The 50,873-nt window shown below is 42.5% G+C and overlaps 1 protein-coding gene, 1 non-coding gene and 1 pseudogene across 9 annotated transcripts; all 3 read left to right on the top strand.

Moving 5' to 3' along the window:
- Positions 1–1,688: 1,688 nt before the first annotated feature.
- Positions 1,689–32,315, top strand: ZNF791 (zinc finger protein 791). 8 transcript variants are annotated; one of them, XM_053585036.1, is made up of 7 exons: positions 1,695–1,814; positions 4,510–4,585; positions 22,755–22,881; positions 23,080–23,140; positions 23,869–23,906; positions 26,119–26,211; positions 32,214–32,315. In XM_053585036.1, exons 2-7 carry the CDS (start codon positions 4,523–4,525, stop codon positions 32,240–32,242), a joined length of 411 nt encoding a protein of 136 aa, XP_053441011.1. In that variant the 5' UTR covers positions 1,695–1,814; positions 4,510–4,522; the 3' UTR covers positions 32,243–32,315. The 8 variants fall into 8 exon arrangements, with proteins under 8 accessions (XP_053441006.1, XP_053441011.1, XP_053441003.1 ...); XM_053585029.1 differs by lacking the exons at positions 4,510–4,585; positions 32,214–32,315 and adding exons at positions 4,105–4,221; positions 18,771–19,620 and having other exon boundaries at positions 1,696–1,814; positions 23,869–30,760; XM_053585028.1 differs by lacking the exon at positions 32,214–32,315 and having other exon boundaries at positions 23,869–30,760.
- A 2,784-nt stretch (positions 32,316–35,099) lies between these two features.
- Positions 35,100–35,207, top strand: LOC128582707 (U6 spliceosomal RNA). The gene has a single exon (XR_008379154.1). It is a non-coding gene; the product is annotated as a U6 spliceosomal RNA (small nuclear RNA).
- A 4,592-nt stretch (positions 35,208–39,799) lies between these two features.
- LOC128581792 (ATP-dependent RNA helicase DDX24-like) lies at positions 39,800–42,114 on the top strand (annotated as a pseudogene).
- The last annotated feature ends 8,759 nt before the right edge of the window (positions 42,115–50,873 follow it).

Genomic DNA, 50,873 nt, shown 5'->3' on the forward strand with positions numbered 1-50,873 from the left:
CTTGGGGTCTATGCCATGATTAGCTGTCAATTTCTCCTTAGATCACTCTACCAAAGGAAGATCCCTTTGACTTTGGGATGGGGCAGCCACTTGTGGCATGCTTCAAGAAGCTGAGGAATGTACCTGGGGCATCCCACCACCATATTTGTCCCTCACTATGTCCTTTCTTTGCTGGAACAATAGGGACACTACTGACTGACCTCAGGGATGATGGGAAAATATCAGACCATTCTCCTAGATAAATACAACATGAGGCTAAAGTTACTTCTGCCCTAAACTCAGTGCCAGATATGTGAGGGTAATGAAGTGATAGGTGGAAGTCTCAGAGCTATCATGGTGAAAGATCAAAATGGAGCTATATTCTGTATTACAAATCATGAGGTCACTTTTAAATGTCCCAATTCCTTGAGAGGCCTCTCAATATTATGCCAAGCCCCTGATCTCTGGAGGACATAACAGAGGGAATGACCTGGAAAAAAACAGCAAAAATGTTTTTTCTCTTTAAAATTTCCCCACTCATTGGAAACTGAGACTGAATCCCTGACTCAAGTAGTGGGCAGGAGGGGGAAGGAAATGTCTTTTATTTTGTGTGCTACAGGAAATGGTTCAGCTGAACCGTCAAGTTGGAGATGGAGGCCTAGAGTCTGACAGATAGAAATGGGAATCATTAACTGTAGTTGAAAGAAAAGAGGCCTTCCCTTTTTAAAGCTCTGTTTCTGCTTATGGTTTTTGTTGTTTTTTGGTTTGGGTTTGTTTTGGTTTGGTTTCGTTGTTTTGTTTGTTTGTTTTGAGACAGAGTCTCAATCTTTCACCCTGGGTAGAGTGCCATGGCGTCACAACTCACAGCAACCTCAAACTCTTGGGCTAAAGCGATTCTCTTGCCTCAGCCTCCCAAGTAGCTGGAACTATAAGTGCCTGCCACGACGCCCGGCTATTTTTTGGTTGTAGTTGTCATTGTTGTTTGGCAGGCCTGGGCTGGATTCAAACCCACCAGCTCCAGTGTATGTGGCGCCCTAGTCGCTGAGCTACAGGAGCCGAGCCTGTGTTTTTTTTTTTTTTTTTCTATTCTTAGAAGAGAGGGTCTCACTCTTGCTCAGGCTGCTCTCCAACTCCCAAGCTCAAGCAATCCACCCGCGTTGGCCTCCCTGAGTGCGAAGATTACATGCCTGAGCCACCGCGCAGGCCTGTTTCTGTCTGTGTATGCACAGGAAACTCAATACTTTGGGACTAGTCACCCATATTTCCTCCTTTGCCAGCAAAGTAATACATTTCTCTTTCCTTCTTTTTGAACCACTTGTTTTCATTCTGATGTAGCCTCCAGAGCAAGTGTGACGCTCTCTGTAACATCAGACGCTCCAGTTCCTGTGTGGTCTTGGCTGGGTACCTCTTGCTCTGGACTCTCTCCATCTGAAAAGAGACTATAATTGCCTGTGCACGCCCGTGTCCCTGCCTTTCGAAAGGCTTCGGCGTCTGACCCTAGATCCCGAACAAGTTCTGTTCAAACTCAAACGTCCACAGAGGCAACAAGTTTTGCCCACCGGAGGAAACCGAGTATCTGCTCAGCTAAGTCACCTGCCCCTAGCTGTCATTCAGACAAAGGTGGGCGGGGTTGTGCTAATTGTCCAATCAGGAGCACCGCCGTCCGGGGCTAGAGGCCTGTTACGTCACTATTCGCTCCTGCAGAGCTCTACCTCGCGTATGCTCCTCCCCCGGGTGTCTCGGGTTGCTTTTCCGCTACTTCAGCAGCTCACTTCCCCGCCCTAGCTGAGGGAGCCGTGGGGAGGAAGCTGGGAGACACCGGGAGCCCAGAAATGGTGAGTGTGCGCAGCTGGATGTCCCGAGACGGGGAGGAACTGGTTGGAGCCGGCTGTGGCGGGACCCGGGCCTCCTGGCGGCCGGCTCCGAAATCTGCGGATCCGAGTCTCCTCTGGCGCACCTCGGCCTTTGGTCCATCTGACCCGCAGGGTGAGGCTGCGTCCAGGGCGTTCTGTGTGGTCCCTGCGCGGCGACCTCGGCCTCAGCCCAGGCCCGAGAGCCCCGTGTATCCTCACACTGTGACGGCTGGAGCGTCATCGGGGCCTTCAGATGACCAACTTGGGGTGGTCGTGTGTGGGCGGGGCTGCGGTCTGTAGGGTCTCCAGTACGGTCCTTCACTTCAGGGTGACCAGTTCCTCCACCCAGAGACTTCAAAGGAAGCAGGGTTTCAAATCCACCACCCGCTACCCAGCCTAGCTCTTCCTGGGGCCTGCCTTTACTCCCTAGTTTTACGGATCTCTGGGGTTTCTATAGGCCTAATCTCCTTTAGAATTCAAAACATTATCAACTTTGTCCTCTGTGATGCATTTCAAACGCATGCAAAATTGTAATTATCATTTTTACGCAGAGCAGTGTAAAGATTTTTTTTCTTGAGTTTTTGTTTGTTTGTTTGTTTTTGGTGACAGAGCCTCACTCTGTCACCTTTTGGGTAGAGTACTGTGGAGTTATACCTCACAGCAACCTCAAACCCCTGGCCTGAAGCGTTCCTCCTGCCTCAGCCTCCCACGTATCTAAGACTACAGGCACATGCCACGACCACCACCCGGCTAATTTTTCTATTTTTAATAGAGACGGAGTCTCGTGACTCGCTCTTGTCAGGCTGGTCTCAAACTCCTGAGCTAAGTATCCTCCCCCGTCGGCCTCCCAGAGTGTTAGATTTACAAACGTGAGCTACCCTGCCCGGCCTGAAAGACTCTTTTTAAAAGATTTATTTTTTTGTTTGTAGATATTTGACATGAAAGCAGAGGATAATCACTTGGAACTACTTTGTGTAAAATCCCTGAGCTTCTCCTTCCAGTATCTTTCCTGGACATGACTTAACTCCTTTGGATAAAGTTCCCTCTTGGGAAACTCTCCTGGGGATCTGTCAGCACAGTTCCAGGTCAACACTGCCCCTCCTTGGGTTTATCACCTTGGAAAGATTTATTTTTTTCAATACAAGTAAAATGTGGATCGGCGCCTGTAGCTCAGTGAGTAGGGTGCCAGCCACATACACTGAGGCTGGCGGGTTCCAGCGCAGCCCGGGTCTGCTAAACAACAATGACCACTGCAACCAAAAAAAAAAATAGCCAGTGTTGTGGCGGGCGCCTGTAGTCCCAGCTACTCGGGAGACTGAGGCAAGAAAATAGTTTAAGCCCAAGAGTTTGAGGTTGCTGTGATCTGTGATGCCATGGTACCTACCGAGGGCAACATAATGAGACTGTCTCAAAAAATAATAATAAAATAAAATAATAAAAGTAAAATGTATGTGATCAGTAGAACTTGAGAGACAGTATAAAATATTTCCAAAGAGGTGTGAAAGAGGTGAATCTCGGAAAAAAATAAAATATTCCAGTAGTACACTTCATTTGTTAAAAGTTCTTGTGTCCCTTGGTTCTTCCCCTGAGTATATGGAGTAAGTTTCTTTGATCTGGTCTTTTGTTTTGATGACTTCAGATGGCATTCCAGGACAGAAGTGTTCAGACAGGGTTAATTATTTATTTATTTATTTGCAGTTTTTGGCCAGGGCTGGGCTTGAACCCGCCACCTCCGGCATATGGGGCCAGCGCCCTAGTCCTTTGAGCTACAGGCGCCACCCAGTACTTTAGCAAATCAAAAAGAAAAAATAGCAAACCATTTCTTGCCATGGAAATAATTGACATCTTCAGTTTGTGAAAGCAATATAGATACTGGTGGGTTTTCTTGTTGACTTAGCAAAAGTGCCTTACAATTTCCTTGTTTCTTTTACAACTGAGTTTGAGTAATTTTGCTGGATTCTTAAAGATTGTGTGTGTTCTCACTTAAAATTATCAGTAGTGGTCCAAAGCCTTGTAACTGGGAAGCAGAGGCCTGAGGTCAGAGACTCCAAGCTAAGGCCACCCTTGACCCTGCAGAGAGAGGTCATTAAAGGCCCACTTAATTCTCCTGAGGAGCCTTCCCACCTGGTGTCCCACGGTGACCTTGGGAGGAGCCCTTTATACTGAGAGAAGCTGCAGAGCACTACAAAGCACTTTATACCTACCGACTACAGGGAGAAGGGAAGGGGGTGAAGCCCTTTCTGAGCTTTTTAATTTTTTATTTTTGAGACAGGGTTTCACTCTGTTGCCATGCTAGAGTGCAGTGGCATCATAGGAGCTCACGGCTACCTCAAACTCCTGGACTCAACCAATCCTGCCTCAGCCTCCAGTGTAACTGAGACTACTACAGGTACATGCCACTGGGCCTGGCTTAATTTTTCTATTTTTAGTAAAGATGGGGTCTTACTCTTGTTCAGAGTGGTCTGGAACTCCTGAGCTCAAGCCGCACTCCTGCCTTGGACTCCCAGAGTACTAGAATGTTGGAAGTACTCCATTCAAACCAGCACAGTTAGCTTCTTCCATTCCATTTTACAGTTCTCCTGAGGTCTTTCAGATGCACATAGTCCTACATGGCCCACCACCACACCTGCCCTTACTTTTGATTTTGAAATTTTAAGTTTATCTTTTTTTTTTTAAGGCGTGAGCTGGGCATGGTGGCTTTCTGCTATAACTCTAGCACTCCGGGAGGCCTCCATTCAGGAGGATCGCTGGAGGTCAGGAATTTGAGATCAGCCTGAACACGTGAAAAAATTAGCCAGGTGTAATGGCACATACCTGTAGTCCCAGCTACTCAGGAGGCTGAGGTAGTTGGATCACTTGAGCCCACCATTTTGAGGTTGCAGTGAGTTATGATCACGCCTTTGTACTCTATCCAGGGCAACAGAATAAGACTATCTCAAAAAACAAAAAATAAATAAAAAGGAAAGAAAGTTAATAAAAATAATGACTCTTAAATAGCACAGTATGCTTTATTTTTTTTTATATATTTTTATTTTTTTAGAGACAGAGTCTCACTTTATCACCCTCGGTAGAGTACCATCAGCTCATAGCAACCTTCAGCTCTTGGGCTTAGGCAATTCTCTTGCCTCAGCCTCCTGAGTAGCTGGGACTTCAGGTGTCCCCCACAACGCTGGCTATATATTTTTTTTTTTTTGCAGTTTGGCTGGGACCGGTTTGAACCTGCCACCCTTGGTATATGGGGCTGGCGCCCTACTCACTGAGCCACAGGCACTGCCCAAGTCCTGAGATTTTGAACAAGGCATTCTTTTTTTTTTTTTTTTTTCTGCTTCTTCCATTCCATGGAAGGGCAGGTGTGGTGGTGGGCTATTTTGGACTATGTGCATCAGAAAGACCTCAGGAGAGGTCCTCAGGGTCTTACTCTCTCACCCTGGGTTGAGGGTCCTGGTGTCATAGCTCACAGAACCTCAAACTCTGGGGCCCAAGAGATCCTCTTGCCTTAGCCTCCCAGGTAGCTCGGACTATGGGCACTATGGTGGGCACCATCTAGTTTTTCTATTGTTAGTAGAAACCGGGTTTGCTCTTGCTCACGCTGGAAACCAGACATTCTTTGAAATGTTTATCTTACTGCTCTCAACCTCAGAATACCATAATGACTTACTCATATAAGTTCAAGTCAGTTAAATGAAAGATGGCATGCTTCCCTCATCAATGACTCAGGAATTAAGAATGAATTCTGTCTTGTCTTTTTACTCTTTAATGGACTTGACTTTTTTTTTTCATGCAAAATTTTACTTTTGCAAAGATTTAAATGGGCATTTCAGTGAAAAAGATATTCAAATTGCAAATAAGTGCATGAAAAGATGCTTGACGTCATTAGTCATTAGGGAAATACAAACTAAAACCACAATACTACATCACTACATACATATTAGCATGTCTAAAATTACAAAGACTCATCATACCAAATTTGGGGGAAGGTAGGTGGAACTAGAATTCTCACACCTTCCAATGGGAATGCAAATGTTTGAAAACACAGCTTTACAGTTTCTTTTTTCTTTTCTTTTCCTTTTTTTTTTAATTTATTTTTATTGTTAAATCATAGCTGTGTACATTAGTGCAATCAAGGGGTACAATGTGCGGGTTTCATATACAATCTAAAATATTCTCATCAAACTGTTCAATGTAGCCTTCATGGCATTTTCTTAGTTACTGTATGTAGGCATTCATATTCTGCCTTTAGTAAGTTTTCCTGTACCCATTCTAAGATGCACCATAGATGTGGCCCCACCCATTACCCTCCCTCCACCAAAACATCCCCCCTCCATTCCCCTTCCTTGGCCCTTTCCCCATAGTCTTGTGCTATAGTTGGGTTATAGCCTTCATGTGAAAGCTATAATTTAGCTTCATAGTAGAGCTGAGTACATTGGATACTTTTTCTTCCATTGCTGAGATTCTTTGCTAAGAAGAATATGTTCCAGCTCCATCCATGTAAACATGAAAGAGGTAAAGTCTCCATCTTTCTTTAAGGCTGCATAATATTCCATGGTATACATGTACCACAATTTGCTAGTCCATTCATGGGTCGATGGACACTTGGGCTTCTTCCATGACTTAGCAATTATGAATTGGGCTGCAATAAACATTCTGGTACAGATGTCTTTGTTATATTGTGACTTTTGGTCTTCTGGGTATAGACCTAGTAAAGGAATTACAGGATCGAATGGCAGGTCTATTTTTAGGTCTCTAAGTATTCTCCAAACATCCTTCCAGAAAGAACGTATTAGTGTGCATTCCCACCAGCAGTGTAGAAGTGTGCCCCTTTCTCCACATCCACACCAACATCTCTGGTTTTGGGATTTTGTTATGTAGGCTACTCTTGCTGGGGTTAGGTCATATCTCAGAGTAGTTTTGATTTTCATTTCTCTGATGATTAAGGATGATGACCTTTTTTTCATGTGTTTGTAGATCGTGCATCTGTCTTCTTTAGAGAAGTTTCTCTTCAAGTCCCTTGCCCACCCTGAGATGGGGTCACGTGTTCTTTTCTTGCTAATATGTTTGAGTTCTCTGTGGATTCTGGTTATTAGACCTTTATCGGAGGTATAACCTGCAAATAATTTCTCCCATTCTGAGGGCTATCTGCTTGCTTTACTTACTATGTTCTTGGCCGTGCAGAAGCTTTTTAGTTTGATCAGGTCCCAGTAGTGTATTTTTGATACTGCTTCAATTGCCTGGGGAGTCCTCCTCATAAAATATTCACCCAGGCTGATTCCTTCAAGAGTTTTCCCTGCACTTTCTTCAAGTATTTTTATAGTTTCATGTCTTAAGTTTAAATGTTTAATCCAGTGAGAGTCTATCTTAGTTAATGGTGAAAGGTGTGGGTCCAGTTTCAATCTTCTACAGGTTGCCAGCCAGTTGACCCAGCACCATTTGTTAAATAGGGAATCTTTTCCCCACTGAATGTTTTTAATTGGCTTGTCAAAATAACGGTAAGTAGCTGGATTCATCTCTTGGTTCTCTATTCTGTTCCAGACATCTACTTCTCTGCTTTTGTGCCAGTACCATGCTGTTTTGATCACTGTCGATTCATAGTACAGTCTCAGGTCTGGTAGTGTGATTCCTCCTGCTTTGTTTTTATTGCTGAGTAATGTTTTGGCTATTCAAGTTTTTTTCTGATTCCATATAAAACAAAGTATTATTTTTTCAAGATCTTTAAAATATGACAATGGAGCTTTAATAGGAATTGCATTAAAATTGTATATTGCTTTGGGTAGTATGGACATTTTAACAATGTTGATTCTTCCCAGCCATGAGCATGGTATGTTTTTCCATCTGTTAACATCTTCAGCTATTTCTTTTCTTAAAGTTTCATAGTGTTCTTTGTAGAGATTTTTCACATCCTTTGTCACTCCCAAATATTTCATCTTCTTTGGCACTACTGTGAAAGGAATAGAATCTTTGACTGTTTTTTCAGCTTGGTTATTGTTGGTATGTATAAAGGCTACGGATTTATGGGTGTTGATTTTGTAGCCTGAGACATTGCTGTATTCCTTGATCACTTCTAAAAGTTTTGTAGTAGAATCCCTAGTGTTTTCCAGATATACAATCATATCATCTGCGAAGAGTGAAAGTTTGATCTCTTCTGACCCTAAGTGGATACCCTTGATCGCCTTTTCTTCCCTAATTACAATGGCTAAAACTTCCATTACAATATTAAAGAGTAATGGAGGCAATGGGCAACCTTGCCTGGTTCCTGATCTAAGTGGCAATGATTTCAATTTAAGTCCATTCAATACAGTATTGGCTGTGGGTTTGCTGTATATGGCCTCTATTAGTTTAAGAAATGTCCCTTCTATACCAATTTTCTTAAGTGTTCTGATCATGAAGCGTTGCTGGATATTATCAAAAGCTTTTTCTGCATCAATTGAAAGAATCATATGGTCCTTATTTTTAAGTTTATGTGTTGAATTACATTTATAGATTTACATATATTGAACCAGCCTTGAGACCCTGGGATAAATCCCACTTGGTCATGGTGTATAATTTTTTGTATGTGTTGTTGGATTTTGTTTGTTAGGATTTTATTGAGTATTTTAGCATCAATATTCATTAGTGATATTGGTCTATAATTTTCTTTTCTTGTTGGGTCTTTCCCTGGTTTGGGGATCAAGGTGATGTTTGCTTCGTAGAATGTGTTGGGTAATATTCCTTCTTTTTCTATATTTTGGAAGAGGTGTAGTAGTATAGGTACTAGTTCTTTAAAGGTTTGGTAGAATTCTGACGTAAAGCCATCTGGTCCTGGGCTTTTCTTTTTAGGGAGATTTTGTATGGTTGATGCTATTTCAGAACTTGATATAGACTTGTTCAACATTTCCACTTCGTTCTGGCTAAGTCTTGGTAGGTGGCGTACTTCCAGGTATTGGTCGATTTCTTTCAGATTTTCATATTTCTGAGAGTAGAGTTTCTTGTAGTATTCGTTAAGGATTTTTTGAATTTCTGAGGGGTCTGTTGTTATTTCAACTTTACCATTTCTGATTGATGAAATTACGGATTTTACTCTTTTTTTCCTGGTTAGGTTGGCCAAAGGTTTATCTATTCTATTGATCCTTTCACAAAACCAACTTTTGGATTTATTGATCTGTTGTATAATTCTTTTGTTTTCAATTTCATTTAGTTCTGCTCTGATTTTGGTTATTTCTTTTCTTCTGCTGGGTTTGGGGTTGGAGTGTTCTTCCTACTCCAGTCGCTTGAGATGTCCCATTAAGTTATTAACTTCCTCTCTTTCCGTTTTCTTGAGGAAGGCTTGCAGTGCTATAAATTTCCCTCTTAGGACTGCCTTTGCAGTATCCCAGAGGTTCCGATAATTCGTGTCTTGATTGGTGTTTTGTTCCAAAAATTTGGTGATTTCCTTCTTAATCTCGTGTATAACCCATCTATCCTTCAGCATAAGGTTGTTTAGCTTCCATGATCTTGTATAGGTATGCAGGTTCCTGTTGTTATTGAGTTCAACTTTTACTCCATGATGGTCTGAGAAGATGCAAGGAATAATTTCTGTTTTTTTAAATTTTCTGAGGTTAGATTTGTGGCCTAGGATGTGGTCGATTTTGGAGTATGTTCCATGGGCTGATGAGAAGAATGTGTATTCAGTTTTGTTGAGATGAAATGTTCTGTAGATGTCTGTTAAGTCCAGATGTTGAATGGTTAAGTTTAAATCTAAGATTTCTTTGCTTAGCTTCTTTTTGGAGGATTTATCCAGCACTGCTAAAGGGGTGTTAAAATCTCCAACTACTATGGAACTGGAGGCAATCAAGTTGCTCATGTCTGTTAGAGTTTCTCTTATAAATTGAGGTGTGTTGTGGTTGGGTGCATCAATATTAATAATTGAAATCTCATCATATTGAGTAGTATTACCTTTAAAAAATATGAAGTGTCCATCCTTATCCATAATTATTTTGGTTAGCTTAAAGCCTATTGCATCTGCAAACAGGATTGCAACTCCTGCTGTTTTCTGCTTTCCATTTGCCTGGAATATAGATGACCATCCCTTCACCTTGAGTCTATATTTGTCTTTTTTTTTTTCTTTTGGCCGGGGCTGGATCTGAACCCGCCACCTCTGGCATATGGGACCAGCGCACTACTCCTTGAGCCACAGGCGCCGCCCTATATTTGTCTTTTAATGTAAGATGCAATTCTTGTATGCAGCAGATATCTGGCTTGAGTTTTTGTATCCAGTCAGCCAACCTGTGCCTCTTTAGAGGACAGTTTAAACCATTCACATTAATTGAGAATATTGATAAGCCTTTCGAGAGTCTGGTGGACATTTTTAATCCTTTTGTGACTGTGGAAGTTGGAATTTGATCAAAATTTTCTGGGTGAGTTTACTTTTTGGTGGAGGATTATGCTGGTCATTATGGAGGATAGGTCTGAGGAGATCCTGGAGAGCTGGTTTAGTTATGGCAAATTTCTTTAACATGTGAATGTCTTTCTTTTTTTTTTTTTTTTTTCGTGGTTTTTGGCCGGGGCTGGGTTTGAACCCACCACCTCCGGCATATGGGACCGGCACCCTACTCCTTGAGCTACAGGCGCCGCCCTAACATGTGAATGTCATTGAAGTATTTAATTTCTCTGTCATAAATGAAACTCAGTTTAGCTGGGTATAGGATCCTGGGTTGAAAGTTATTTTGTTTTAGGAGATTGAAAGTCGATGACCATCCTCTTCAACTTGAAAGGTTTCAGCAGAGAGATCTGCAGTTATTCTAATATTCTTGCCCTTGTAGGTGATGGTTTTCTTTCATCTGGCAGCTTTCAGAATTTTCTCCTTCATATTAACTTTAGTGAAATTGATTATGATGTGTCTGGGGGATGTCTTATTCGGGGTGAGTCGTGCTGGAGTTCTGAAACTGTCTGCTATCTGAATTTCAGAATCTCTTGGCATGTCTGGAAATTTCTCCTTCATAATCTCATGAAGAAGAGACTCTGTGCCTTGTGAAGCCACTTTGTCACTTTCGGGGATCCCTATAAGACGAATATGGGTTTTCTTCTAATTATCCCAGAGCTCTCTGAGAGAGTGATCTGTTTTTGCCCTCCATTTCTCCTCCTCTTTGAGAGTTTGGGAGCATTTGAAAACTTTGTCTTCAATGTCAGAGATCCTTTCTTCTGCTTGCTCCATTCTGTTACTGAGGGATTCTACTGTGTTTCTCAGATCTTTGAGGGATGCAACTTCTTGTCTCAATGTGTTGAAATCTTTGGTCATTTGGTCTTTGAATTTGTTGAATTCTTGAGATATCTTTTGGGTTACTGCTTGGAGTTCTAATTAAATCTTATTTGCTATCCAGATTCTGAATTGGATTTCTGACATCTCAGCTATTTGTTTGTGCATGGGATCTTGTGCTATGTCTGCCCCATTGATCCTTGGGGGAGTTGTTCTACTCTGATTATTCATATTGCCAGAGTTTTTCTGTTGATTTCACCTCATGATTGTTTTTCACCATTGCCTCTGGCTGTCCTCAGAGTTGGGGAGGTGTCTCTCCCAGATTAGACCCCAGCGGGATCATTCTGTTGTTGCTGGATCTTTGTAGGGAGTGACCCTGTGTAGTTCCTCTGGGGCTTCTCCAGCTAGAGAGTTCTGGTTGTGGAAGCAGCTCCGGCGTGTGACACACCCGGATGTAGCAACAGGGCGGGAGGTGGTGCGCACAGTTCTGGGAGTGCCTAGCGCCCAGTGACTTTGGCACAGAGAGCCCAAGGCTCCAGCAGTCTCTGGTAGGGGAAGGGCTCTGCGCAGAGGCAGGGAGGGCTCCAGAGGGCACACAGCTACCAGTATCCCTGGCCAGACGAGCGGGCCAGTGTGGAGGCTGGGAGGACACAGGAGGGAGGACACAGGTTGCGCGGCTCCTGCAGTTCCTGGTCAGGGCATGCGGAGGCCTGGTTGGTGCGGGGTCACAGCACAGATCTTATGGAGTTCCCGGCAGCGCCAAGCCCAGGATTTTGAGGTTGCTATGAGCTGTGACACCACGGCACTCTACCCAGGGCAACAGCCTGAGCCTCCAGTGTGCCAAAACCATCCCACTCTGCCCCTGAGGGTTAAGGCTGTAAGGCAGCTCAGTCCCCGCCTTTAGGCTTCTCAGTCACTAGGTTACTAGGTCCCGCCGGATCCTTGCTCTGGGACCTGGAGGGCGGAGCTTGCTGGAGCAGTTCTCTCTCACAATGGCTCCCTGGCAGCCCAGCTCAGCGGCTCTGTCTGGGGCCCCAAACAATGCCCAAAGTTCTCCCCAAGGTAGTTCAACTGAGTGCCAAGTCCAAAAACACCGAAACAGTTCACAAGTAAGGCCTTTCTGGTTTGCAGTCTCACTGGTGCTTGTACTTACGGTTGCCAACGTGATTAGGTCGATCGAACACACGCAAACACTTGCCAGTTTTCCGCTGTTTTTGTCCTCCTCTTCGGGTCCAGACGTCCCTTGCTGACTCCCTGCATCCTCAAAGGGATGATTATAGGCAGATCCCACCAGCCAGAGATGCCTGGAGTCTTATCTCCCCAGACTCACCGTGCCCAGTTGCAGGGAAGCTGTTACTCGCCTGCCATCTTTAATCTCTCCGAGACTTGACTTTTTTAAGAGCAGTTTTAGGTTTACAGAAAAATTCATCAGAAAGTACAGAGTTCCCCCATTAATCTCTCTACCTCCACACAGTTTGTGAGTTTTTTTAAATATGTAATATAATATATCTTATATTACCATAGTACATTTGTTACCAGTGATGTGCAAATATTAGTGTATTACAGTCCACAGTTTACCTAGGGTAGGCGCTTACACAGTCATTGGGTTTTTCACATACATGATGATGTGACTGCTTATGTGAACACTCAACATATAGAGTAGTTTCACTGCCTTAAAAAAATCCATTGTGTTGGCCAGATATGGTGGCTCATATCTGTAATCTTAGCATTTTGGGGAGGCCAAGTCAGGAGCATCACCTGAGCCTAGGCATTGAAGATTGATTGTACCACTACACTCCAACCCAGACAACAGAGAGATCCTGTCTCTAAAAAAGAAAATCCCTCATGTTCCTACCTATTCATTCGTATGTCTGTCTCACCCACAATATCTCGACGTCCTAAAATCTTTTTACTGTCTCATGGTTTTGTCTTTTCCAGAATATCATATGCTTGGAATCATCAGTATGTAGCCTTTTCAGGTTGGCTTCCTTCACTTAGCAGTGTACTTTTAAGGTTCTTCCATGTCTTTTCATGCTTTAAAATTTCATGCTAATTTCTCTAATCATTGAACAATATTTCATCATCTGGATGTCCCACAAACTGTTTACTCATTCACTTACTGGCAGGATGTCTTGCTTAACTCTTAAGTTTGGCAGTTGTAAATAAACGTCATGTAAGTATTCATTTACAGGTTTTTTCTGTAACCAGTAGTTTTCAAATATGGGTAAATAGCAAGGCATGTAATTGCAGGATCCTGTGGTAAGAGTATATTTTATTCGTAAGAAACCGCCTGTCTTCTGCAAAATTAATAGCATTTTCCATTCTCACCAGCAATAAATGAGGATTCCTATTGCTCCACATTGCAGCTTCATTGGCTATTCTCAATGTTTTGAATTTGTGAATACAAATGTGATTCACAAATTCACAAATGATATCTCATTCGGTTTTATTTGGAATTCCCTAATGACATATGGTGTTGAGCATCTCTTCATATGTATATCTTTCTTTTTTTATTAAATCATAACTGGGTACATTGATGCATTTATGGGGGTGCAGTGTACTCATTTTATATACAATGTGAAAGGCTTACATTGAACAGATTAACACATCCATCACAATTATATTCTTTTCTTAATAGTTTTGAAATGTACCATTGCATCATGCATATTAGGTGAAGTTCCCCAAATACCCTCCTTTCTCCCACCTTCCCTCCCCTCTCTCCTCTTCCCTTTTACTTTCTGAACTATAGTTATGTTTTACCATTCATATGAATGTGTAGGTGATTATATATTGATTTCATAGTAGTATTGAGTACATTGGATACTTTTTTTTTTTCCATTCTTGAGATACTATACTGAGAAGAATATGTTCCAGCTCCATCCAGGTAAACATAAAAGATGTGAAGTCTCCATTTTTATGGCTGCATAGTATTCCATAGTGTACATATACCACAATTTGTTAATCCACTCATGGGTCCATGGGCAGTTGGGCTGTTTCCATGTCTTGGTAATTATGAATTGGGCTGCAATAAACATTCTGGTGCAAATGTCTTTGTTATAAAATGATTTTGGGGCTCTGAGCCTGTAGCTCAAGCAGCTAGGGCACCAGCCACATATACTGGAGGTGACAGGTTCTAATCCAGCCTGGGCCTGCCAAACAACAATGACAACTACAACCAAAAAATAGCTTGGCGTTATAGCGGGTGCCTGTCATCCCAGCTACTTAGGAGGCTGAGGCAAGAGAAATGCTTAGGCCCAAGAGTTTAAGGTTGCTGTGAGCTGTGACACCATGGCACTCTACCCAGGAGGACAGCTTGAGACTCTCTCAAAAAACAAAAATGATTTTTGATCATCTGGGTACAGACCTAGTAGAGGAATTGAAGGATGGAATAATAGGTCTACTTTTAGACCCTTGCATCTTCTCCAAACTTCTTTCCAAAAAAGGTCATATTAGCTTGCATTCCCACCAGCAGTGTAGAAGTGTTCCCTTCTCTCCACATCCATGCCAGAGATGTATATCTTTCCTTGGTGAGCTATTTGTTCTGATGTTTTCCCCATTTTTTCTTTTGAGACAGTCTCACTGTGTCACCCTCGGTAGAGTGCCATGGCGTCACAGCTCACAGCAACCTCAAACTCTTGGGCTCAAGCAATTCTCCTGCCTCAGCCTCCCAAGTAGCTGGGACTACAGGTGACCGCCACAACACTCAAGCTATTTTTTTGTTGTAGTTGTTTGGCACACCCGGGCTGGGATCAAACCTGCCAGCTCCGGTGTATGTGGCTGGCACCCTAGCTGCTGAGCTACAGGTGATGAACCTGTTTTCCCCATTTTTAACTGGGTTGTTTTAATGTTAAGATTTAAGAGTTCTTTGGATATTTTGTGAATGAAAAATTATTAGACCTTTATCACATAAAGGTTTTTGCAAAATTTTCTACCTGCATTTGCCTTTTTTTTTTCTTTTGAGATAGAGTCTCAAGCTGTCACCGAGTAGACTGCAGTGGTGTCATAGCTCACAGCAACCTCCAACTCAGGCTCAAGTGATCCTCTTGCCTCAATTTTTCTATTTTTTTTTTTTATTTTTTTGAGATAGAATCTCAAGCTGTCACCCTGAGTAGAGTGCTGTGGCATCACAGCTCACAGCAACCTCCAACTCCTGGGCTCAAGCGATTCTCCTGCCTCCGCCTCCCAAGTATTGGGCATTACAGGCACCCTCCACAATGCCTGGCTATTTTTTGGTTGCAGCCATCATTGTTGTTTGGCAGGCCCAGGCTGACCCACCAGCTCAGGTGTATGTGGCTGGCGCCTTAGCCGCTTGAATCACAGGCGCAGAGCCAAGCGATTCTCTTGCCTCAGCCTCCCAAATAGCTGGGACTGCAGGCACCCGCCACAATACCCGGCTAAGTTTTTCTATTTTTAGTAGACAGAGACAGGTTCTCATTTTTGCTCAGGCTAGTCTCCAACTCGTGAGCTCAAGCAATCCACCCACGTTAGCTTCCCAAGGGCTAAGATTACAGGTGTGAGCCACTGCAACTGGCCCCTGTGTTTGCCTTTTATCCTTATTCTTTTTATACTTCCATAGAGCAGGAGTTTTTCATTTTAATCAAGTAACTTTTTTTTGTTGTTTCGTAAATTTTGCATTTGTTATTATGTAAAAATTAATCACCCAATCCAAGGTCACCTAGATTTTTTATTATGTTATCTTATGAAAGAAGTTTAATAGTTTTGTCCATTTTGAGTTAATTTTTGTGAAAGATATTAAGTCCATGTATAGATTTTTGTGCACAGATAAGCATTTAATACTAAAAGTTTCCCTCTACTTACTGCCTTTGATGCATTTTAGTTTTTGACAAATTCTATTTTCTTTTTTTTTTTTTTTTTGTAGAGACAGAGTCTCACTGTACCGCCCTCGGGTAGAGTGCCGTGGCGTCACACGCCTCACAGCAACCTCTAACTCTTGGGCTTACGCGATTCTCTTGCCTCAGCCTCCTGAGCAGCTGGGACTACAGGCGCGCGCCACAACGCCCAGCTATTTTTCTGTTGCAGTTTGGCCGGGACTGGGTCCGAACCGCCACCCTCAGCATATGGGGCCTACTCACTGAGCCACAGGCGTCGCCCGACAAATTCTATTTTCATTTAGTTTAAAATAAAATTTAGGCTTGGCGCCTGTAGCAAAATAGTTACAGTGTCAGCTACATACACTGAGGCTGGCGGTTTGAACCCAGCCCAGGCCAGATAAACAACAATGACAACTGCAACAAAAAATTGCTGGGCGTTGTGGCAGGCACCTGTAGTCCCAGCTACTTGGGAGGGAAGAGAATCGCTTAAGCCCAAGAGTTTAAGGTTGCTGTGAGCTGTGATGCTACAGCACTCTACCCAGGACAACAAAGTGAGACTCTAAATAAATACATACATAAATAAATAAATAAATAAATAAATAAATAAATAAATAAATAAATAAATAAAATTTAAGGCCGGGCGTGGTGGCTCACGCCTGTAGTCCCAGTGCTGTGGGAGGCCGAGGCGGGTGTATTGCCTGAGCTCAGAGGTTCGAGACCAGTATGAACAGCAGTGAGCCAGAGTAAGACCCCGTCTCTACTAACATCAAGAACATCGCCAGAGGAAGAAGAAAATGAACAACAAAAAAGAGTACTTCAAACGAAGAAGAATGAACAAGGAAGTGGAAATTAAAAATTTAAAGAAAAATTTTTTTAATAAAAAAATACAATTTAATTTCTCTTGAAACTTTTTTGGGTTTTTTTGTTTGTTTTGTTTTGTTTTTTAGAGACAGAATCTCACTTTGTTGCCCTCGGAGTGCTGTAGTGTCACAGCTCACAGCAACCTCCAACTCAAACCCACCACCGTCAGTGTATGTGGCTGGCACCATAACCATGGTGCCAAGCCCAGAAGTGCAAGTCTTAATTTCTCATAGCAAATGTTGAAGTATTCAGCTATGCCAGTGAATTCGTGTATTTCTCCTTGCAGTTCTGTCAGTTTTTGCCTTGTGTATTTTGTCCATGTTCTTAGCATATACACACTGTGAATTGCCGTCTTCTTGAAGAATTGACTCCTTCATCACTATGTGCTAGCTTTCTTTTCTTTGAATTTTTGTTGCTTTAAACTCTACTTTTTCTGAAATTAATATATGCATCTTTCCTTTGATTAGTGTTGGTCATGGTGTACCTTTCTCAACTCCTTTATTGTCTTTATATTTAAGGTGTGTTTCTTGTGTAAAACATATAATTAGCTCTTACTTTTTTATCCACTGAGACTTTTTCTTTCAATGGTTGTGTGTTACACTATTAATGTTTTAAGTCATAATTGAGGTAGTTGGATGAAAAGCTACTATATTTTTTTAATTTTTTGCCCTTCTCTCTTTTTATTTTTCTTTTCTTTTTTTTCTTTCTTTTTTTAGACAGAGTCTCACTTCTGTTACTGCAGTAGAGTGCTTAGGCGTCATAGCTCACAACAACCTCAAACTCCTGGGCTCAAGTGATGCTCTTGCCCCAGCCATGTAGCTAGGACTGTAGGCGCCCTCTACAAAACCCAGCTAGTTTTTCATTTTTTAGTAGAGATGGGGTCTCACTCTTGCTCAGGCAGGTTGTGTACTCCTGACCTCAAGCATTCCACCCTTCTCTGCCACCCAGAGTGCTATTCCTTTTTTTCTTTATTGAGCATTTTACCTGATTCTGTTTTTCTCTTCTCTTAGTATATAAATTACAAGTGTTTTTACTTTTTTGTAATAGCCCTTTAGTCAGCAGGATACATTTATGACTAACCAAAGTCAAGTAACACTCTGCAATTTCTCAGAGTATTTTGAATTCCTCCTTTCTGATCCCTTGGAACATTTTTGTCATTTATTTCATTTATCCATAACCTGTAATTATCAACTGTATTGTTGCTGCTGTTATTTTAAACAAACTATTATCTGAGAGATTAAGAATAAGAAAAACAAGTTATTTTATTCTACCTTAATTTATTCCTTCTCTAACATGCCAAAAGTATCATTTATCTTTTTTCTGGTGAATTTCTTTTAACATTTCTTGTAAAGCAGGTGTACTACTAGTGAGAAATCCTTTCAATATTTTTTTTCTCCAAAAGTTATTTCACCCTCACTTAAAAAAAATTTAATGTAAACATCCTTAAATTTAAGGTTTAATTTTTTATGGAAAACATATAATTAGATGTTATTCTTTTATCCACGGTGACATTTTCTTTCAATTGTTTAGACTACTGAAATTTAAAGTCATGATTAATATAGCTGGATTAATAGTACCATATTTTTTATACATTACAGTTTTTTACTTTATATTTTATAGTTCATAGATATTCTGTCTTGGAGGGTTCCTCCCCCCCCTCCAGCCCATTGCAATAGGTTCTGGAGAAGTAGATTTTTTTTTAAGACAGAGTTTCACTTTGTTGCCCTCAGTAGAGTGCTGTGGCATCACAGCTCAGAGCAACCTCCAACTCTGGGGCTTAAGCGATTCTCTTGCCTCAGCCTCCCAAGTAGCCTGGGACTACAGGCGCCCACCACAACGCCTGGCTATTTTTGTTGTAGTTGCCACTGCTGTTTTAGCTGGCCGGGGCTGGGTTTGAACCCGCCAACCTTGGTATATGGGGCTGGAGCCCTACCCACTGAGCCACAGGTGCCTCCCATAAAGTAGATTCTTTTGAGGTTAAAACAGGTAACATTCTGGGCATATTTCAAAATGATTTTTTTTTTCCTATCTCTACAGTGTTGGAGACAGTGATTTGTCCTGTGACCTCAGTTTCTGATGGATCTAAGAAGAGTTGTTGATTTTCAGTTTATTTGCCTTTTTGAGGATGAGTATGATGGCTTCTAAATTCCTTAAATGACAGACCACAGACCAAACTCTCTGATTTTTTTTTTTTTTGAGACATTATCTCATTTTGTCTCCTGGGTAAAATGCCATGGCATCACAACTCACAGCAACCTCAAACTCTTGGGCTCAAACAAACTTTTGTCTCAGCCTCCTGAGTAGCTGGGACTATAGGCACCCACCACAATCCCCAGCTAGTTTTTCTATTTTTAGTAGAGATGGGGTCTTAATGTTGCTCAACTGATCTTGAATTCCTAAACTCAAGGGATCTACCCATCTTGGCCTCCCCAAGTACTAGGATTACAGGAGTGAGCCACTACGTCCAGCCTAAACTCCCTGATGTTTGGCTGCTGATAACCTGAGAACCTTGTGCCTTCTTCTTTCTCTTATCCCTACACTTACGTACAAAGAGATAAGTAAGCCTGGGTTCTCCCTTCTTTGGGAGGGCAAGAGTCATTCACTCCACATAAGCCCCTATTTTTTGTGTGTGAATTCTCACCCCAAGTCACCCCATAACCTCAATAAAAACCCAGGCCAGGCTCCTTTCTTGGAGCTCTCAAGACAGTTCATACTTGCCCAAGAATCCTACCTTGATCTTCCCAGAGACCTCAGTGATGAAAACAATAAGCCCTTTCACACTGCATTGGAATGTGTGTGATGTCATCAGCATCAGTCTTGATGTCTGAGACAATCCTTTCATAGGATCCACCTGCCTTTGCAAATGATTATAACAGTTATAGAAAAGGTAAGATGGTGTCTGTATTGCACTGCACTTTACTTAATTGTTTTATTGACAAATCCTCAATAATTTCATATCAATACATGCCACCCTTTAAAGGTGGTGGTTTTATGTAACTGATTCTTTTCTAATTAGACACCTGGTGTCTTTCCGATTTTTGCTGCTAAAACTAGGAATTAAAACACAGATTGCTACATAATAGGACCAATAAACACATACAAATTATTTATCATGAAATATATTTAGAAAAGAGCAATAACATTTTTTTGTGGCGTATCTTAATAGCAATATAAAATGTCCTTGGAAGTATCCTCAAAATTTAAAATAGGGCTGGGCATGGTGGCTTACGCCTGTAATCCTAGCACTCAGGAGGCTAAGGTGGGTGGATTGCCTGAGCTCAGGGGTTCAAGACCAGCCTGAGCCAGAGGGAGACTCTATCTCTAAAAAATAGCCAGGTGTTATGGTGGGCATCTGTAGTCCCAGCTACTCAGGAGGCTAAGGCAAGAGAATCTTGTGAGCCCAAGAATTTGAGGTTGTGGTGAGCTGTGACACCAGAGCACTCTATTGAGGGTGACAAAGTGAAACTCTATCTCAAAAAAGTTTTTTTTGAGACAGAGTCTCACTGTGTCACCCTTGGTAGAGTGCTATGGCATCACAGCTCACAGCAACCTCAAACTCTGGGGCTTAAGTGATTCTCTTGTATCAGCCTCCAAAGTAGCTGGAACTACAGGCACCTGTCACAACGCCCAGGTATTTTTTTGTTGCAGTTGTCATTGTTGTTTAGCTGGCCCAGGCTGGATTCAAACCCTGCCAGCCTGGTTGTATGTGGCCGGCACCCTACCCACTGAGCTACCGGTGCCACCACAAAAACAAAATTTTTAAATAGGAGAATCCTTAGGGTCTCTTCATGTTGACTTCCCTGCTCCTCTGTCTTATCCTGTGGAGTAGATGACTACTGTCCTGATTCTTTGGTGGTTCTTCATATGTTAACCATCTATTCCATCTATTCTTTCCTTTTCTTTTTTGTTGAGACAGAGTCTCACTCTGTCACCTTGGGTTGCATGCCTCACAGCAACCTCAAACTCCTGAGCTCAGTCAATCCTCCTGCCTCAGTCTCCCAAAAGTGCCAGGATTACAGGTGTGAGTCACTATACCAGCCATGTGTTTAGGATTTTTCAAGTTTATTTTTTGCTTTATGAAAGATACTGCCTTTGTCATTTTTGTTTCAGTCTCCAAATGGAAATGCACAATAAATTCTCTGGTAACTGGATAAAGATTGCTGGCTCTTGGTCAGATTTAATTTATAAGAGAAAGCAGGGGAATGTGTCATTTGACCCTTCCACCATTGTGTATAACTGTTCTCTATAGTCATCTAGGATTATCTAATTGACTAGTTTTTATCTTTTTAAAAAGTATGAATTGGGATCTATTTTTATTTCCTAATTACTAAGGAAATGGACCTTTTTTCACGTATGATGTATAGTGTGGGAATGAGAGAACCTAAGAACACTTCTCTGGAATGGCTATTTGGGAACCATTTCCTCCTGGAATTAGAGAAAAGGGCTTTTATGGGGGTTTTTATTTGTTTATTGGGTTTTTTTGTTTTTTTTTTGAGACAGAGCCTCAAGCTGTCGCCCTGGGTAGAGTGCTGTGACATCACAGCTCACAGCAACCTCCAACTCCTGGGCTCAAGCAATTCTCCTGCCTCCACCTCCCCAGTAGCTGGACTACAGGTGCCTGCCACAACGCCCACCTATTTTTTGGTTGCAGCCATCATTGTTTGGTGGGCCCGGGCTGGATTCAAACAGGCCAGCTCAGGTATTTGTGGCTGGCGCCTTAGTCACTTGAGCCACAGGCACTGAGCTGGGCTTGTATGTTCTCTTAGAGGAAAGCACTGCTGAACCCTTTAATTTTATAATCCTGGGAATATAATCAGTCATTGTGGACATCATTGAGGTCCCTTATACTCTTAACCTGTTTCTCAGAGTCAGCAAAAGACAGATTACACTGTGTAGATCTATTAGAAAGTGCTCTTGTGACATCTATCTTACCATCTATGTATGCTAAAAAATTGGAGATTTTTAGATCTATCTTTCCAGTAATATTCTAGTCCCTTGAAATGGGACAGAAGGTAAAAGGAAAAACCGAATGTTTGATAAATGTCACAAAAACACGTTGAAATTAATGCTCCTCTAAAAGAATATTTTCACTTGGCCAGCTGAATCTGAGTACTTCTAATGGACTTAAGTAACTGCAGGACAATATGGTGAGTTAAACCTGTTACAAGTTGGATTTTCATAGGCCTTCTGGCCTCTCATGTATAATGAAGGGAATAGAAGAAAAATCTTACAGGTTTTCAGTGTGTATTTATTCATTAAAACCTCTTCCTAGTTTGATTCTGTACCTCATGGAGTGCTGATTGATTTGGGTATTAAGAAATGAGAATTTCAGGCGGTACCTGTAGCTCAGTGTGTAGGGCACCAACCACATACATCCAGGCTGGCAGGTTCAAACCCAGCCCAGCCTGCTAAACAATGACAACTGCAACAAAAGAAATAGCTGGGCATTGTGGTGGGTGCCTGTAGTCCCAGCTACTTGAAAGACTGAGGCAAGAGAATTGCTTAAGCCCAAGAGATTGGTTTGAGGTTGCTGTGAGCTGTAATGCCAAGGCAGTCTACCAGGGGTAACATAGTGAGACTCTGTCTCAAAAAAAAAAAAAAAAATCCCCTGTGGCCATGTGTATGTTGGTAACAGTTGTACAAAATAAATTCTATTTATCACTGTTGAGAAAAAAAGAAAGAAATTTCCCACGATTGCATTTATGTACAAGCTATGATTTAATTTTAAAAAATAGAAAAAAAGGAAATCAGAATTTCATTTGTATAGGATTTCTCTCATTTTTCCAAGTTAAATTGAACTTAAAAAGCAATAAGACTTACAGTGACTAGCATAAAAATAGATCTCTAACTCCATGTATTCAGGGTGCTTTTAAACTTATAAGGAAGTGATTAAGGACAAAGAGTTAAAGTTCTGACAACCAAGTTGAGTATTTGGAGACCACAGAATCATACATTAACTTATTATGATTTGAAAACATATAGTGCTATCAGTCTCACCCATTTCCATGTGGAATATTTTAGGACTCACTGGCCTTTGAGGATGTGTCTGTGAACTTTACCCAGGAGGAGTGGGCTCTGCTGGATCCTTCACAGAAGAAACTCTACAAAGATGTGATGCAGGAAACACTCAAGAACCTGGCCTCTATAGGTAAAAATGATGTCATATCTTCACTTAGTCCATTAGGAAACAAGTACTTCTTGCTTATCACTATTCCAAGGCTTGGTATATGAAAAGGAATACGTTGGTAAACAAACCAGACATGCAGCTCACTATGGACCTAGAATCTAATAATTTCTCTACAGATTTCTCATAACTTATAATGATTATTCTGGATCTACATTTTAGGAAAAAAATGGAAAGACCAGAACATTGAAGATCAGTATAAAAATCAGGGGAGAAATCTAAGGTGAGTTGCATTCACAGTAGATGGCAGAATATGTTGAAAGAATATTAGTATGTTGTGAAATTTTTAAGACAAGAAAACCAAATAATCCCAGTTTCACATGTATTTATTCTCAGAAAAATTTTACAAAAAATGTTTTCTTAAGTGACACAGATATTCAGTGTTTGAAAAATACATACTTGGAAACAGTGTTTTAAAACCTTGTATATAATGGCTGGGTGCAATGGTTCATGCCTATAATCCTAACACTCCGGGAGGTGGAGGCAGATGGATCATTTGAGCTCAATTTGAGCTCATGAGTTTGAGACCAGCCTGAGCAAGAACAAGGCTCTGTCTCTAAAAAAAAAAAAAAAAAAAAAAAATAGCCGGGCATTGCAGCAGGCACATGTAGTCCCAGCTACTTGGGAGGCTGAGGCAAGAGAATCTCTTGAGCCCAAGAGTTTGAGGTTGCTGTGAGTATGATGCCACGACACTCTACCAGGGGCAAGAAAGTAAGACTTGGTCTCAAAACAAACACACAAACAAAAAGTCCCTTGTATATATCAATATGATAATAGCTATGGATGAACTCTCTTGGAGAACATTGAGTATATTAACTTTAAAACAATTCAGACAAGGCAGAAAACGTACAGTTCCCCTAAGAATGGTAAAAATCTAATTCTGCCACTTGGTAATAAATATAAAATCATAAATAAATAACTATGATTCACCTGTTTCTAATCTTTTTACAGACGCTATATGGTTGAGAGACTCTGTGCAAGTAAAGAAGGTAATTGGTATGGAGAAATCTTTAGTCCAAATCTCACTCTTACAAAGCAAACCACTGGAGTAAAGCCATATGAATGTAGTGTGTGTGGCAAAGTGCTCATGCGGCGTTCATCCCTTACAAGACACATGAGGACTCACACTGGATGCAAATTAGATGAGAAGCCATATAAATGTAAAGAATGTGGAAAAGCCTTTAGTTATCTCAAATCTTTTCAAAGACATGAGAAGACTCACACTGGGGAAAAACCCTACAGTTGTAAACAATGTGGAAAAACCTTCATATATCACCAACGCTTTCAAACACATGAACGGACTCACATTGGAGAGAAACCCTATCAATGTAAGCAATGTGGCAAAGCTCTCAGTTCTCCCAGTTCTCTTCGAATTCATGAAAGAATTCACACTGGAGAAAAGCCCTATAAATGTAAAAAATGTGGGAAAGCATTCAGTTGTCCTAGTTCTATTCGAATACATGAAAGAACTCACACTGGAGAGAAACCCTATGAATGTAAGGAATGTGGTAAAGCCTTCATTTCCCACACACGTGTTCAAACACACATGATAACACACAATGGAGACAGACGTTATAAATGTAAAGAATGTGGGAAAGCATTCATTTTTCCCAGTTTCTTACGAGTACATGAAAGAATTCATACTGGAGAGAAACCCTACAAATGTAAACAATGTGGTAAAGCCTTCAGATGTTCCACTTCTGTTCAAATACATGAAAGAACTCATACAGGAGAGAAGCCTTATAAATGTAAGGAATGTGGGAAATCCTTCAGTGCTCGTCCAACCTTTCGACTACACATGAGAGTGCATACTGGAGAAAAGCCCTATAAATGTAAAGAATGTGGGAAAGCCTTTAGTCGTACCACTTACTTTCGAATACATGAAAGGACTCACACTGGAGAAAAACCCTATGAATGTAAAAAATGTGGGAAAACCTTTAATTATCCTCTAGATTTGCAAATACATGAGAGAAATCACACTGGAGAAAAACCCTATGAATGTAAGGAATGTGCAAAAGCCTTTATTTCTCTTGAAAACTTTCGAAGACACATGATAACACATACTGGAGATGGACCTTACAAATGTATGGAATGTGGGAAAGCATTCATTTTTCCTAGTGCATTACGAACACATGAAAGAACTCATAGTGGAGAGAAACCCTATGAATGTAAACAATGTGGAAAAGCCTTTAGTTGTTCTGGTTATGTTCACATACATGAAAGAACTCATACTGGGGAGAAACCCTATGAATGTAAGGAATGTGGGAAAGCCTTCATTTATCCTACAAGCTTTCAAGGACACATGAGGATGCACACAGGAGAGAAACCTTATGAATGTAAAGAATGTGGGAAAGCATTTAGTCTTCACAGTTCCTTTCAAAGACATGAAAGAATTCATAGTGGAGAGAAACCTCTTGAGTGTAAGCAGTGTGGAAAAGCCTTCAGTTTGTCCAGATCCTTAAAAAAACATGTTAGAATGCACACTGGATAAAAACCCTATAAATGTATGCAATAGGAGAAAGTTTTCAATTTTAAAAAGTACTATCAAATTTATTAAAATTCCTGCTATAGAGTAATCCTGTAGATGTAATTAAAATGGAAGGCTAGATGCAAGGTAATTCATGTACAGCTAGATGCCACATAATGAAGACCACATATATAACGACTGCCCCATAAGATTGTAATAGAGCTGAAAACATTCTGTCACCCATTAAAGTCATAGTGGTTGTAACATCATAGTATAACATATTAACTCCAATATTTGATGTTGCTGCACTTAGAATTGATGAAAGCACAGCACACATAATTATGTGTAATACATAGTATGTGATAAATGACTATATTACTGGTTTATGTGATTTATGATACTATACTTTTATTGTTATTTTAGAGCAGGGGTCTTCAAACTGCGGCCCACAGGCCACATGAGGCGGTGTGATTGTATTTGCTCCCATTTTGTTTTTTTACTTCAAAATAAGATATGTTCAGTGTGCATAGGAATTTGTTCATAGTTTGTTTGTTTTTTTAACTATAGTTCGGCCCTCCAACTGTCTGAGGGATAGTGAACTGGCCCCCTGTTTAAAAAATTTGAGGATGCCTGTTTTAGAGTATATACCTATTATAAATAAAAACAGTTAGTAAAACAGCCTCATTCAGGTCCTTGAGGAGATACTGCAGAAGGATTTCTTGCTGTTAACATAGGTAATGACAGCTCTGTGTGTGAGTGCCCCTGGTGGAAAAGATCTGGAGAAGACAGTGATATTGATGGTTCTCATCCCATACACACTTTACAAGGTAAAAAATACATATATGAGTAATGAGAGGGAGTCCTGTTTCAGTCTTTTACATGTGGCTATCCAGTTCTCCCAGCACCATTTTCCCAGCACCATTTATTGAATAGAAGAGTCTCTTCCCCAGTGTATGCTTTTAATTCCTTTGTCAAGGATCAAATGGCAATAAGAAGATGGTTTCATATCTGGATACTCTGTTCTTTTTGTTTTTTTGGGTTTTTTAGAGACAGAATTTCACTTTATTGCCCTCAGTAGAGTGCTGTGGCATCACACAGCTAACAGCATCCTCCAACTCTTGGGTTTAGGCAATTCTCTTGCTTCAGCCTCCCTAGTAGCTGGGACTACAGGCGCCTGCTACAACACCCAGCTATTTGTTGTTGTTGTTGTTGCAGTTTGGCCAGGGCTGGGTTTGAACCCACCACCCTCAATATATGGGGCTGGTGCTCTACCCACTGAGCCATAGGCACCACCTGGATTCTCTGTTCTGATCCATAGGTCCATGACTTTTTTTTTTTTTTGAGACAGTCTCACTCTGTTGCCCCTGTAGAGTGCTGTGATGTCACAGCTCACAGCAACCTCAAACTCTTGGGCTTAAGTAATTCTCTTGTCTTAGCCTCCCAAATAGCTGGGAAAACAGGTGCCTGCCACAGTGCCTGGCTATTTTTTTGTTGCATTTGTCATTGTTGTTTAGATGACCTGGGCCAGATTTAAACCTGCCAGTCTCGGTGTATGTGGCTGGTGCTGTAACCGCCATGCTACAGGTGCCAAGCCCCACAACTACTTTAATGCCTATACCTTGCTGTTTTGATTACTACAGCCTTGTAGTATAGCCTAAGGGCTGGTGAAGTGATGCTGCTAGATTTGTTCTTAGGTAAGATCATATTGGCTATTTGGAATATTTGTGATTCCATGCAAAGCATAGACCTATTTTTCAATATCTGTGAAATAAGGGCAAGTGCAGTGGCTCATGCATGTAATCCTAGCACTCTGGGAGGCCAAGGCAGTGGATTGCTTGAGCTGGAGTGAGACCCCATATCTAAAAATAGCAGGGTGTTATGGCAGGCACCTGTAGTCCTAGCTACTTGGAAGGCTGAAGCAAGAGGATTGCTTGAGCCCAAAAGTTTGAGGTTGCTATGAGATATGACACCACAACACTCTACTGAGGATGACAAAGTGAGACTCGGTCTCAAAAGAAAAAAAAAAAGATCTGTGAAATAGGATGTTGATATTTTAATGGGAATCTGTAAATGTAATTTAATTAACATTTTAACTATGTTAATTTCACTAGTCCGTGAGCATGATACATTTTTCTATCTGTTTATGTCCTCTGTGATTTCCTTTCTCAGTATTTTATAATTCTCCCTATGGAGATCCTTTGCCTCCTTTGTTAAATATATTCCAAGGTAGTTCATATTCTTTGATGCTACTGTGAAAGGTATTGGGTCTTTGATTTTATTCTTAGCTTGACTGTTGTTGGAGTATATGAAAGCTACTGATTTGTGTAAATTGATTTTATAACCTGAGACATTGCTGTATTTATCAATTCCAAGTGTCTCTTGGTTTGAGTCTAATATAAAATCAAACCATCGCAAAGAGTGATAGTGATAGTTTGACTTCTACTCTTTCCATGTGGTTATCTTTGATATCCTTCTCTTCTGGCTAGGACTTCTAGCACTGTTTTGCCACTATGTGTGGCAATAGAGGGAAACCTTGTCTGGTGTCACTTCTGAGTGGGAACGCTTTCAATTTTCTCTGCTCAAGATGATGTTGGCTGTGGGTTTTATCATTTGGAGGTATGTCCCATCTTTGCCAACTTTCATAAGTGTTCTTACCAAAAAAAAAAAAGGTGCTGATTTTCTCAGATGCACTCAAAAATGAATTCATGGTGGATAACAGACTTAAACCTAAGACATGTAACTATAAGAATTCTAGAAGAAAATGTTGAAACTACTCTTATAGAACCAGCATAGGCAAGGATTTGATGAAGAAGACCCCAAGAGCAATCACAGCAACAAAAATAAATCAGTGGGACCTGATCAAGATAAAAAAAATTCTGCACAGCCAAGGGCACAATCAACAAAGCAAATAAACAACCTACAGAATGGGAAAAGATATTTACATGCTATGCACCTGATAAAAGACTGATAATGAGATTCTACAAGGAATTCAAGCAAATCAATAAGATCAAACAACCCAGGGCCAGCCAAGGTGGATTACATCTGTAATCCTCGTCCTCTGGGAGGCCAAGGTGGGTAGATTGCCTGAGCTCAGGAGTTGGGGACCAGCCTGAGCAAGAGTGAGACCCTGTCTCTAAAACTAGCCAGGTGTTGTGGCAGGCACCTGTAGTCCCAGCTACTTGGCAGGCTGAGGCAAGAGATCACTTGTGCCCAAGAGTTTGAGGTTGCTGTGAGTTATGATGCCATGGCACTCTACCAAAAATGACAAACTGAGATTCTGTCTCAAAAAAAATAAAATAAAATAAAACAACCCCATTAAAAATTCACCAAAAGACATGAACAGAAACTTGTCTAACGAAGGTAGACTAACGGCCAAAAAGCACATGAAAAATGTTCAATGTCTCTAATCGGGGAAATGGCAAATTAAAACCACATTGAGATACCACCTAACCCCAATAAGAATGACTCTCACATTGAGTGACAGTGTGAGATTCATGAGACTCGGTCAAAAACACAAGTGTTGAAATTATCAAATATTTCTGAGGCAAGAGGATTGCTTGAGCCCAGCAGTTTGAAGTTGTGAACTATGATGCCATAGTACTCTACCCAAGATGAAAGAGTGAGACTAAGGAAAAAAAAAGTTTTATTGAGGGGTGGCGCCTGTGGCTGAAGGAGTAGGGCACCAGCCCCATATACTGGGGTGCCAGGTTCAAGCCTGGCCCTGGCCAAAACTGGAAAAAAATAAAAGTTTTGTTGAAATTATCATATTTCTGAGGCAAGAGGATTGCTTAAATCCAGGAGTTTTGTTTTTTTTGTTTTTTGGGTTTTTTTTTTTTAATACCACAACACTATACGCAAGGTGACAGAGACTCAAAAAAAAAAAAAATGGGTATATTATCAAGTTCCAAAGCAACAGATCCTGGCATGGATAGGAAAAGAAAGGAACACTCAGAAATTGTTGGTGGGACTACAAAACACTATGGAATGTAGTGTGGACTTAGAACTTAAAGTAGACCTACTATTTGCTCCTGAAATCCATTACTAGGGCATTTACCCAAAGGAAAAAAAGACAGTTTATAAAAGAGACACTTAAACACTTGAATGTTTATAGCAGCACAATTCACAATCACAAAGATGTGAAACCACACAAGTACCCATCAATTCATGAATGGATTAATAAAATGTGGTATATGCATACCACGGAATACCATTCAACCTAAAGATGGTGATCTAGTATCTTTCATAATAACCTGGATAGAATTGGAGACCATTCTCTTAAGTGAAGTACTGTAAGAATGGAAAAACAAACACCACATGTACTCAATACTAAATTGGAACGCAACACTATATGTTCATATGAAAGCAAAACTCAATTCATATAGGTGGGAGTGAGGAAAAGGAGTTGGGTAAATTCCCACCCAGTGGGTACAATGCATACTTTCTGGGCACACTTGTAACTTTGACTTAAAACGTACAAAAGAAAATTCTGTAACTAAAACTTGTGTACCCTATAATATTCTGAAATTTCAAAAAGTAAAACAATTATACAACTTAAGGAATAAGGTTATAAAGTAGGCAATTATTTTTGTGCAGCTGTACAGTGTGTATTATAAATTGTTACTACAAAAGAGCCAAAAAGTTAAATTTAAAAGCTTATTAAGTAAAAGTTACTATAAGCTATGCTCAATTTATTACTGCAGAAAGAACTATTTTTTTGTAAGTTGAGTGAGTGTAGCCTAAGTGTATAGTGTTTATAAAATCTACAGTAACCTACAATAATGTTCTAGGCCTTCACATTTACTCACCAATTCACCCAGAGCAACTTCCAGTCCTAAGCTCCATTCAAGCTCCATTCACGCCCTATACAGGTGTACTCTTTTTTATGTTTTATGCTGTATTTTTCCTGTACATTTTCTATGTTTACATACATAAATTGTTACTGTGTTACAGTTGCCTACAGTATTCAGTACTGTAACATAGTGTTCAGGTTTGTAGTCCAGGAACAAGAGGCTCCACCATACAGACTAGGTTTATGATAGGCTACACCATCTCAGTTTGTGTTAAGGGCACTCTGATGTTTATACAGAGATGAAGTTGCCTAATGATGGATTTCTCAGAATTTATTTTCATTGTTAAGCAATGCATGACTGTATAATGCTGTAGAAAATTCACAACCTGAAAAAAAATGTTACCAAAGTCAAAAATGTTTTTATTAGTTGCTTATTCTTAAAGTGCATCTCTGGACTTTATATTGCTACTTCTTTCTTTTGCAAGGAAGCTTCGAACTGGGATAGTTTTGTAAATCTCTTTAAGCAATAGTCCAAAAGTATAAAAGGTTGTGCTTTTTCATTAAATCAATAAAATTTTTCTCTACTATCTGGATCCATGAGTGAATTGAAATGTATTTTTAACATACAATTAGGATTAATTTCAATTCTTTTTTAATTTCAGTTCTTTAAGAACTTATTGAAAAAAATGACACATTGGTAATTGTGGGATTTTTCCTACAGGCTCTGTGCAGAAGGTAATGGGTATCTCTTAGCCATTATATATACTACAACTTTCCTTTGAGAAAACTTTTTAAGATTTTTAGCCAGAATTGCCTTATTCCATTTTCCTTACCTAAATTGGCAAGTTTGCAAAGTTTATCATAGAGTATAAACTTATGTGAATTATATTCACCTTTGTTCTTTATTATTCCTTCTGAGTAGGATTTAGATAATAATAGAATTTGAATAAGAAGAGACATATGGGGCCAGAGGCAGTAGCTCACGACTATAATCCTAGCACTCAGTGGATCACCTGAGCGCAAGTGTTTTGAGACCATCCTGACCAAGACCCCATTTCTACTAAAAATTGAAAAAGTAGCTGGGCATTGGGGCGGACTATAATCCCAGATACTTGGGAGGCTGAGGCAAGAGAATCACTTAAGCTCAAGAGTTTGAGGTGGCTGTGAGCTATGACACTACAGCACGCTATCCAGGGCAACAGACTGAGACTGTCTCAAGAAAAAAAAAGAGAGAGAGAGAGACATCTATGATAGGGCAATAAAATGCGAAGTTGAACATGGCCCTCCTGGCTTATGTCATGTCAACACAGATAATGTTTCAAACCACCTAGAATCTATTCCTTTATAGGTCTGTTTGAATTCACTAATAGACTAACTTACATGAGATTTGCCAACAAAAGCAAAGACATTGGTCTGGTATTGAAACCATCTTACAGGAAGACAGCCTCCTCCCTGCCCATTTCCTGATTTATTTTCCCTGCTGAGCAAGAGTATGCTGACACTACCACTTCAGGTTTGAAGAGATACATAGGTTTTCACAGATGTCTCCACAAGCTTCACATCAAAGGGCCATCTGCAGTCTGGAGTTTCCTTTTATTCATGTGTGTACTAGGCATATAATTCAGATTATCATGGTTGGCAGTATTGTCTAAAGCTGTCTTCCCTCTTTTACCATAAGCTTTAATTTGTATAGTTCATGTTCTCTTTTTTTTTTTTTTGTAGAGACAGAGTTTCACTTTATGGCCCTAGGTAGAGTGCCATGGCATCACAGAGCTCACAGCCTCCAACTCCTGGGCTTAAGCGATTCTCTTGCCTCAGCCTCCCAAGTAGCTGGGACTACAGGTGCCCGCCACAACACCCGGCTATTTTTTTGTTGCAGTTTGGCTGGGGCCGGGTTTGAACCCGCCACCCTCGGTATATGGGGCCGGCACCTTACCGACTGAGCCACAGGTGCTGCCCTAGTTCTTGTTCTCTTAATGCCATTAATAACTATGTGTCCCTGATTCCTTTTCTCTTTTTCTTTTTCTTGTTTTTTTTTAGACGGAGTCTCACTATGTCACTCTCGGTAGAGTGCCTGGCATCACAGGTCACAGCAACCTCAAACTCTTGAGCTTAAGCAATTCTCTTGCTTCAGCCTTCCAAGTAGCTGGGACTATAGGCACCTGCCACAACACCCAGCTATTTTTTTTTGTTATAGTTGTCATTGTTGTCTGCCAGCCCCAGTGTATGTGGCCGGCACCTTAACCACTGAGCTAGCACCAAGCCCTGATTCCTTTTCTTAAGGATATATTAAAATATCCCATTGCACTTATGGATATTCAAATCAACTTTTCATTTTGTTGAGGTACATTCTAACCCTTATTACTATGTATGTATTTTTTTCCTCAGACATAGTCTATTTTTTATTCTTACACATGATGTCCCATATATATGACATTCTGGTTTTTGTTTGTTGAGACAGAATTTCACTCTGTCACCCAGGCTGGGATGCAATGACACCATCATAGCTTACTGCAGCTTTGAACTCCTGGACTCAAACAATCTTCCTGTCTCAGCCTCTCAGTTCTCAAGTGCTAGAACAGGCGTGAACTGCCATACCAGGCCTATGACCTTCTATCTTTTTTTTATTTTTAGAGACAGAGTCTTACTGTGTTGCCATTGGTAGAGTGCCATGGCATCATAGCTTACAGCAACTTCAAACTCCTGGGTTCAAGTGATCCTCTTATCTCAACCTCCCAAGTAGCTGGAACTACAGTTGCCCACAACAACACCCAGCTATTTTTAGAGACAGGTCTTGCTCTTGCTCAGGCTGATCTCTAACTCCTGAGCTCAAGAATTCCACCCATCTCGTAGTCCCAGCTACTCAGGAGGCTGAGGCAAGAGAATCGCTTAAGCCCAGGAGTTGGAGGTTGCTGTGAGCTGTGTGAGGCCACGGCACTCTACCGGGGGCCATAAAGTGAGACTCTGTCTCTACAAAAAAAAAAAAAAAGAATTCCACCCATCTCAGCCTCCCAGAATGCTAGGATTACAGGCCTGAGCTACCATGCCCAGCCTTTTTTTTTTTTTTCCTGTCTCTATCACCCTTAGTAGAGTGCCCTAGCATTATAACTCACAGCAACCTCAAACTCTTGGGCTCAAGAAACCCTCTTGCCTTAGCCTCCCAAGAAGCTGAGCCTATGAGCACCCACAAAAACACCCAACTATTTCTTTTAGAGATGGGGTCTCACTTTTGCTCAGACTGGTCTCAAATTCTGAACTCAAGCAATCCACCCACCTCAGCCTTCCAGAGTGCTAGGATTACAGGCATGAGCTACCATACTCAGCTTGACATTGTATTAATGCGGACATCACATGAAGCCACAACACACAGTACTGTGGACAGTGTAACTCAGATCAGATAGGATCTTTTCAAAATTGCATACAGATGTAAATACCTGAGATGTCTTCAGGAGGCAGACCTCCAGAACTACCTTGGGAGCAAACAGAAGCCATCATTTCACAAGGAAAGTTTCTTCTCAATAGTTAGAATGCTTAACTTTAGAAAATGTTTCTGATACTAAACAAGTATCTGATGCAAAATGTCAAGCAGACTTTTCCAGATTGGTGGTGAAATTCTACTCTGGTCGTGATCCATGCTATTCCATCTTTACTAAAGCTTAACTACTATGCATATAAAAAAATCTGGGCGGTACCTGTGGCTCACTGGGTAGGGCGCCGGCCCTATATACCGAGGGTGGTGGGTTCAAACTCGGCCCCGGAGAAATTGCAACAAAAAAATAGCCAGGCGCTGTGATGGGCGCCTGTAGTCCCAGCTACTCGGGAGGCTGAGGCAAGAGAATCACCTGAGCCCAGGAGTTGAAGGTTGCTGTGAGCTATGTGAGAGCCAGGGCACTCTACCAAGGGCGATAAAGTGAAACTCTGTCTCTAAAAAAGAAAAAAGAAAAATTCTATATGATAATGATGGAATCACTCCTTTCTGCAAAGTATACACAGATACCATTTGCCCCTTCAATTCTCTGACAAATTGCTCATTGATAACATATGAGACAGTCCCACCCAAAGCCATCCAAATGCATTAATCACTGTTCCTGGAGTAAGAAAATTATGTCTGGTGGCCAGCTGATACACAGATGGAAACAGAAGGGCAGATCCAAGGACAGGAATAGATCTGAACATAAAGACAAAAGAAGGGATCATTTTTCAACTAGTCATGTTAATACAATGGAGAACCCTTCTGTGCAGTAGTATCAACAGTCACCAATTATTTGGGTTCCCATAACAAAATACCATAGTCTTAGGGCCTTTAACAATAGTCATTTATTTTCTCACAGTTCAGAGGCTGCGTAGGTTCTGGCCAATTCAGTTTCTAGTTGTTATAGTGCGAGCAAAGTTACCACCAGACAAATAATCTTTAAAATGCCAATAAGGAACCTTTATATAGACCAGCTGGTCAGCTGCCCTGAGGAGAGCAGCCCCAACCAGGGTTAATGCACAGTTTATACAGGTTGTTTAACACAGCAAGCAAGCTGCTGGACTCCACAACCAGCACATACAGAAGCAGATTTATGGCACTTGTGGTTACTTGGTTAAGCAAAATAATAGTTAAGTAAAAATATTTTAACATCAGTGGGGTCAGCATGACCTTGTCTTGTCTATGTGTGTGTTCCATGAAGTCATTAAGGCCTTATCCTGTGTGTCCCAGGCTCAGCTTCCCTTCCCATCTTTGTTTCTTGGAGAAAGGGGGAATGGAGGAGTTGGGCACCTTGGCCCACCAGACCACCATCTCACAGTGAGGGCTCTATATGCCTTATAGATGGCTATATTCAGTTTGGTCACATGACTTATTTTTTTGTGCCTGCACAGGGAGACAGAGACTGAAAGAGATCTCTGGTGTCTCTTCTTTTTTTTTTAAACAGTCTCCCTCCGGTGCTCACTTTGGCAGCACATATACTAAATATTGGAACGATACAGAGAAGATTAGCACGGCCCCTGCACAAGGATGACATGCAAATTCATGAAGCATTCCATATTTTTTTTTTTTTTTGTAGAGACAGAGTCTCACTGTACCGCCCTCAGATAGAGTGCCGTGGCATCACACGGCTCACAGCAACCTCTAACTCTTGGGCTTACGTGAGCAGCTGGGACCACAGGCGCCCGCCACAATGCCCGGCTATTTTTTTTTTTTTGTTACAGTTTGGCTGGGGCTGGGTTTGAACCCACCACCCTCGGCATATGGGGCTGGCGCCCTACTCACTGAGCCACAGGCGCCGCCCAGCATTCCATATTTTTTAAAAAATAATAGTTTTCCGGTTCGGAGCCTGTGGTTCAAGCAGCTAAGGTGCCAGCCACATACACCTGAGCTGGCGGATTCGAATCCAGCCTGGGCCGCCAAACAACAACGATGGCTGCAACCAAAAAATAGCCAGGTATTGTGGCGGGCACCTGTAGTCCCAGCTACTTGGGAGGCGGAAGCAGGAGAATCGCTTGAGCCAGGAATTGGAGGTTGCTGTGAGCTGTGATATGATGGCACTCTACTCAGGGTGACAGCTTGAGGCTCTGTCTCAAATAATAATAATAATAGTTTTCCCTGCAGTCTCCCTCTGTTGCCTGGGCTAGCATGCCATAGCCTCAGCCTAGTTCATACCAACCTCAAACTACTGGGCTTAAGTAATCCTCCAGCCTCACCCTCCCGACTAGCTGGGACTACAAGCAAATCCCAGCTAATTTTCTTATTTTTAGTAAAGATGGGTCTCAGGCCAGTCCCAAACTCCTAATCTCAAGCAATCCTGCTGCCTCAGCCTCCCAGAGTGCTAGAAGTACAGCCATGAGCCACCATGCCCAGCCCTCTGATTCATCTAAATACATGTACATATATGTACAGTAGAACCTCTGTAAGTTAACCACCCAAGGGACTGTAACTGTCAACATACAGAGGTGGTCAACATATGGAACTAGAGCTAAGGTACTGTTATGTACATGTGGTACATGTCCGGTCTATGAAAATTAGGTCAACTTAAGGAGATGGTCAACTATGGAGGGTCTACTTTTTAATACATATACATGGAGACTTAAGGTATAATTCATCCTGAGACAAAGTTCCTCTGTGAACCTGAGACAACAGACAAGTTATGTACTTCCAAAATAAAATGGTGACCTAGCAAGACAAATTCCATTAAATCTTAAGTCTCAAGAATGATCCTCTGGGTTCAGTGCTCTGCCTTCCATGTCCAGTAGGGTGGATATGGTAGAAGTGTCACTCCAAGATGCTGCCTGCCTCTTCAGCTTAACAAGCAGCCCTTCCTACCTGGATCTTTGTGAGGTGAGCACCCCAGAATTGAGACACTTGAAGGGTGCTCTAACCTTCTGAAAGAGGCAGTGCCACCTTTTGAACCTGAGGAAGAACTGGCCCTGCCTCCAGGTCCTATGGGAGTGGTAGTAGTAGAAGTGGTAGTCCTGATGATGTATTAACCACCTTCTGGCCATCCCTACTCTTGAAGGATAAAGCATGTTTGCAACCAAATAGCTTTATTATCCAGTCCCACAGAATCTAGAAGTGTAACATATTTTCTTCATTTCCTGCTTTATGTTCTCTCAGCTTAGGAAGACACTGAGGCAAGAAGGCCCAGGCCTGGTCAGTGCCAGCGCACCTGAAAACCTCCCAGGAGAATGTGTTAGAGAACTCTGGGGTGGGAGTACTAAGGATCAGCAGGTGTGAAGTGCTTGTGTGCCTATAGAGGGGAAGTGGCATCTCTGTGACACTATTGGCGGTTTTGAGAGTACTTGTGACCATGTTTGTGTATTCCTGTGGCCTAGGGGCATGTGTCCCATGACATAGGTTCTGCCTCTGCTTCGGCCCCCTTCAACTCACAGCCACCTGGTGTTGCCTTCCTGACAATGTGAAGGAAATGGATCAATATTTGGAATCACACCCTCTCCCTAGACTTAGGAAGAAACAGAGCTCCTGAACAGACCAATTTCAAGCACTGAGATTAAAGAAACAATAAAAAATCTTCCAATTAAAAAATGCCCTGGTCCAGATGGCTTCACACCAGAATTCTATCAAACCTTCAAGGAAGAGCTTATTCCTGTATTGCAGAAATTATTCCAAAAAATCGAGGAAGAAGGAATCTTCCCCAACACATTCTATGAAGCAAACATCACCCTGATACCAAAACCAGGAAAAGACCCAACCAAAAAGGAGAATTTTGGACCAATCTCACTCATGAATATAGATGCAAAAATTCTCAACAAAATCCTAGCCAATAGATTACAGCTTATCATCAAAAAAGTCATACATCATGATCAAGTAGGTTTCATCCCAGGGATGCAAGCCTGGTTTAACATACGCAAGTCCATAAACGTTATCCACCATATTAACAGAGGCAAAAATAAAGATCATATGATCCTCTCAATAGATGCAGAAAAAGCATTTGATAAAATCCAGCATCCTTTTCTAATTAAAACACTGAAGAGTATAGGCATAGGTGGGACATTTCTAAAACTGACTGAAGCTACCTATGACAAACCCACAGCTAATATTTTACTAAATGGAGTAAAACTGAAAGCTTTTCCTCTTAGAACTGGAACAAGACAAGGTTGTCCTCTATCACCTTTACTTTTCAACATAGTGCTGGAAGTTCTAGCCAATACAATTAGGCAAGACAAGGAAATAAAGAGAATCCAAATGGGAGCAGAGGAGGTCAAACTCTCCCTCTTTGCTGATGATATGATCTCATACTTAGAGAATCCCAAAGACTCAACCACAAGACTCCTAGAAATCATCAAAAAATACAGTAATGTTTCAGGATATAAAATCAATGTCCACAAGTCAGTAGCCTTTGTATACACCAATAACAGTCAAGATGAGAAGCTAATTAAGGACACAACTCCCTTCACCATAGTTTCAAAGAAAATGAAATACCTAGGAATATACCTAAAGAAGGAGGTGAAGGACCTCTATAAAGAAAACTATGAAATCCTCAGAAAGGAAATAGCAGAGGATATTAACAAATGGAAGAACATACCATGCTCATGGATGGGCAGAATCAACATTGTTAAAATGTCTAGTACTTCCCAAAGCAATCTACCTATTCAATGCCATTCCTATCAAAATACCAACATTGTACTTTCAACATTTGGAAAAAATGATTCTGCATTTTGTATGGAACCAGAAAAAAACCCGTATAGCTAAGGCAGTTCTTTGTAATAAAAATAAAGCTGGGGGCGTCAGCATACCAGATTTTAGTCTGTACTACAAAGCCACAGTGGTCAAGACAGCATGGTACTGGCACAAAAATAGAGACATAGACACTTGAAATCTAATAGAAATGAAACTAACATCTTACAACCACCTAATCTTTGATAAACCAAACAAGAACATACCTTGGGGGAAAGACTCCCTATTCAATAAATGGTGTTGGGAGACCTGGATATCCACATGTAAAAGACTGAAACTGGACCCACACCTTTCCCCACTCACAAAAATTGATTCAAGATGGATAAAGGACTTAAATTTAAGGCATGAAACAATAAAAATCCTCAAAGAAAGCATAGGAAAAACACTGGAAGATGTTGGCCTGGGGAAAGACTTCATGAAGAAGACTGCCATGGCAATTGCAACAACAGCAAAAATAAACAAATGGGACTTCATTAAACTGAAAAGTTTCTGTACAGCTAAGGAGACAACAACCAAAGCAAAGAGACAACCTACACAATGGGAAAGGATATTTGCATATTTTGAATCAGACAAAACTTGATAACTAGGATCTATAGAGAACTCAAATTAATCTACATGATAAAAGCCAACAATCCCATATATCAATGGGCAAGAGACATGAATAGAACCTTCTCTAAAGAAGACAGATGAATGGCTAACAAACATATGAAAAAATGTTCATCATCTCTATATATTAGAGAAATGCAAATCAAAACCACCCTGAGATACCATCTAACCCCAATGAGAATGGCCCACATCACAAAATCTCAAAATTGCAGATGCTGGCGTGGATGTGGAGAGAAGGGAACACTTTTACACTGCTGGTGGGACTGCAAGCTAGTACAACCTTTCTGGAAGGAAGTATGGAGAAACCTCAAAGCACTCAAGCTAGACCTCCCATTCTATCCTGCAATCCCATTACTGGGCATCTACCCAGAAGGAAAAAAATCCTTTTATCATAAGGACACTTGTACTAGACTGTTTATTGCAGCTCAATTTACAATCGCCAAAAGGTGGAAACAGCCTAAATGCCCACCAACCCAGGAATGGATTAACAAGCTGTGGTATATGTATACCATGGAATACTATTCAGCTATTAAAAAAAATGGAGACTTTACATCCTTCGTATTAACCTGGATGGAAGTGGAAGATATTATTCTTAGTAAAGCATCACAAGGATGGAGAAGCACGAATCCTATGTACTCAATTTTGATATGAGGACAATTAATGACAATTAAGGTCATGTGTGGGGGAGGAAAAGCAGAGAGAGGGAAGGAGGGAGGGGGTAGGGCCTTGTGTGCCACACCTTCTGGGGGAAAGACATGATTGCAAGAGAGACTTTACCTAACAAATGCAATCAGTGTAACCTGGCTTATTGTACCCTCAATGAATCCCCAACAATAAAAAAAAAAAAGAAGAGGAAGGAGAGTCTAGTTCCCCAAAGAAAAAGATCAAGTTGAAGAAGAATAAAGATGTGGCATCTGAAGGAACCAGTATCCAGAAAGAGTTTGAAGTCAAAGATGCTGAGCCAGAGCCCCAGGGAGATGGCACCATTATTCTTGATCCAGAGGTAGAGGAGATGGCATCAGAAAACCTGGCCCATACTGTTCCAAAAAAGAAGAAAAAGAAAGGGGAGAAAAAGTTGGAGCCTTCCCAGAGTTCTGCTGCTAAGGTGCCCAAAAAAGCAAAGACATGGATGCCGGAAGTCAATGACCAGAAGGCAGACATATCAGCTTGGAAAGACCTGTTTTTGCCCAAGCCTGTTCTCCGAGCACTCAGTTTTCTAGGCTTCTCTGCACCTACACCAATCCAAGCTCTGACCATAGCACCTGCCATCTGTGACAAGCTGGCCATCCTTGGGGCTGCTGAGACAGGAAGCGGGAAAACGCTTGCCTTTGCCATCCCAATGATTCATGCATTGTTGCAGTGGCAGAAAGAGAGCCTGGTCAAAGTAACACTGAAGCACCACCTGGACAGACAAAGACCGAGGCCAGAGCTGAGACTAAATCACCAAGCAAAGTTGGAAATGAGTCTGGAGTGTTGCCTGATGAGAGTGGAATTGAGAGTCAGGCTGGAGCTGAGTCTAGGGTGCTGCTCAGCAAGGTCAGAACCAAGACAGTGGGCACCATCTCAGACCAGGCACTACTCTTCTGTGATGATGACGATGATGGTGGTGGTGAAGGACTGTCTTTCCTGATCAAGGAGAAGCCTTTCCCCAAACAGAATGAGGATGAAGAAGAAAAGCTTGACAAAGAGCATACTGAAAAGTTAAAACAAGAGTCGGATGACAAAAATGCCATCTATAAAGCATATCCAAAGCATTCTCTGCTTGGACTGGTTCTGACTCCCACTCAAGAACTGGCTGTGCAGGTCAGACAACACAATGATGCTGTGGCCAAGTTCACAGGAATAAAAACTGCTATTTTGGTTAGTGGAATGTCCACACAGAAACAGCAGAGAATGCTGAAGCGCTGTCCTGAGATTGTGATCACCACCCCAGGCCGGCTATGGGAACCAGTTAAAGAAAAACACCCTCATTTGAGTAATCTTCAGCAGCTCAAGTGTCTGGTAATAGATGAGGCTGACTGGATGGCTGAGAAAGGCCATTTTGCTGAGTTCTCACAGCTGCTAGAAATGCTCAGTGACTCCCAATACAACCCAAAGAGACAAACGCTTGTTTTTTCTGCCACACTAACCCTAATTCATCAAGTTCCTGCTCGAATCCTTCATAAGAAGCATACCAAGAAAATGGACAAAACTGCCAAACTTGACCTCCTCATGCCGAAGATTGGCATGAGAAGCAAACCCAAGGTAATTGATCTCACAAGGAAGGAGGCCACAGTGGAGACACTAACAGAGACCAAGATTCATTGGGAGACTGATGAGAAAGACTTTTACCTGTACTACTTCCTGATGCCGTATTCAGGCTGCAGCTTAGTGTTTGCCAACAGCATCTCTTGCATCAAATGCCTCTCTGGGCTCCTCAAAGTTCTGGATATCATGCCACTGACCCTGCATGCCTGTATGCACCAGAAGAAACCTGGAGCAATTTGCTCATCTGGAAGACTGCGTTCTCTTGGCAACAGATGTGGCAGCTCATGGTCTGGATATTCCTAAAGTACAGCATGTGATTCTTTACCAGGTCCCTCGCACCTCAGAGATTTATGTCCACTAAAGTGGTCAGACTGCTTGAGCCACCAACAAAGGCCTCAGCCTGATGCTGATTGGACCTGAGGATGTGATTAACTTTAAGAAGATTTATAAAACCCTCAAGAAAGATGAGGACATCCCACTGTTCCCCGTGCAGGCAAAGTACATGGATGTAGTCAAGGAGCAAATTCGTCTAGCTCAACAGATTGAGAAAGCTGAATATCAAAACTTTCAGGCTTGTCTGCACAACTCGTGGATTGAGCAAGCAGCAGCTGCCCTTGAGATTGAGCTGGAAGAAGAGATGTATAAGGGAGGAAAAGCTGACCAGCAAGAAGAGCGTGGGAGACAGAAGCAGATGAAGGTCCTAAAGGAGCTGCGCCATCTGCTCTTTCAGCCGCTGTTTACAGAAGGCCTGAAAACCAAGTATCCAACTCAGTCTGGCAAGCTGCCCCTGCTTGCATCTGCCCCAAGGAATGGTAAATCAGCTTTGAGCTGCCTATCCAAGCAGAAGACGTCGATAAAGAACCAAAAGAACAGCAGCAGGAACAGCCACAGCCAAGGACAAGTGCAAATTAACTGCCTCAGTCAGTCAGGTGTGTTGCTGACTGCACAGTAGTGTCTGTTCTCTGGTTAAACATGAAAACCTCCTTCCCACTGTTTGTTTCACTCCCACCTTCAATCCCAGTTAGAAAAATCTCTCTCTTCCTCCTTACTCCCATCGCGGGAGAGACCTCATGCAGATGTGCATTGTTTTGGATTAAGAATGCTATGCAGCAGCTTAATATTCATGTATTCCAGTGTTCACAGGCTTCTTGTGTGTTTACCTTGATTTCTTAAATTAAAAACAATCATCAGGGGGAAAAAAGTGTTTTCCAGCAAGCAAGCACAGTAGGCTTGAGCTGGGAAACATAGACCTGGAAATCATCTCAAGATGGCCCTGGAAAGACGTGACATAACATAGAATCAGAATGGACTTGGGGAGAACTACGGAGTGTGATTTTGTTTGTCTGTTTCAGATCAACAAGCATTCCCAAAGATCTGCCCAAGGCAACAGGTGTAAACTTACAGGTAGATTCCAGGAACCTCTAACTTCTCTCCAGTCCTGTATGTGAGGTGAGGGCAACTGGAGCCCTAAAGTGTGTTTCCTAACTTCAGACTGTTTCAGAGTTTGACTTCAACATATAACTTATTCCTGGAACGCGACACCCACCACCTACCCCACCACTACTTGCCGCGGAACTGCAGCCCTCCCGCGGGCTGTGAGGAGAGAGGGCGATCTCTAACATGGGTTTTTCAGGCGCTACTGCCCGTCACTTCCCATGCATCCCACAAACCCACACGGACGTGAAGCTGAAAACCTGCGTGTTGGAGATCAAGAGGATTTCTGCCGTCGGTCGAGTGCTCAACAGCACCCACGTGCCGGCATAGAAGGCTGCACTCAGGGGCGTGTCCAGGAAAGGGTGGAGCAAAAGCAAGGGAGGCCACGCCCACTCCGCGGACTTCCCGTCTTTTCTACCTCCCGGAAGTGACTTACTGGTGGCGAAAGAGCTGTGATGCCGGTTCCCATTTTCAGAAATGATAGCTTTCTGGGTTGTGGTGACAATATGCGAGGGCTTCAGGGTCAACAATGGCACTGCAGCAGGCTAATGGAGCAGAAGCTGGGATTCTTAAGAAGATTGCAGTGGGGCCAGGCATGGTGGCTTACACCTATAGCCCTAACATTCTGGGAGGCTGAGGCAGGAGGATCACTCCTCAAGAGTTTGAGGTTGCTGTCAGCCATGACACTAGTGCCCTAGGGCACTCTCCCAAGGGTAACAAAGTGAGACTCCGTCTCAATAAGAAAAGATCACAGTGGAGGATATGGCGCCTCAACAAGGAGTTAAGACACCTGCCCCTACTGAGTTTACAGGGGAAAGTGAATTTACAAAGGGTCAGTTAGTGGCTGCCTTGTTAGTTCACACCTGTTAATCCTAGCACTCTGGGAGGCCTAGTCAGGTAGATTGCTTGAGCTCAGGAGTTGGAGACCAGTCTGAGCAAGAGCAAGACCCTGTCTAGAAAACCTAGCTGGGCATTGTGGCAGGCACCTATAGTCCCAGTGACCCTGTGCACTCAGTGAAGTGTTGACTAGCAATAAATTTAGTCTAAATACAAATACTTTGAAGATATAGCCACTTTTTTTTTTTTTTTTTTTGTGATCAAATCTTACTTTGTCACCCTGGTAGTGTTGCAGGACCAGCAAATCAAAACCAACAGACTATGACCAAAGATTATAGGGGAAAGAATTTTATTAGCTGGTAGGGAACTCAGCAGGCCAAAAGCCTTAAAGCACTGAGCCCCCTAAGTCGTTCTCACAAAGTTCTTTCATACTATTCTAACAAGACATATACAGAGTTACATTTACAAATGTTAGGTCATGGGAAATTTTTAGTTAGCAGGCAAAAAAAGTCATAAAAAGTTAATGATTATATTTCTCAAGAAACCAGAGTGATATTATTATATAGTCTCTTTCAAGGTTATTCCTGTTTAATGTATCTCTTAAATGTATTCTTATCTTTGGAGGCTGAGTTCTTCTGCAGCTGCCTGCTGCTATCTCAGGACCACCAGAAAATGTAAAATTTATTTCTCCTTCCTCAGTAAGTGCACTGGCGTCATAACTCACAGCAACCTCAAACTACTAGGCTCAAGCAATCTGCTTGCCTCAGCCTCCCAAGTAGCTGGGACTACAGGCACCTGCCACAATGCCTGGCTATTTTTAGAGATGGGGTCTCACTCTTGCTCAGGCTGGTTTCTAACCTGTGAGCTCAGGCAATACACCTGACTCAGCCTCCCAGAGTGCTAGGATTACAGGCATGAACTACTGTACCAAACTGGGATATTTCTTTTCTTTCTCCAGCCTCCAAGGACTTAGAAATGTTTTCAAGGTTGTCTCCAACTACCAGGCCCAATCCAGCAGTGGGCAGTAACTGGGGTCCTCTCACAACAGTCCAAGGGCCTCCCTGAATAGCCTGCCTATTACTACAGAAGAAGGCTTAGAAAAAGTTTCAGGAGGTACATCCAGGACCCACCGTGACTATAGCTATCATGGGGTATGTGCCCACTGGGGCTTTCCTCTCCATGGGAGGGAACTTGGGAACATTTTCAGGAAGTGCAGGTGATGACAGGGCTCTAGGAAGTACTGAGGAGGACCAACTGCCTCAGGTTTCCCTTCCAGCCCAGTAAGGATTCAGCCAGAGGGGGACTTTGGAAACTAAACTTTCTGGAAAGCCCACAGGAGAATGAAGTCCCCAAGGCATTGTCCCTTTACCACTAGATCCAGGCCTTCTGTGCAGAATTGGAAACATTTCCCCAACTGCTTCAAATGACCAAGCACCAGATCAAGATCATGGCCGTGTCCATGGAGCCCACCCGGGGTCTCCCTGTTTGATCCAAGCTGTACTTTTAAAGTTGTATATGTGTGTGTGGGGCGGAGGGTGGTAATCCAATAAATGGACCCCATAGGAACTGCAGCTGGGCACTAGGTGCCATCTAACAGCCTCTCTGTTATTCTGAGCCTATGTCCCATCTTAGGGGACTTAAAAATAATTCAAATGTACATGGAGCCGCCTGACAGTCTTTTTAACTGGGCGGTGCAAGGACCCAGTGGCTGGGCCCAAGATGAGAGCCATGCTTTGTGACCAACTGTCCACAGCATGAGCGGGCCAGCATCCCTTCCATGCCAGTGGGGCTGGGGCTGTGAGGACCTTGGTTCTGGACTGAAGTTGCTACATCTGGCTAGGCATCCCACAGGGTCCCATGGAACTGGAGGGGCATTGGTGGTGAGGACAACTGCTTGCTGATATTCATCAAGTGCTTCCATATAAGGAGATGAAGTTGCTTCCTTACAAAGGCCAGTCCTCAACTCAGTCTCAGACAGTATTTTGCTGACTTGATTGCCATTGTGAGCAATCACTTCATGCTTTGCCCTTCCGCCCGGCATCCTGCTGTCTATTTGCTAGAGCTGTTTATGGATTACTATGACATCTCTATCCAGCAGGTGCATTTAGTTGTGCTTTCCTGTCTGCTTCTAGCAAATTTGAAGAAATAGAAGATAGTGTGCCTAAGCTAGAGCAGCTCAACAGCCTGGGTTGTATGATTAATCTAAATCTAGTATTAACAAAATTTGTTACGTACAGCTCAGCAGCCATAACACAGTTGTTAGGACACCAGCCACATACACCGAGGCTGGTGGGTTTGAACCCAGCCTGGGCCAGCTAAACAACGACAACTGCAACAAAAAAATAGCTGTGATGCCACGGCACTCTACCAAGAGCGACATAGTGAGACTCTGTCTCCAAAAAAAAAAAAAAAACCTGATTTGGAGGCAAGTAGGTTCAAAAGAGAATATATCTTTCACATTCACATTCAGAACCCAGCAATCCGGAGTCCAATTTTCAGTATTTTAACTACCACAATAAGACTATGAATGTAAGATATTGGGATAGAGATCTCAACTTGAAAACAACAACCATGGTGATTTAATGTCTTGTCAAATGCTTTTGTTTTTATCTTTTTTTTTTTTTTTTGTAGAGACAGAGTCTCACTGTACTGCCCTCGGGTAGAGTGCCATGACGTCACACGGCTCACAGCAACCTCTAACTCTTGGGCTTACGCGATTCTCTTGCCTCAGCCTCCCGAGTAGCTGGGACTACAGGAGCCCGCCACAACGCCCGGCTATTTTTTTTGTTGCATTTTGGCCGGGGCTGGGTTTGAACCCGCCACCCTCGGCATATGGGGCCAGCGCCCTACTCAATGAGCCACAGGTGCTGCCCTTGTCAAATGCTTTTATTGATTGGTTTATATGTCATTCTTGTTACAGAAGAATATCCCTTTTTAAAAGCTTATTAGTAAGGCAGTCTCTAAAAAAAAAAGCTTATTAGTAATACTTTCCCAATTTTATATATATATTTTTTTTTGAGACAGTCTCAAGTTGTCACCCTGGGTAGAGTGCCATGGCATCACAGCTCATAGCAACCTCAAATTCTTGGGCTTAAGCGATTCTCCTGTCTCAGCCTTCCAAGTAGCTGGGACTACAGGCACCCGCCACAACACCAGGCTATTTTTTGTTGCAGTTGTCATTGTTGTTTAGCTGGCCTGGGCTGGGTTCAAACCCACCAGCCTCGGTGTATGTGGCCGGCGCTCTATCCACTGAGCTACAGGTGCCGCCCCCAATTATATTTTAAAAAGCTAAAGAACGGGCAGTGCCTGTGGCTCAGTCGGTAAGGTGTCAGCCCCATATACCAAGGGTGGCGGGTTCAAACCCGGCCCTGGCCAAACTGCAACCAAAAAATAGCCGGGTGTTGTGGCAGGCGCCTGTAGTCCCAGCTACTCGGGAAGCTGAGGCAAGAGAATCACTTAAGCCCAGGAGTTGGAGGTTGCTGTGAGCTGTGTGAAGCCATGGCACTCTACCGAGGGCCATAAAGTGAGACTCTGTCTCTACAAAAAAAAAAAAAAAAAGCTAAAGAACACTGAATTAATCTTTTGGAGTTGGTAGGATAAAATAATTTATTACTATTGCTGCATACCCAGGGTGGGATGGGGTAGCTGGAGAACCAGAACTATTTTTAAAACATTAAGTTTCCGGGTGGCGCCTGTGGCTCAGTGAGTAGGGCGCCAGCCCCATATGCCCAGGGTGGTGGGCCCCGGCCAAACTGCAACAACAAAAAAATAGCCGGGCATTGTGGCAGGCGCCTGTAGTCCCAGCTGCTCGGGAGGCTGAGGCAAGAGAATCTCTTAAGCCCAGGAGTTGGAGGTTGCTGTGAGCTGTGTGAGGCCACGGCACTCTACCGAGGGCAGTAAAGTGACAATCTGTCTCTACAAAAAAAAAAAAAAACATTAAGTTTCCATATAAATACAACTCACAACTGCTAGCTAGCTTTGGGGGCTGGAGGGAGTTTTATGCGGGTTTATTTTGTTTAATTTATATTTTATTTTAGATTACTGGACCATCATTAAGTATTTACTGTGACGAGATTAATGTTATGTATAAAGGACTTTACCAAATTCCACTAAATAAACTGCTCAAGTACAGACTGCAAACCAAAATATATCTGTGGCTGGGGGCGGAAGCTCATGCCTATAATCCCAGCACTCTGGGAGGCCGAAGCAGATGGATCATTTGAGCTAACGAGTTCCAGACCAGCCTGTGCCAGAGCGAGTCCCCTGTCCCTAAAAATAGCTGGGCATTGTGGCAAGTACCTGTAGTCCCAGCTACTTGGGAGGCTAAGGCAAGAGGATCCCTTGAGTGTAAGAGTTTGAGGTTGCTGTGAGTTACAACACTACGGCACTCTACCAAAGGCAACAAAGGGAGGCTCTGTCTCCAAAAAAGAAATTTATCTGTGTTATGACATTAACTGAAAATACAAATACAGTGTCAAAGTCTACACCAATGGAATTAGATGAGTGCTAAGTACTTAATTTTAAAATAAAACAAGTTTTCAGGAAAAACATTTTTTCAGAAAGCAACTTCAGCAATGGTGCCCCATGCCAGCCTGTGACCTCCCTGGCCATGACCTTTGCCCCCAAAGGGGGGTCTAGAAAAATTCTCAGGTAGCACTAGCCATAACCAGGCATTAAGTGGGCAAGAAGCAGAGCCCAGGGCGCCCTACATTGGTCACCAGCAATGGCACAAACCTGTGGGGACCTCGGTGACTTAGTCAACGCACAGTTTCAAGATGCTGCCACCTTGCTCTTGCAGCACCAATCTCAGGGGAGTACATACTGAGGTGGTGCCATACCACGTCCAAGAAGACCCTAACTTCGTTGCCTGCCTCCTGGAACTGAATCATAGGCTCCCCAACTGGATCCTACCCCACAGTTGCAGCAGCCAAACTCCAAGGGATGATATAAAAATGGCATCAGCTGGCCCTCTGATAATGAGAACAATCCGGACAGACCTGGACGCCCAGAAGCCACCTCACCCAGGTGTCACTTAAACTTGTATCTCAGCCAATAGCGGTCAGAGAGTGATCTGGTGGGCCTGTGGCATCCCACACAGAACTTTCTGAGTGGCCAGGCTGATCCCAGCCTCCAGAGGAGGGCATAGAAAATTTTCAGGAGGCGTCCCCTAATGGCCAACTCCATGTTAGACTGTGACCAGGCCTTCCTAGCTATCCTGGGTCAGTCTCTGAGGAGACTTAAAAACATTTCTGAGGGCGGCGCCTGTGGCTCAGTGGGTGGGGCGCCAGCCCCACATACGAGGGTGATGGGGTGCTGGCCCCAGCCAAACTGCAACAACAAAAAAATAGCCGGGCATTGTTAACGGGCGCCTGTGGTCCCAGCTACTCAGGAGACTGAGGTAAGAGAATCACCTAAGCCCAGGAGTTGGAGGTTGCTGTGAGCTGTGACGCCACAGCGCTCTACCAAGGGGGACATAAAGAGAGCCTGTCTAAAAAAAAAAAAAAAATTTCTGAGAAGCACATCTGGCAACCTAGCCCCTCATGGAATTGTGACTGGGCCCAACCACTCTTCAAATGGTCCCCAATCTGCCCCTCTGCTGTCTCCCTCCCTCTGAAGACCTGGAAATGTTGCAAGTGACATTATGCAAACATGACCACACCTGTGTCTGGGTACCTCCCTCCCTTGACTGACTTTCTGGCCCAGATTCCTCCCCACCAACAAACAGGGACTTAAGTGGACACCTTTTAAGTGGACACCTTAGAAGACAGTGCCCTAAACAGAACCATAGTTAGCTTCTGGATGTCCTCCTCAGCCTCCCTGGCCAGTTGAGCTATTCCAGCCTTCAAAGGGGTACTTAGAAATGTTTGCAGGAGATGCATCCACTGACCAGGCCCTAAGCGTGTGATTCAGCAGATCCTGGACACTGAGCCTCAGGCCTCCCTGGTCATCCTGGGCCCATCTTCCTCTGTGGAAGGAGCTTAGAAAACACTGGGAGATACAGGGCATGGTGGCTCATGCCTGTAATCCATCACTCTGGGAGGCCAAGGTGAGAGTATTGCTTGAGCTCAGAAGTTCAAGCTCAGAGGTTCCAGCCTGAACAAGAATCAGCCCGTTCTCTTCTGAAAATAGAACACAAAACAAAAACTAGCCGTGTGTGGTGGTGGGTGCCTGTAGTCCCAGCTACTCAGGAGGCTGAGACAAGAAGATTGCTTGAGCCCAAGAGTTTGAAGTTTCTGTGAACTATGATGCCACAGCTTTCTGCTACTCTACCCAGGACGACAGAGTAAGACTCTGTCAAAAAAAAAAAAAAAAAAACAACTCAGTGCCTATAGCTCAGCACCTAGGGCACCAGACACATACACTGCAGCTGACAGGTTCAAACCCATCCCCAGGCCAGTCAGACAATGACAACTACAATAAAAAAATAGCCAGGTGTTGTGGTAGGCACCTGTAGTCCCAGCTACTTGGGAGGCTGAGGCAAGAGAATCACTTATGCCCAAGAGTTTGAGGTTGCTTTGAGCTATGACATCATAACACTCTTCAGAGGGCGACATAGTGAGACTCTGTCTCAAAAGAAAAGAAAACACTGGGAGGCACATTTTCAATCCAGGCCCCATCAGGCCAATCCACAGGTATTTCTGTCTAGCCTGGGCTAGTCATGGACTAGTAGAGGGGTTTAGGAGTCTTTTCAAGGATTTTTTTCTTTTTTTGGAGACAGAGTCTGACTCTGTTGCCCAGGCTAGAGTGCTATAGTGTCAGCCCAGCTCACAGCAAACTAAAACTCCTGGGCTCAAGTGATCCTCCTGCCTCAGTCTCCCAGAATGCTGGGACAACAGATGCCCACCATGCCAGGCTAATTTTTCTTTTCTTCTTTTTTTTGAGACAGAGTCTTACTTTATCACCCTTGGTAGAGTGCCGTGGCATCACAGCTCACAGCAATCTTCAACTCCTGGGCTTAGACAATTCTCTTGCTTCAGCCTCCTGAGTAGCTGGGACTACAGATGCCCACAACACCCGGCTATTTTCTTGTTGCAGTTTGGCCAGGGCCGGCACTCTACCCACTGAGCCACAAGTACTACCCTAGGCCAATTTTTTTATTTTTAATAGAGATGGAGTCTTGCTTTGTTCAGGCTGGTCTCGAACTCCTGAGCACAAGCAATCCTGCTTTCTCAGCCTCCCAGAGTACTAGGATTACAGATGTGAGCCACCATGCCTGGCCTTCAGGAAGGAATCTTAAAGACCAGCACCTAAGCAGGACTGGGACAGGTCAGTGTATCCTCATGTAGGCTCTCTGCCAGCTTGAGCCTATGTCACCTCCCATGGTGGAAGAATACGATGGCCAGGGCACATCAGAACGGCATTCAGGCCACAGTCACACCACCCAAGACATGTGGTCTTGT

This window comes from Nycticebus coucang, chromosome 3 (assembly GCF_027406575.1).
Source record: "Nycticebus coucang isolate mNycCou1 chromosome 3, mNycCou1.pri, whole genome shotgun sequence".
Taxonomy (NCBI): domain Eukaryota; kingdom Metazoa; phylum Chordata; class Mammalia; order Primates; family Lorisidae; genus Nycticebus; species Nycticebus coucang.

Excerpts from the sequence above, each read along its gene's own strand:
- ZNF791 (XM_053585028.1), top strand. The coding sequence starts at position 4,523 with ATGGTGGCTTTCTGCTATAACTCTAGCACTCCGGGAGGCCTCCATTCA. Across the intron at positions 4,586-22,754 it reads ATTCAGGAGGATCGCTGGAG|GACTCACTGGCCTTTGAGGA; the intron begins GTCAGGAATTTG and ends GGAATATTTTAG. Across the intron at positions 23,141-23,868 it reads AATCAGGGGAGAAATCTAAG|ACGCTATATGGTTGAGAGAC; the intron begins GTGAGTTGCATT and ends ATCTTTTTACAG.